The sequence below is a fragment of the Vulpes lagopus genome, chromosome 8 (genome assembly GCF_018345385.1).
Source record: "Vulpes lagopus strain Blue_001 chromosome 8, ASM1834538v1, whole genome shotgun sequence".
Taxonomy (NCBI): Eukaryota; Metazoa; Chordata; class Mammalia; order Carnivora; family Canidae; genus Vulpes; species Vulpes lagopus.
Window position 1 is genome coordinate 122,145,023 of NC_054831.1, and position 70,526 is coordinate 122,215,548.

At 50.4% G+C, this 70,526-nt stretch overlaps 1 protein-coding gene and 1 pseudogene across 1 annotated transcript; one reads left to right on the forward strand and one right to left on the reverse strand.

The window, feature by feature from the left end:
• Positions 1 to 2,481: 2,481 nt before the first annotated feature.
• On the reverse strand, positions 2,482 to 3,031 carry LOC121496505 (annotated as a pseudogene).
• A 2,268-nt stretch (positions 3,032 to 5,299) lies between these two features.
• SLC9A1 (solute carrier family 9 member A1) lies at positions 5,300 to 53,689 on the forward strand. Its single transcript, XM_041767354.1, has 12 exons — positions 5,300 to 6,458; positions 40,365 to 40,825; positions 44,011 to 44,261; positions 45,383 to 45,600; positions 46,536 to 46,738; positions 48,246 to 48,335; positions 48,818 to 48,888; positions 48,997 to 49,170; positions 49,432 to 49,546; positions 49,681 to 49,782; positions 51,151 to 51,223; positions 51,841 to 53,689. The coding sequence occupies exons 1-12, from the start codon at positions 6,104 to 6,106 to the stop codon at positions 52,176 to 52,178; spliced, it is 2,451 nt and encodes an 816-aa protein (XP_041623288.1). The 5' UTR covers positions 5,300 to 6,103; the 3' UTR covers positions 52,179 to 53,689.
• Positions 53,690 to 70,526: the final 16,837 nt, after the last annotated feature.

Genomic DNA, 70,526 nt, shown 5'->3' on the forward strand with positions numbered 1-70,526 from the left:
TGCTCAGCATAATACCCTCCAGCTCTATCCACACTGAAGCAAATGGTGGGTATTTGTCGTTTCTAATGGCTGAGTAATATTCCATTTTATACATAGACCACAGCTTCTTTATCCATTCATCTTTCAATGGACACTGAGGTTCTGGGCGCAAGCACGGTGTGGGGGAGTAGGGACAGAGGGAGGGGGAAAAGTAGACTCCCTGCTGCGCTGAAACTTAACCAACTGAGCCACCCAGGCACTCCTCTGTGCCACATTTTGATAAATCTCACAATATTTCAAACTTCTTCATTGTTATTTTATTTGTTACAGTGATCTGTGATCTTTGATGTCACTCTTGTGTTTTGTGGTGACATGAACCACACCCATATAGGACAACAAAGATTAAGACCCTAACTCTTTTCAATTCTACAAAGTCTGAGAGAGGAGAGGAAGCTGCAGAAAAAGTCTGAAGCTCTCAGAAGTTGGTTCATGAGTTGTAAGGGAATAAGTCATCTCCTTAAAATAAGTGTAAGATGGAGCAGCAAGTTCTGATGTAGAAACTGTAGCAAGCTTTCCAGATCTAACTAAGATAATTGATGAAGGTGGCTCCACTAAACAACAGATTTTCAATGTAGACAAAACAGCCTTGTGTTGGAAGAAGATGCCATCTAGGACTTTTTTTTTAGTCTTTTTTTTTTTTAAAGATTTTATTTACTTATTCATGAGAGACACAGAGAGAGAGAGGCAGAGACATAGGCAGAGGGAGAAGCAGGCTCCACACAGGGAGCCCGACATGGGACTCGATCCCAGGTCCCCAGGATCAGGCCCTGGGCTGAAGCCGGCGCTAAACCGTTGAGCCACCAGGGCTGCCCCATCTAGGACTTTTATAGCTAGAGAGAAGTCAATGCCTGGCTTTGAAGCTTCAGAAGACAGGCTGACTCTCTTGTTAGAGGGTAATGCAGCTCATGACTTTAAGTTGAAGCAATGTTCATTTACGATTCTGAAAATCCTAGGGTCCTTAAGAATTACACTAAGTCTACTCTGCCTGTGGTCCACCAGGGGAAGAGCAAAGCCTGGATGTCAGCATATCTGTTTACAACCTAGTTTACTGGATATTTTAAGCCCACTATTGAGACCTATTGCTCAGAAACAAAGATTCCTTTCAAAACATTGCTGCTCATTGACAATGTACCTGGTCAACCATGAGCTCTGATGGAGATGTACATCAAGATTTATGTTGTTTTTGTGCCTGCTGATACAATGTTCATTCTATAGCCCATGAGTCTGGGAGCCATTTTGACTTTCAATCTTATTATTTAAGAAATACATTAAAAATTATATTTCATATGGCTATAGCTGCTTTAGATAGTAATTCCTCTGATGGATCTATGAAAAGTAAGTTGAAAAGCTTCTGGAAATGATTCATCATTCTAGATGCCATTAAGAACATTCATGATTCATGGGAAGGGGTCCAAATATCAACATTAACAGGAATTTAGAAGAAGTTGATTTCCACCCTTAGGGATGACTATGAGAGGTTCAAGACTTCAGTGAAGGAAGTAGCTGCAGATGTGGTATGAACAGCAAGAGAACTAGAATGAGAAATGGAGCCTGAATATGGGATTGACTTGCTTGCTGCAACCTCATGATAAAACTTTAATGGATAAGGAAGTGCTTCTCATAGACGAGTGAAAAAGTGGTTTCTTGAGATGGAATCTACTCCTGGTGGAGATGCTGTAAAGACTGTTGAAATGACAACAAAGGATTTAGAATAGTACATAAACTGAGTTGATAAAGCAATGGCAGAGTCTGAGAGGATTGACTCCAATTTTGAAAGAAGTTCTACCGTGGGTAACATGTTATCAAATAACTTTGTATGTTCCCAAGAAATCGTTCATGAAAGGAAGAGTCATCAATGCAGCAAACCTCTCTTATTTTAAGAAATTGCCCCAGCCACCCAGGCCTTCAGCACCCGCCACCCTCATCATCATCAGTCAGCAGTCTTAACATCGAGGTGAGATCTTCTCAGCAAGAAAGATTATGACTTGCTAAAAACTCAGATGGTGGTTAACATTTTTTAGCCATAAAGTTTTTTTTTTTTTTTTGGGGGGGGGGTCTTGTCAAATGAGTCTCTCTTTTTATTTACTTTTTATTTTTTTAAGATTTTATTTATTTATTTATTCATGAGAGACACACACAGAGAGAGGCAGAGACACAGGCAGAGGGAGAAGCAGGCTCCATGCAGGGAGCCCGACGTGGGACTCGATCTCGGGTCTCCAGGATCAAGTCCTGGGCAGAAGGCAGGCGCTAAACCGCTGAGCCACCCAGGCTGCCCTGTCTCTCTTTTAAAAAATATGTCATTTAACTTACTATTTTTAAAAGTTATCTCTACACCCAAACTGGGGCTCAAACTCATGACCCTGAGATTAAGTGTTGCATGTTCTACTAAGCCAGCCAGGCACCCCAAATGATCCTTTATTGGAATATTTTCCTTTGTAGTTCTTAACTAGCTGAGCATTCCATTGTACCACTATTAATGTCATCTATGATGTCATGAAGGTGGTGGCCATCAACATTGCAACCCACAGATTGGGCCATCCCAGGATCTCTTTAATGGTTCCAGAGAGTTCTCTGGCTAAAGATCTGTGCTGCATCTGTTAGGTAATGTCAACAATCTCATCAAAAGTGATATTTCCACTGTGCTTAATGTTTTTCTTCTGTCTCTTGACAGTTCTTTGAGGGCTCTAATAATTAGGGCCAAGGCTGAAGATATCTCTTCAATCTGGGACTATCTATTCTGAATGGTCAATTTCACTGTAATCCTCAGACTCTTCTAATCACTGCTTGCCTTGGTGATGTCATCACCAACATTTTCTGGAGATAGACCCAGAGGGTGAATTGGGCCCAGGGCAGACATGACATTGATCTCCCTAACGGTGCACCACAGACACATGACTTTGATCTTGTTGGGGTCAAACTTAGGTGGCATGGTGGAGGTGGCTGGTGTCAGATGAACCTGGATTCCAGACCACCAAAGACAGTTGCACCTTCATCTCCTCTGAACTGAAAGCCAAACAAGCCATAAGGTATTTTTTTAAGTTAAGATTTATTTATTTATTTGAGAGAGAGTGAGCACGTGCATAAGCAGGAGGAGGGGCAGAGGGAGAGAAGCAGGCTCCCTGCTGAGCTTGGAGCCTAACATGGGGCTCAATCTCATAACCTGAGATCATGACCTAAGTAAAATCAAGAGTCAGATGCTTAACCGACTGAGCCACCCAGGCACCCCTGGCTAAAAAAATAAAGTATTTTTAAATAAAGGTATGCACTGGGGTACCTGACTGGCTTAGTCAGTAGAGCACGTGACTGTTGGTCTCAGGGTTGTGGGTTCAAGACCTACTTTGGGTATATGAAGAAACTAAGTGACAAAACAAAATGTAAAATGTGACTTGGTCATGACATACAGCTAGTAAGTGGCCCAGCATATTCTTTCCACACATTATTTGCTACATATATTGATGTCATAGCTATAGCAATTCCATAAAATTCCCATTACTTTTGTTGAAAAGATTCAGTGAGGGGACAGGGAAGCAGACATGGCTGGGGGTGCAGGGGGAGGAGATGCCACCCAAGGTCCAAGCATCTAAGATTGCACTAGATCTGCAGGGGGAAAGATCTGCACAAACATGTCTTCTCTGAGTTGAGAAAGATGGGGCTGGAATGGTTAAAAAATGAGGACTTGCTAAAACAGGGTTAGAAATATCACAGTATATTTAACTGTTTTTAATAAGATCACACTTTTACCCTGAATAATATAATAGTGATATAATTTATCTGAAATTATTAAATTCATAGCACACTCTAGGTGGTATAGTCTCATGATGGAACCAATTTTCAGATATCCCTTCCTTCTAGTCTGTCAATGTGTCTATGTGACTGAATGTATAACTTCATGCAGTCCTAACACCAAAAGTCTACATTTGAGGCCCTCAGTACATGTAAATAAAGATAATGATATATATATGTGTGGTGTTTGCTGGGTACTGCTCTAAGCTTTCCAATGATTCCTGTCTACAGCTATGACCTCTTAAATTTTACCAATTCCAATGAACACGTTCAAATCTCAGTTCCACCACTGCTGTGGATTGAATTGTACCCTCCCAAAAGATGTTGAAGTTCTAATTTCCAGGACCTGTGAGCATGGCCTTATTTGAAAATAGATGATTAAAGATGATCAAGTTAAGATAATATCATTAAGGTGGGCCCCCATCCATCTGACTGGTAATCCTGTAAAAAGGGGAAATTTGGACTGAGAGACAGAGACCCAAGGAGATGACCACATGAAGAGTGGTTATGTTGGCATAATCATCCAACCTCAAAGATTGTCAGCCGACCACTGGAAGCTAGGAGAGGCAAAAAATAGATTCTGCCTCAGAGCTCTCAAAAGGACCTAACTCTGCTGACCCCTTCAATTAAGACCTCTAGTCTGCAGAGTATAAGACAAAAATTTCTGTTCTTTTGTTTTTTTAAAGACTTATTTATTTATTTATTTATTTATTCATTCATTCATTCATTCATGAGAGACAGAGAGAGGTAGAGACATAGGCAGAGACAGAAGCCGGCTCCGTGCAGGGAGTCAGATGTGGGACTCGATCCCAAGACTCCAGGATCATGCCCTGGGGAGGCGCTCAACTGCTGAGCCAACCAGGTGTCCCCAAAATTTCTATTCTTTAAACCACCCAGTTTGTGGTACTTTGTTACAGCAGCTCTAGCAAACTAATATAACTATATACTAGCTAAGGAATTCTCTTGTTTTCTCACCTGCAAAACTGGAATGGTTCTATAGGCTAGGATCTATTCTAAACAGTTTGTGTAGATTATCTCATCTGGTCATCATAGCATCCCTCCAAAATAGGTAGTGTTACCATATGCACTTGACAGATAAGAAAGCTAGGGAACAGAGAAGTTAAGTAACTTGCTCAAGGTCATATAGTAACCAAACACATAAGATAAAATATATCCTTTCCAAGATAGCTGGGAACTCACGATCCCGCAGATGTCTACGTGAAAGTGCTTTGTAAATAGTACAGCATTCTATCCTTGTTAGTTAGAATCTCTGGGGATTCAATTCCCCCCCACACACCTTTTTTTTTTTTGCCTCTTCTGCTCTTCCTCTTCCTACGCGTACTTCCCTCCCTTGGCGGCAGTGGTCGCTGCGGTGCGCGGGCGCTGACAGGTCCCTCTAGCCCGCAGCGCTGGCTGCTCGTTGGTGCGTATAAATACCAGCACCGGGCTCAGCGAAGCATCAGTCCGCCGCTGCCGGGGCTGGGGCTGGGGCTGGGCCCGGGGCTGTCACTGGAGCTGGACGCGGCGGAACTGAAGCTGGGCCGGGGCGGAGCGCCGCGCCGCGCCAGGGCCGCAAGGAGGGGCGTGTTGCTGCCGGCCCACCGCGAGCCGCCCCCAGCCCGCCCCGAGGCGCCCTCCCGCCAGGCCGCCTGCCTCCGCCTTCCGCCTCCCTCCATTTCCCCGGAATTTCAGCCCAGCGCGCCTGCCTGCACCCCGGCCCTTCTCTGGGTGGGGAAGCTCCCGGCAGCAGCTTTCCGGCTTCACTCCTTCCTCGCAGGCTGGGCTCCCAGCCCCCTCTCTCCTTTCCTGGACTGGCTCCCACTCCCGCCCTCCGGCCCCCCCACCTTCGGTCCCCTTCCTTTACTCAGGCTCCCTGCCCCTTCCCTTAGCTGAGTCCTAGCTCCTCAGTCACTTTGCTCAGCCAAGAATTCCATCTTTCCCTCTTTTCCTTCCCTGGGGTCCATCCTATCCTGTCTCTTCCTCTGTCCCTAGGGTGCAGTCTCTTTCCCCCCACCTCCTTTCCCCGGCCTGGACCTTTTTGGTCTCCTGTGGTCCTTTCTGGGTCCTTGTCCTCTTTGTCCACTTTGGAGTTCTCCATTGCAAACCCAGCCTCCCTCCACCCCGCAGAGATCTGCTTCCACACAAATACCTCTCTGAAACATGAACTTTTTCTAGAGATTGCTCCCAGTCCGTCTTCCACCTGCTGACCCCTTGCCACCTATGTCCCGGGTCTTACTCTCACTTTGCTAACGGTCAAGGCCTGCTGAGCCAAGGGATCAGCATGCTGCTTCTGTGGTCTGGCATCTGCGGTCGCGCTCCTCCGCGAATCTTCCCTTCGTTGCTGGTGGCCGTAGCCTTGGTGGGGCTGCTACCTGTTCTCAGGAGCCATGGCCTGCAGCCCAGCCCTACTGCCAACACCATCCGAGGCTCAGAGCCACCACGGGAACGCTCGATTGGGGATGTCACCACTGCCCCACCGGAGCTGGCCCCCGAGAGCCGTCCTGTTAACCATTCTGTCACTGAGCACAGCATGAAGACTCGAAAGGCCTTCCCAGTCCTGGGCATCGACTACACACATGTGCGCACACCCTTTGAGATCTCGCTTTGGATCCTGCTGGCCTGCCTCATGAAGATAGGTAAGTCCAGTTTGCTCCGACACCTGTGCTGCTACCAAACTGGTGGGCTTCTTGCCCCACCCTTACCGCTTGAGACTGCCCAGGAGTGAGGGTCTGGGCCACTCCAGTAATGTAGGCAGCCTCCATCCTGCCATCTTAGTCCTTCTCAAACTTGAGCTCTGTGGTCCCAGTGCTCCCAAGATTGGAGCCAGCTCTGTGCGTGAGAGAAAGCAGGATTAGAACTTGGGATGCTTCTTATATTAGGTACTTTCAGCAAGGGTTCCAGGCCCTGCAGGTCTCTGGCTGGGCCAGACCCTGAGGGGAGCCAGGTACCCAGCTGTGTGTGAGATAGGAGTGTCTTCCAGCAAGTGGCACAGTCTGCTCTGTCAACAGCAGCCAGGGCAATTACATGCTTCATGGGAGGGCATTCCAGGATGGAGTTTATATCTACTTGGTCTGTCTGAGGAGTTTAAGTATAGCAGGGGACCTGTGTGCTGGAGACCTAGAAGTGTGGAGGAACTATGAGGGATCCTCATAGTGTCACCTTCCTTTATTCCCAGAATGTTATCTGTCAGCTCTGCCTGCCCAGGCTGGTTGGGAGCCCCTGAGTCAGTTTCCGGCCCAGGAATGCTATCCTTTATACAGCTTATGGGACTGGGGCCCTGGAAGTTTTTAAAGTCTGTTTTAGAGGCAAAGGGGGGAGTGGAGGAAGTTGAAGCTTGGTCTGCCCCCCCCCAATGTGCCCCTCCACATTGGTACCCGGCTGTGTCTCAAGGTGCTACATGGGCTGGCCAGTCACTCAACCAAGTGGGGAGAGGGACAGGTGGGTGGGCTCAGGATGTTCTGGTCTGAAGAGACTTTGAAGTGTTCTTTTTGGGAGAAGGAACCAAAAAAGTAGTTCCCTCCCCTCCCTGGTCTCCCTCACTGCTAGGCCTGAATACTCTGTTCTGCTGGGTGATTGATGGAGTTCACTGGAGCCTGCATAGCCCAGAAGTCCCTGGAAGTGTGTCCAAGGGGGCTTTGAAAGCTGCTTTTGCTTTTTTAGCCTCAGCTATCTGCGGAAGGCATGAAGATCTGGGATTCTGCTGGTTTGGGTTCGGAGAGTTTGTGACTCTTGATAGGAAGCCTCGCAGCTTTTCCAAGGACATGCTAGAGCCGAGAGGAGATGCCAGGCTGGTGTGAGGCAGGTTCTGGGACGTGCTGCAGGAGGACACTCTGTTTTGACAGATCCGGTTGCTGGTGTGGAGCTCTGGTGCTGTGGCAATAGCAGGGCCAGTGTATGGAGCTGGTGGCCCAGCTCCATGCACCTATACCCCAGTGGCAGCCAGCTTCCTGGTAAAAATCAAGGACTGGGCAAGGGGAGCCATGTGTACCGATTCCGACAACAACATGACCTTGAACAAACTGGGGCCTTTTCCTACAGGTCTTGCCCAGCTGTGAAACTGGCAAGAATCTCTAAATTTGACCATATCAATTGAGTCATGAAACCTGTGTCTTAATTTTTTATAGGAAACTAGTGACCATGACGTGTCATTTGCCTGTATGAGACCATAATCACTGTCTATAAATTACCCTTCTCTCTGCAACTCCCTCATCTTCCAGTGATATCTGGCATTGTGTTAGGGCACTGAGCGCTGGGGGCTACACTACAAGTCTCAGTGCCTTCTCTTGGGACAACAGCATGACCACAGAGATCCTACTCTGGGCAGTAAGGAGTTGGTCCCTGAAGGCCTGGTATCTATTTCTAATGGGGTCAGGCTTGGCCTGCTTTGTTCCCACCAGTACCTGTGCCAAGAGACCCTGAGGAGCTGGAGAACAGAGATGATGCCATGGCAAGGGCATCAATCTAGAAGTTAGGAAACTTGGCTTCTCATCCCACCTTTCTCTGTGACCTTGGGCCTGTCACACCTCCCCACCTGTCAGTTGATCTTTGGCCACTTCCAGGTCTGTCATTTCTGCCATTCCACTGACTCGGGTAACCTGGCAAGTCACTCGGCCTTGGGCCTCAATTCTCTTCATTGTAAAATGAGGAGGCTGGATATGATCTCAGGGCATTTGCAGTTCTAAAAGTCTGTGTCTCTGGCATGGAAGGGCATTCAGAAAACAGAGGAGCCCTAGCATCTGGCTCTTCTGGGAGAGAGAATTAGGACCAAAAGATCTCAAGGGTCCCCTTTCAGGTGGCAAAGGTGGTTGCTCATTTTGTCCCTTTCTCTTTGCAGAGTAGAACTGAGGTTAGATAAAGGCTTCTCCACTCTGCCACTTAGCCTTTCTGAGCCTCCGCTTCCCCAGATAGAAAATGGGGAAAATAATAGTACCTGTAGTGCTGCCAATGTGACAGTGACCCAAGTTAATACATACAAAGCTGCCTTTTTCCTACAGGAAGCGCTCAGTGAGTGACAGCTGCCCCTTTTGGGATTTTCACCACCAAAGGTAGATGCATCCCTACCTCAGCCTCCTATATACATACAGTCTTCTCTGAAGCTGAAGATTCACAAATCTCTCAACCCTAGGCTGTCACACGGTGTCCTTCCTTAAGGTTTTGGGGTGTTGGGTGTGTCCTGATTTTGTTCTTCCTCTCACTTCAGCTGCCTCCAGGGCTGGTCCTGGGCGGGGAGGGGAAACAGCACCAACTGACTTAGGGGCCCAGGGTGGGGGTTGAGGCCACGTTCCCTCTGCACTTACAGATACCCAGGAGCCTAGGAGTTCACTTTGGGGTCTTGCCTACTCTCTCAGCGCCGCAGTGTGGGTAGGAGTCGTGTGCAAGCCCTCATTCTGTCATGGCTGGCAGCTGCTTCCCTTGCAAGGTACCCCTCCTTAAAGAGCAGAAAGCGCTGTATGCAGTTCACCTTCCTGTCCTAATCAGCGAGCAGGGCCTCGGGTTGCCCCCATCAGAGAGAGCTGTGGGAGGGCGGAGTGGGCTACAGTTGAAGTTCTAGAGTAACAAAAGCTTCTGGGTTCTATTCTGACTGGCTCAGTGGGTGACAGGAGGCCCTTCTCTGGGCCTTTTTGCTCTCTCTGACAGAGATTCTTGCCTTTTCCTTGACGGGGAGGGGCTGGTGGTAAGAGGGGAGTTTAGACCATTGGGAGACCTGTGAACGTGACCCCAAGCCTTAGGTTAGGTCTGCTTCCCGCTTCTCCCCCGCCTTGTGATGTGTGGGCTCTGTGTGAATTACACTTTGTCCCCAGTTCACCCGACTCCCAGTCTAGTGATTGTTCCAAGGGAGAGCCTCCCTGTAACCCAGCTCACCACTGGCACCCCCTGAGTTTGTTTGCCCATATCCCTGACCTGGAACTCCTGGCAGAGGCCCGAGAACCCATAAAGCAGGTATTCATCTTGTCTCCTGACCAGAGACAAGAAGCCTTCCTTTGTCTTTTCACATCTTATAGCTTTATAGCTTTTTTGTTTTGTTTTGTTTTGGTCTTTGCAAGGCATATCCTGCCATTTCCTCCTTAAACAAGTCTGTGAGGCGGGGAGGTAGGGTCACTATTGCCCACTTCATATGCATGGATGTCAGCCCCAGCAAATGGTTTCCTGTAAAACTAAGACTAGAACTCACCTCTCCCACTTCACAAAAGGAGAGAGGAACAACTCTAAAGGTCATGTTGAAATTGTCTCAAGAAGCCCAGACAGCACTCTCTAAAAAGAAAGGGGTGACCTTTTTCTCTTTGGGAAAACAGCTGATGGACTGCAGGACAGTGGGAGGGGTGGGAAGGGGAGGGTCAGCTGGGGTCTGGGAGGAAGCCTTCAGGTAGGACATGTGTCTCCAGAAGTGTCAGGGTGCTTGGAGGGCTTCGATTGGTTAAGCTGCTGGACTTCGTTTAGCTGAGCTCCCACAAGGCATGCCTATCCTCCTCTCATTCCCACTGCGTTCCTCTAGCTCTGGGAAAGCAGACATGGTCAGAAAGTCTGGGCTCTGCTCCTGCCCCTCAGGACCAGTGATCATGGCCAGGTGCCTCATTTCGCTGGACCTGACTTGCCTCACTGGTAAGGTGAAGATGCTAAGATAGCCTTCTAAGACCGGTGTAGAGGGCACACTTGGGAATGCCCAGCACTGTGCCTGGCTGCTGAGACAGCTTCTATGGCCTGTTCAGACTCCACCCTTTTGGGCGGTCTTCCCAGCCCACTCCATCCCACAGCAGTTGCTCTGACTTCTCCCCCTGAACCCGTTTCCCTTATTGTTTATCCACAACTTTGGCATGAGGCCTAGCCTGCCCTGTGACATCTCTTCTGTTGGGTGTGTTTGTGTTTTAATCAGAATTACCATTTATTGAGTATCTACAGAGTAGTGTCAGGCACTTTATAAAAGTGGTCTCATTTAATTCCTACTATAATCATACGAAATAAAGGCTATCTCTGTTTTACAGATGAGGAAACAGCTCATAGAGGTTATCTTCCGTGATGTTGAATTGCTGTTTCTTTTCTGTGTGAGTCTTGGCATAGCCTCCCAGAGGAGTGCAACTGTATCTCCTGCCCCTCACAGTCCCATGGGCAGATGCACATGTGGCCTTCTGTGGAGTCGATGCCCAGCATGCTGCACTCGGACTCCCTCTAGGGGTGGGGTAGATGACAGTGGTGGGAGCCCTCTCTCTGTCCTGAGAAAGCGGTTGGGGTTCTGTGCCCAGCTTTGGGCCTATCCCCTGTCCCCATGAGTTGCATATAGGTACAGCTGAATCCTGCAGGACTTTCCTGGGCTTTCCCTGGTCCCCTGGTAGTGACCCTGCCTGCCATCTCTTTGGTCTGACGAGGCTTCCTTCTTCCTTGGTTAGGCAGGGGAGTGCCAGTGAAAGGGGGGTTAGCCAGCAGGGGGTGGCTAACCTTGTGATTGTGACCTTCTCCCTCTGGGAAGAAAGGGTGTGGGGCTGCTTTTGGTTACCCTCAGGGCCCAGCAGGATCCCCTGAGAGGCAGCCTCTGTGTTGGGAGCAGGTGGCACAAATTTCTTTAGCCCTATAGGCAGGTAGAATTTGGTAGTAATTCTCATTACTATTGTAACTTGTTTCCAAAGCACTTGCATATGTAGTATTTAATCCTGATTGTCTCAGTGGGTTAGCAGGTGGTATTGATGTGCCCATTATACAGCTAAGGGACCTGAGGCCACTTAGCAAGTAAGTGCCAAGGACACAATCTCTGGACTTGGACTTCTTTTGTTTTAATCTCTGGGCTTCTAACCCAAGACTCCATCCTTTCCTGCCTGGCTGACATGCTGGGTCATTATAAAGAGAACGGAGACTAGAGATCCAAAGAGGTTTTTGATGAGAGTAAGTGACAAGGCACATCCATGTTGGTAACCTCAGTGGTTGTCAGAAAGGACACCAGTTCCCCTAGTAGGAGGGGAGAACTGAAGGAGTAAGGCATCTGGGGTCATCTGGAGCCCAGGCCAGATCAACTCCTAGTTCCTATGAAGAGTATGAGGGCTGAACTCAGCCTTGGGGCCTGTCATTCTCAGAGCCCTGGTCAATGGAACAGCAAACCTTTGAAATAGAGGGCTTTTTCTTAAAGTGTTGTAGGGCCTCCGGGAGGAGATGGGAGAAGCAGAGAAGTGAATTACAACCAAAAAACTGCTGAATGGGCAGGAACAAGGGACTCAAGAAACCTGAGATCTGGTCTTAGTTCTTTGCTGGGCTGTGTGACCTTAGGCAAGGTACAACCTCTCTGAGCTCCTGTTAAGGAATATTTTGTAATAATTTTGTCGTATGTTTCTTAATTACATTAGTGGCTGCCTATTAAGCTCCTATTTCAGAAACTATGCCAGGTACTTGCGCAGCTAGAAAATATTGGAGTTCGTGCCCAGATCTTTCTGACTCCAGAGCCCGTGTTCTTCATTATGCCCCAACTCCCTTTCATTTCGGAAGTCTGATTTTTCCCATAATCATTTTGAAAAGGAAGAGTTTTAAGGTGTTACTATTTCAAGTCTTGCCTGCTCTCTGTGGATCGTTTCTTGGGTTTAGGGAAAAACCTGTGACACCCCTAGCCCCCACCTCTCCATGTCCCACCGTGAATTAAATAGCCCTTCTCTGAGGTTTGGCATTCAGAAACACAGGAGAGGCAGGGAATGGGAGTGGAGGGACCCTCAGACTCCCTTTGGGAATGCCAGCCTGGCCTGAGCTGGCTGGCCTGCCTCCTTCCATCATCCCCTCACCTGCCCCCTTTCCCTCCGTGGTGAGGAGAGAAGGCTCACTCAGCAAACCCAGGACCTGGGTTATTCCTGAGTCATCCATCGCCTGTGTGGGCCTCATTTTGCAGCACTCACACCCCCTGCAAACGTCTGAGTCAGACATGTCTCCCCAAGGTTGTCTGCACACACCGCCCTGGGCCAAACCATCTCTTTAGATGCCGATAAACATCAACTGATACTTTTAGGCAGCCTGTGATTATATGTGGGTATTTTTAATCTTATGGGCTAATTCAGTTTTAACTGAAGTAAGTTTTGAGTTGGGTCTGATCAGTGGGCTCTCCCCCTTCCTTGGGATCATGCTGACTTCATTTTCTTACCCCTAAAGCTCATCTAACATGTGGGACCAATTTCAGGGTCTTCTTCAGCCAGACCTGACCCCTGAGTTCTAATACTGACTTGCTGAGAGTTTGGAGTTCCCCAAATCACCTCCACAAGTACTTTTCTGAAAAGATATATTCGTAAGCGGCTTGCAGTGAGGTTCAGGATGAGAAGTCCTGTTCCTCCCCAGTGCCCCCTTCCCAGTCCCCTGTGGGGACACTTACCCCTAAGCCCAGTCTCACCCTTCCACAGAACTCAGCCTGTTGGAGACCAGGCTCTGAAGGCAGAGGGGTGACATCACAGCTGTGTTTCAGGCAGAGCCCACGAGCTCACCAAAATAATAAATAGCTAACACTTGCATAGCACTTGCCGTGTGCCAGGCAAAGCTCACAAAGGCTATGTCTTTGTCCTGGTCAGCCTGAGAGCAGCTGATTAATTTGTCTCTTCAAGCTGAGATTGGAGAGGCAGGTTGGCGAAGTCAGCCACCAGGCATTTAGCATTGTGGGCCATCAGGCAACCAAGAAAAGTGAAACCCCAGGCCCTGCTCATTAGGAGCCTCCAGTGTGCTTAGGAGAAAATGGTCTGTTTGTGCTGAGGGGATGGCACAAACATCCTGGCAGGCAAAGTTCAGGGAATAAACAGTCCCTGAGGGCAGGGGTGAGTAGTGGAGGCCTCTCAGGGGAAGTGGAATTTGAGCTAGTCTTGAAGGATGGAGAGGAATAAGATAGCCATGCAGGACCCAGAGAGTTATTCTCAGCACACGATCCCCACGGGTGTAAGCCCCCTGAGGACAGGGCCTTTGTTTGCTTTCTTCTCTGTGCCTGGCACAGAGGAAGGACTCCTGTATCTCTGGGGAATGAAGGAGTGCATGACTGACTTCCATGTAGAGATGGGGTCCGTGTGAAGCATGGGTCAGGCAGGAAACCAGTTTGACAGCTCAGAGAAGGAGAGGAAGGGTTGGAGAGGCTCCTCACAAGACCGAATGCCAGGCAGGGAGTTTCACTAAACTCAGAAAGTGACACTTAGAGTGCTTTGAGGCGTCAGCCTGCATGTGAGTGGTGCTGCCAAGGCCACCTCCCTCCCTTGCCACTTCCCTGGGCTTGGCTCTAATGGAGAGTCTTTAAGGGCATCCTCTCTGGGCTGGGTGGGGTCTCTCTGGAAAAGTCTGGTTCTGTTTGGTCTGCCCTCCATTTGTGTAAGTAAAAGCAAGATACCAGAGCTTCCTCAGGGAGCTGCCAAGAGGCCTAATTGAATTGAACTTTTCCTGGGAAGATTCTTCAAGCCATCAACTGCACCGTGACTGTGAATGAATGAGACCAGTGTCCATAAACCATGCAAGAAGGCAATCTCACTAATTTATGGTTGTGCCTAGACAGATTGACTTATAGCTTCTCTTTGTTTTTATGTGTGTTGGGAGTGGGCTGGGGCCAGAATCTCCTTTCTGTGGCAGATTTATTTTTAAAATATGAATAAATAAAACATGTTTGTGGTCAAAACAAAACAAACAAATAAAACTCACAGTCTGGAAGGGTATTAAGGTAAAAGTAAAAGGTTCCCTCCTTATTTCTCTGATAACTTGACTGTCTTACTCCCCAGAGTTAACTTTCTTGTGCTTCTTTTCATAAATTCTCTATGCATATATGAGTGTGGGAGTATGAGGATAGATTTAGTTTTCATAAAACCATTTGTATAAAGGAAAAATTGTTCTAGGCTGAGACCTGGATCCTAGTCCTAGCTCTGCCTCTTTCTTGCAGATTGACCTATGGTAAGTCATTTTGCCTCCCTGGGCCTTAGTTTTCCTATCTGTCGATAGGAAAAGTTATTGAAAGAAAGGCCTCTCTGGGAGTTTTCAGTAGGAAAGGCAGTCATCCCAGAGGAGCTCCTGCTCTGGTGAGGCCTGGGCAGACTGAGGCCTTTTGGGAGATGGGCCATTGCTGTCATCAGCCCTGGCTTCAGAGTACGGAATTCCCAAGTATAGGATCATGGTCCTCTCCAACTCCAGCTCAGGGTTATGAGACCAAATGAACAGGTTCGCAGAGAGCCAGCTTGGTTGCTGGAGAAGTAAGACAACATACAAGGTTTGGAGAGTGTGTAGCTCAGGCTGGGATGATGGGGCATTGGATTAGAGGAGGAGACATGAGGGAAGGTTTCCTGAAGGAGTGGTCCTGAGGAGTGGGCCAGGTGGAGAAGATGAACATCGTTTGGTAAGACTTGCTTTTGGAAGGGATTCTGGCTTAGGTGGGAGAATGGACTGGATGACCTGCTTTTATTCTAGGATTTAGGTTTCTAAGATACTTCTTTTTATGTATTTATGTATGTGGGCTCTACACCCACTGTGGGGCTCAAACTCACAAGAGTTGCATGCTCCACTGACTGAGCCATCTAGGTGTTCCTAAGAGTCTTTCTGAGTCCATGGTGGAGTTCAGGGGACTTATGGGCCCCCCAAGATAGTCTGCAGACATTGTATGTATGTGTTTTTATCAGAGAGAGAGTAGTACTAGCCACAACATTTTCCGAGGGATCTGTGTCGCCCCACAAAGTTGAGGAGCTTTGAACTTTTGTGCTGTGAAAATTTGAAGAACAGTAAAGGACTTTCCTTGGGCAAAGTACTGTACTGAACCCCAGGGCAAGTGGGATTTGCCTGGGAGACTGTAGAACTCATTCTAGGCAAGGGAACTGAACCCAGTCAGAATGAGTAAGCTGTGTCCTGGGAGAAGAGAAAGGAAAGTGACCCTGTAAAGCAGAGAAAAAGCTTTTCTGGATTGGGGATCAAAGCAGGTGCAGCAGGCTCCTCCTGCCCTGCCCTACTGTGCTGGCAGGGAAGGTGCTGGGCTCCTTCTACCCCCAGGGTCTGCTAGGTCTCCATGGTGTGTCCAGTTCACACCCTGAAAGGTAATTCAGGCCTCTCCCCATTTTTCCTAAAGTCGGTAGGGCCCAGACACACCTCTGAGTTTCTGTTAGGGGAAGCAGCTACCTTTGAGGCAGCAGAGACAAGGGATTGCCTCTGAAGGGGACAGGCTTTGAGGGCACAGTGCTAGGCAGCCGTGATTGGCCTTTGCTATTTCTGGACTGGGACACTTTATCTCCTGCTCTTACCAATTCTGGGAGTGAAAGTAGAGAATATTTTTCTACCTGCAGAATGCTAGAAATAGAACCTTATGATAACCTGTGGCCCAGGGGCCCAGAGGGGAGAGGAAAAGGTTTTGATCCCATCCTTTCATTTTCCATTTGAGGCCCAGAGCCACACAGGAGTTCAATGGCAGAGGGAGGCTTTTCCTGCTCTCTTAACTAATAACCCAGGGGTCTCTGGACAGTAAGACATAGACCAGTAGGAAGGGCTGTGGTCTTTGGCCTGGATGTTGGTTTCTAAGCATTGGTAACTCTGATGGGTCCTTTAAGCCTAAGAAGGGCAACTTCCTGCTGGAGTATCAATCCAAGAGCTGTTCCTGGCAAGGAAGCCATTTGGCCTTGGCCACACAGCCCCTCCTTGCAGGAAAACCAAGTGCAAGGCTTTGGACTCCATCACAAGCCAGTGTTGAGCCTGGGTGCTGTGCTTTTTATAGCATCTTTGCCATCAAACCAGGCATCAAGATCTTATCTTTTGGGTCCTAGGCCAGGGTCCACAGGAATCTGGATGCTGTACCAGGTAGGCAGGATGCCTGCTTGAGGCAGAGCCAGCTCACCTCACTCAGCACAGCCCAAGACTCATGTTACAAGTTGGTGGAGGAGGGGAACAGGAGTCCACCCCACCCTCCCCTGGCCAGCCTGGCTGGCAGACCAAGCAAAGATGCATGAGAACCATGTCTTTTGAGGAATTCAGGGACTGGTCTGAGAAATGCCATATAGATGCAGGACAGTTAGGCAGTAGAAAGTGGGAGTGATTTGAGGTACAGATGGAATTCTCTGAAGGTTTAGAAGAGGCAGAAAGACCTTACCACCTGGGAGGTTAGGAAGGGGGTTTTGTGGAAGTGATAGTTGAACTAACCCTTGAAGAATAAGTAGGATTTGGATGAGATGCATGAGTGAAATGGGTCTCACTGGGCACAGCCAGAAGCTTCGAGTTGGGGAAGGTCTTGGAATTACAGAGGAGTGTCCCAGACCAATTCCCTTTGGGAACATAGTGGTTAGGAACACAGGCTTTGCCCCACCACGGACTTAGGTTCAGATTTCAGCTCTACCACTTTGTGGCACCGTGACTTTGGGCAAGTCCCTTCCCCTCTTTGAGTCTTAGTTTGATCACGTGCCACGCAATGTGGCACCTGGCAGCAACGTTGGAAGGGTTCAGGGGGAGAGCCCTGGGAAGATGGGTGTCACAGAGTTTGGCACATTCCAAACACATGATAAATGGTGGCACTCAGGAATCCCTCTAGGGTCAGGAGGAAGGGAAATACTTGCTTGTTTCCTCTGACTCTCGAATCTCCCAGCAACTGAATAATCACTCAGCAAGGCTTACTGATGCCCCGCTGTGTGTCCAGTGCTGTGCGAAGTGCAGATGTGAGGTGGCTGTGGATCAGTCATATGTATCCTTTTAATGAGTACACTCCTAAGGTGGCTAAAGCACATTACAACCTGCATCAGGAAACTTTCTGGGGAGATGCTGTTCTCCTTTTTACAAATGCGGAAACTGAGGTCCCAAGAGGTTAGATGACTTGCCTAGGAGCATATAAGCCTCACTGGCACGGCTGAAGCCAGAGTGAGGGCTTTTCATTCCAAGTTCTCTGCTATTTCTCCTATGTAATAGTCATTTCACCATCCAGCCGTAGTAGCAAGACTTATCACTTGAAACATTTAATGAGCAAAGCACAACTTTGTATGACAACTTGATGCGTAGCTATAAAAGCACTAAATTTTGCAGAACAGATGATGGTTTTTAAAATAGGCCCGGCTATGATGAGGTGCCAGGTGAACTGTGCCAGTATGAAGGACAGAAGGTTCTGCTGCTTTGCAACTCCACCACCCTCGCTGAGCCTCAGTTTCTCCAGTGAAACAGGTAATGTGTGCAAAGTTCCAGGCACATCAAAAACACTCAGAAGTGGAGTGACCACTATGCCTGCAGCATTCAAGGAAGAGGAAACATGAATGATTGGAAGATGGTTTTAGATGTGAGAGCCAGAGGGCACTGGGTAATGCTGACTGTCACCAGGACTGGGGTAGGCATGCAGATGCAGCCCTGAGCTGAAGGGTCTGAGTTTGGTCTCAGCTGGGAGGGGGAGGCATACATTCAACAAACACTGATTCGTGCCTCAGAAATGCTGTGCTGGAGATGGAAAGATGAATAAACATAATCCCAGCCTCACAGGAGAGACTGACACATAAATAGGCACCCGTGACAGGCTGTGAAATGCTGCAGTGGGGCCCCACAGGGCTGTGGGTGCACAGGAGGAGATGGGTGGGAGGTGGAGCAGAGAAGTCTTCCCAGAGTTTTGAACTGAGCCTTGAAGGTTAAGCAGGTGTTTGCTCACCTGCAGGGTGGAGCTGGAGAAAGGCACAGAGATGTGAATAATACAGAGCCATAGATAATGCAGAGCCATTGACCTTTTCTGGTAAAACCTTCTGGGGCGTCTTTCAGCCATTTAACCTCAGCCCCAAACATATTCACCCACCTGCTTGGCTGGGCTGAGAAGCTGAGCCTCCCTGTGGGCTGTGAGCCCTGGTGCTGGATGTCACTGTGTGTAGGGGGGAAGGAGGGAGCTGTTGTTTTCTGGGACCCACCAAGTGCCTGGCCTTGTGCTAAGGGCTCTTCATGGTACATTGTTGTCCTAGTGTCACGGCAACCCTGAAAGGTACAAGTCCTGGTGCGCATGTCTTTACAGCCACCTCAGGGAGTGAAATGGAATAAAAGCATCCAATGATTGCTGTGCCACATCTCAGCCTAGGAGGACTTCAGGGAGAGGAGAGATGTGGCTTGAATGAGGGGAGATCAGAGACCTTTGTGCAGGTGCCTTTGCAAGACCTCGTGAAGGCGTGGGGGGAGGATGAGGCAAGGGTTATAGCATCAGCTGAGGCTCTGAGCTGTGGGTGTGAATGAGGCACCCTGGCTGGGTGTGGGGGATAGTCTGGGCTGGGGGTCAGTGAGAAATAAGATTGGGTAGGTGGGCTAGCCTGGATTCCCAGGCATTGGGAACTCCAGCCAGAGGGCTCCTCAGGCAGTTAGAAAGCATGGCTGCACAGATCCAAGACTCGCCCTTCACTCTATTTCCACTTCTGCTCTCCCGTCCAAGCCCTGTGCGAGCGTCTGTAACTGGGTGACTCAAGGAGCCTCCTGAACAGACTCCTGGCTGCACTCCCCTTTGCCTATAATCAGTTCTCCATGGAGCAGCTGGATGAATTGTTCAGAAATGCAAACCAGAACTCAGGATTCCCCTGCTTTAAACCTTCCAAGTGCTTCCTGATGAACCTGGGATAAGAGGAAAATCCAGGAGAGGCGTGGCTATACCTCTCACCCTCACTGCCTGTTGTCCTTCCCGTGCCTCGCTCACACCAGCCTGCCTTAGTTTCTCAGGTGCACCTTCCTCTGTAGGGCCTCTGCCTTTGCTCTCCGCCACTTGGAAGACCGCCCACCGCAGGCCAGCTCCCTGTCCAGGCCCTGCATCGGAGGTCATCTCCTCAGAGAGGCCTCCCTGGCCGTCGAGTCTGGTGTGTAGCACCTCCCTCCTCCCACATCAGACACTATTCTGGGTGCTGAGGACACAGCCAGGAGAAAGACAAGGAGGCTCCTGGTGTCGGGGGGCTCGCATGCCAGTGTGGGGTGTTGGGCGGTGGACACAATGGTGTCAGGCAGTGATAAGTATCCTGAAGAAAATAAATATGAGAGAGATGTGCTCCTTTGGATCCTCAGCGAAGGCCTCTCTAAGGAGGTGGCTTTTGAGCTGAGTAAATGACAAGAAGGAGCTTGCCTTCCAAAGACCAGGGGCCATGGGGAAGGCATGTTTGAGGAACTCGGAGTAGAATGAGAAGGAGGGGGAGGGAAGGAGATGTGGTTTGAGAATGGAGGGGAAGACAGTGTTAAGAGTGGGTTGGGTTGGCCTTGGGTTGGGTTCTAGGTGCTGTGTGGTGCCATTGAACGCTTTTGATCGGGGTGATGTGGTCTGATGTGGGAAGGGATGTGCAGAGCAGCCCAGGAGCCGGAGATGGAGAGTTGGCTCTGGCTTTGTGCTGGCCTCAGTGAGCTGAGCAAAGCAGGTCCTGGCCCACGGCCACTCGGCCCAGGTCTAGGAGAGCAACAGGTACAAAGCTTCCATGCAGGCATCTGTGTCCAGACCAGCAGTGGGACAGAAGCTCCAGGCTGGGAGAGCCCTTCCCAGGGAAGGGTGAACAGGGAGCGGGAGCAGAGCAGGAGGGGCATGAGGGCACATGAGGAAGGGAGGGGCTGAGAGGACGCCAGGCTCTGCTGGACTCCTGCCTCCTCCTCCCCTGCCCCACCCTAGCGCCTGCAGGCAAGCAGTCACCAGACCTGTCCTGTGCGAGCCTTGGTGCAGCCAAGTGCCAGGCTTCTGACATGTCTGTTGCCTGCTGAATCTATGGTTCCACATGACCTGGGGGGCTGCCAGACCTAGAAAGACCAAGCTTAGAATCAGAGAATCAGCTTTTATTATTATGAAGGATGCGAGGGACAGAGTGAGGGATCCAGGCTGGAGAAAGAAAAGATAAGGGGGTTGGGGACCAAGAGGCTTAGACTTGCCAGCTCTTGCAGCAGTGGGGGGCCTGGCAGGCAGACCTGGGGGGGGGCAGTCCTTGACAGTGCTGTGGAGAGCACCCAGCAGTAAGGCTGGCAAATGCTTGGTGAGCAGTCATAGAGCCTAGCCCAACCCCCTCATCTCACAGAGGAGGAAGCAAAAGGCCAGAGAGGAAATGACTTGCCCACAGGCTGCAGTGGACAGTGACAGAGCCAGGGTTAGTCCAGGTCTCCCAAGCCCCTAGTGCAGAGGCCCTCTGTGATGGTGTAAGGGTGTCTTCATTCGTCCCCACAATTCCCCCTAAAACAGCCCCCTGTTCCCTCTGCAGGTGAGGTGGCTGGCCCTGGGTGTCCCAGGTTCTCTTCAGCTGGACTCCAGTTACCTGCCATGTGTCAGCGCAGCTGTGAGGGCAGGGGCTCCCACCCTGGTGGTACTGACAGTTGTGTGTGGGAGACAGACATGTAAACAGCCCCGATACAGGCTGAAGTGACACCAGGAGGCGGCACGGAGCAGCGTGGGCCCTGGTGGCAGACGGGGCTTGGTTCTGGCACTGCCACTTAAAATGCAGTGGTGACAGAGCCTGAACCTAAATTGGGAAAAATCAGGAAGGCCTCTGGTTCAATGTCGAGGAGTATGGACTCTTTCTTGTAGTGACGGGAAGTGGTGAGGTTTTGGGGTGAGGCATAATGGCAGCTGGCCTGTGTTGAGGATGAAGGTTCTCTTGGCAGGTGGAGAATGGATTAGATGAAGTTTCTCACAGTGTTCTTGGCTCTGGGACTTTTCCGCCTCCTCCCTCCGTAGATAATTATCCTTCCCAAGAAACTGATCAGATGGAAAACTGCGGGAAATGGTTTGGGACAAGGATTGTGTAGGAGTTGGAGGGGGAATGAAAAGGATGTAGCAGGAGGGGAGGATCCATGCCTAGCAGCAGGAGGTGGCTCCCTTGGAAGGAGGAGAGAGGGAGCCTGGGCTAGGAATTTAAAGCAGAGTGGGTGGCTCTGGAGGAGCCAAGTTCCTGAAAGTTCTTCTGCTCCCCTGTTGGGAAGAGGGGGTACGATTGACTGGCAGGGCCAGCTTTTCGGAGGCAATGTAAGGCTTGTGCCCCAGCAGCCTCAGCACCTGGCCAGGTGTCAGAGCCAAGCCCAGGCCCAGCTCTGCTGCTCAGCTGTCCTTCCCCATCTGAAGTTCCATCACTGTGGGCCAGAGCCCATTATGGTGAGAAGCCATGTCCAGGGTACCTCTCCTGGCACAGAGCACACCTCCAGTCCTGGCTCCCAGCAAGCCTAAGGCTTTATTATTATTATTTTTAAAAGATTTATTTATTTATTTATTTATGATAGACATAGAGAGAGAGGCAGAGACACAGGAGGAGGTAGAAGCAGGCTCCATGCCTGGAGCCTGATGTGGGACTCGATTCCGGGACTCCAGGATCAGGCCCTGGGCCAAAGGCAGGCGCAAAACTGCTGAGCCACCCAGGGGTCCCCAGGCCCAAAGCTTTAGCTGTGGGGCTGGCCTCTGCTCCCTGTGGCATGTAGCGGGTGAAACAGCAGCTCTGAGTGTGCTGAGCTGGGCTCCTCTCACCATGAGCGGGTGACTGAACCATAGCCACCAGTGATTAGCAGTGAGGAGCAAGCAGAGGCGGGGATGCCTGTGCCGGGGCCCAGATGGTGGAGATTCAAGGCATCCTGTAGTACAGCCAGTACAGTACAGTTAGCAGAGCCTGGTGGCTTAAGGTTGTGAGAGTCCAGCAGACCTGGCTTCGAATCCCGGCTGCGCTACTGCCAGCTATGTGACATTAGGCCGAGTACCTGACCTGTGAACATCATTCGTCTGTATGTGATTCTCCCTTGCATGGTTTTTTCAGCTTGTCTCCCCCACCCCCTCTATTTAATTGAGGGATAACGTGCAGAAACGCATACAGTAGAGTGTGCTAATCTTTTTTTTTTTTTTAAGATTTTATTGATTTATTCATGAGAAACACAGGAGAGAGGGAGAGACAGAGACATAGGCAGAGGGAGAAGCAGGCTCCATGCAGGGAGCCTAACGTGGGACTCCATCCTGGGTCTTCAGGATCACGCCCTGGGCTGAAGGTGGCGCTGAACTGCTGAGCCACCCGGGCTGCCCAGAGTGTGCTAATCTTAAAGTGAACAGCTCAGTGATGATTTACAAATGTTTGCGACGAAGTTAACAAAACAAGCAAGAGAGAGGATATCTGTGTGTCCCCCTAAAGTCCCCTCCTGCCCTTTGCAGTCCATACCCCCACAGTCCTCTGGGGTAACTGCTGTTCTGACCTCTGTCATCATCAGTTTCTTGTACCTGTTCTTGACCTTAATATAACCGGAGTCAGACAGTGGGTACTGCTTGTATCTGGCTGCTTCTGCACAGCCTACTCAGGAGGTTCCTCTTTGTTGTCACATGCATGAGTGTGTTTCTATTGCTGTGCAGCATCACCTCGTGTGAAGAAGCCACAGTGGTTCACTCTCCTGCCAATGGTCATCTGATTTGATTCCCAATTTTTTTAAGATTGTATTTATTTATTTATTCATGAGAGACACAGAGAGAGAGGCAGAGACATAGGCAGAGGGAGAAGCAGGCTCCCTGAGGGGAGTCCAATGCGGTACTTGATCCTAGGACCCTGGGATCATGACCTGAGCCAAAGGCAGATGCTCAACCACTGAGCCACCCAGGCACCCCTGGTTCCCTTTGACAATTGTGAATAATGCTGCTGTGAACATTCTTATGCTCCATAGGGTTTTGGGAAATTAAATGAAATAATCTGTTATAGGAAAGTGTTTCATACTGAGTTTGGACTTAGAGCGGGTGCCCAAAACATTTTTTTCTCCCAGATTGTGGTTGTTGTTCATAAAAAGGAACCAAACATTCAAACACTACCGAAGTGTGTAAAGAAAAAATGCAAATCCTGTCCCTTTCACTTACCTGCCCTTTAGAGCTGATCGCTTTGCAATCACTATTTGCCTGGATTTGACTGTCGTGTGATGTTTTTTAAAAAATTAAATTAAATTAATTTATTTTTAGGGAGAGGGTGCACATGGTGGGTGGCAGGGCACAGAGGGAGAGAGGAACTTAGTTAAGCAGACTCTGTGCTGAGTGCGGATCTCACCACCCTGAGATCATGACCTGAGCCAAAACCAAGAGTTGAACACTTAACCGACTGCACTACCCCAGAGACCCTGGAGTTCTTTTTAATAAAAATAGTTACATAGTAATCATGCTGTTTATACTCTTTTGCAACTTACTCTTTTTTATTACGCCTTTTTAAGAGTTCCCTAATCCGCGTTGAAGGAGCAGCTTTAAGAGGAACAGACTGGAATGAGCTCCTGAACCAGTCACCCGGGGCTTTCCACTCTGGCCTGGCAGGGCTGCTTTCAGGCTTCCTCCTGGCTTCTGGAACCTTGGGTGCAAGCCTTGTTCTCTTGTGCCCTGTTTGGGTGTGTTCTTGGGCTTAAATGCCCTGAGCATTGGTTTTCTTCTCTTTAATGCAGGAGAACCCACACCTGCCTCATATGGATGCCACAAGGTCTAAATCTAAACGTGATAACATACAGGAAAGATCAATGTTAGGGTAGGAGATAACATACAGCAAAGTACAAAGTGGAAAGTACCAGGTGGAGAGTGACGCACGTGTGCTGCTTATTATGTAAAATCACGGACTGTCAGAGCTACGGGCCTCTGAGAAGTGAGCCCAGCCTGCCTTCTTGCCTGTGAGGAAACCACGGCCCAGGGAAGGCTGCAGAGCCAGCAAGTGATGGAGCCAGAATCAAATCAAGGGAGACTTTGGCCCCGCATCTTCTAAGCTCCCACCACTCCCCCAGTGGAGGGGGTGCTGACCACCCTCTGGTCCAGGAGGGTGGGGAAGCGGGCAGGTGGGGCAGAGGTGTGGGGGGCTTGGGTAGGGAAGAGATGCTGCCCCAGTCAAGGCTACAGCACTTTCTCCGTCCTAACTGTGCCCCCAAGCTTGAACCTCTGTCCATTTCCCGGGCCCCACAGAGCTCCCTGCCTCTCCCTAAGGAGCCAGCCAGCACCCCTGCTCCCTGTCCCCTCATGCAGGTAACAGCCCAGAGTTGCATAGTCTCTGAGGCATCTTACAGCATAGTGTTCAGATCACCTGAGCCTTTGCCATCCCAGCTTTATAAGAGGATAGAGAGGGCTCCCCCAAGCCTGTGAGCTGACCGGTGTAGACTTGAGGTCAGGAATCCGGAAACAGAACCCTGACCAGCCTGGGCGGGGGCCTGTGCCTCATTTACCCTGCTCCTCCCCAGGAAGAATTGGCATGATAAGATTGGCACAGAACCAGCCCAGGTGGGCTCCACTCCCCCTGTATCTGGCCGCCGCACTGAGTACCAGGCACGCAAAGGCAGAAGTGGTTCCTTGTACTCTGGCTTCCGCCTCTTTTGCAGCCACAGCTCTTTATGAAAGCACCCATGGCAGTGATATCAGGTGACTGGGTAGGGCTGCTGGGAGTGCCCTGTTGGTCCAGGGTGGGGTGTGAGCCCTCGTATTCACTTTCAGGGCAAGGCTGTGCAGTGACACATGTCCTGGTGGCAGTGAATGGTGATGTCACAGAAGTCCTGCACCAAGAATAGGAGGCCACCTCTGCTGGACCTCTTGCTTTGTGTGGCACTCTCTGCCTTCATCATCTTTGGTGGGCCTCACCTGACCCTGTGAGGCAAGAGGAGGCATCCTTGTTTTATAAATGAGGACTGCGAGGCTCAGAAAGTTAACTAGCTCACCCAGGGTCACATGCACAAGAAAGTGGTGGAACCCAGTGGCCTTAAATCTAGGAAGCCAGAGTGAACGGTCTATTTAATAGGTTACCTGGCCCTATCACTGCGTGGCTGGGCAAACCCAAGGCCCAGAGTCCAGGCACATGGGGATTGGCACTCAGGGGCAGTATTCTATCCATTTATGGATAATAAGCATTGTTAGTACCATAGCAGGGACCCTACTCTGCTCCTTTTGAACATTCTGAGACAGTTTAGTTAGGGCCATCCTTTGGAGAGTTGAGAAAATACTCATCCAGCTTTTTTTCTGTGACTCAGATGAGGAACATGATGGAGAAATACCCCGGAGGATGAGCACCCGGCCTCTCTGGAGTCAGCTTCCTGGGCTCGAATCCTGTTTGGCCTTGCCCCCTACCAGCTAGGCAGTCTTGGGCAAGTGGCCTAGCCCCTCTGAGCTGCGGGTTACTTGTCTGTGATGTGAGTGTGATAGTGCCTCCCTCACTGGATGGTTTGAGGTTTTGGGACAGTGACTTCTATGGGGCACACCGGTGGTGGGCAAGGCAGCAGGCCGGCAGCCTCTCAGCCTGCCTGGGACCTTGCCCCTGTGTGCTTACCTTGTCACTGATGGGCTCCTAGCCTCCAGCCAGGCCCTCACTGCATAACCACTTGTGGGCTGGACTCCAGAACCTGTCCCCTTGGTGGAGAGCACCCCCAGGAAGCAGTTACAGGTCATGTCCTATTGAGCAGCCGGGTGCTAGCACAGACCTCAGCCTCTGGGGTCAGACAGCCCTGGAATCAGGTATCAGTTTTGTTGCAGCCTGGCTGGGTGCCACTGGGGCAAATTCTTTAAACTCCATGCCTCAGTTTCTCCTCTGGAAAATGGAAATAATGCCTACCTCATGGGATTGCTAAGGCCAAATGCATAAGCACCTGACTTGGTGACAGTTCTCCCTTCCCATGCTGGCACGTGGCTAGTGGACCACACTGTGTCCCCCAGAGCAGTGCACGCAGGTGTTAAGAAGGGGCCCTGCAGGCCTCACCCAGGCCTGGCAGGTGCCTCCAGGTTTCTGTTCTCTTCACTGGGATACCAGACAGCTCCTGGTCTCTGCTGGCAGAACACACACAGAACCAGGGCATATTGGTGCTACTGGGGATCTTCCCCTGCCTTCCTCCCATCCCCCCCCCTTTTTTAAAGATTTTTATTTATTTCTTCATGAGAGACACAAGGAAAGAGAGAGGCAGAGGGAGAAGCAGGCTCCATGCAGGGAGCCCCACGTGGGACTCAATCCTGGGTCTCCAGGATCACACCCTGGGCTGAAGGTGGCGCTAAACTGCTGAGCCACCCAGGCTGCCCGCTGCTGGGGATCTTAGAGGGAACCAGGAGTTTAGAGAGGGTGGGTATCTTACTCCCAAAGTCCCCTGGCAAGCAGATGACAGCCCAAAGCGAACAGGGCCTTCTGTTCCCAGCACAGCAGAACAGAAAGCCAGGGCCCAGAGCTGGAGGAAGCATGCTGGTCCGAAGCTCTGGAGTGGGAAAGACCTAACTGTAGGACCTTGGTTAATGAAGTCTCTTCACCGTTCCCTGCCTCAGTTTCCTCAGCTGCAGAATGATATGTAGGTCAGAGAACTTTTAAGGAACGCACACAGTTAAGGCGTACAACACGTCACAGTGAGGTGCTCGGTAAAAGGTAGTTGTAAGTAAGGTTAGGAGTAATGAGAGGTGGCACTGCATTCCACGTGAGGACTGGCTTTGGAGTGTGAGTCCTCAGTCTGAATCCTGACTCTGCCAACACCTTGCTATGTGACCTTGGCCGAGGTCCTTGCCCTCTCTGGGCTTTATTCTTTGCATCTATGGAATGGAGGGGTTGGGCTGGAATGGTCTCAGAAGGCTGTCTCTTCTAACCGCCTATAGCTTCTTACTGAGCTTCTTCTTGAACCCCAGGAGAGACCTGACCTCCCTTTGCTGTTTCTGTAGCTCTGGGCCCTCCTGGCACCAGGACCAAGGCCTGCAGCCAGCCGTGTCCTCATCCTTTCTCTGCAGTGTCCTCTAAAGGGCAGCCTCCACTGAGCATGCTCAGCTCTCCCATCCACTCAGTACATCTCATGGCTCTTGGAGGCCTGAGGTGACAAACTGTTCCAGTGGATAGGGAGAGGAGGCAGGGAGAGGCCCTCCAAGTGTGCCCTCTGTGTCTCCCTCCTCAGGATGCTCAGCCAGCTGGGCTGCTCTCAGAAGTGTGTGGGAGCCTTCCAGTGCATCTCCTGGAGACGGATGCCTTGGGCACCTGCTTCGGGGAAACTCTGGCCTCCCACTCTGCCAGCCTGCCTCTGGGGCTTGTTGGTGAGGTTTCAGGGAACCTGCATGTGCATGGCCCAACTACGTCCACAGTTCCTGTGACCTGTACTCAGGTACCCTAGAAAGCAGTTCTACAGATTTTAAAGGGGACAAGAAATAGGTTCAGTGGGGATCCAGAGGTCTTGTGCCTCCCCTTAGCCTCCTCTGCCTCTCCCAGCCTCCCCCCGACCTCTCTTTCTGTCTCCCCTTGCCTCAATCTACCTTCCCCCTCTGCCTCCCCTATGCCTCCTCTCCCCTTCCCTTCAGCACCTCCATAGGCTTCTGCCACTGGGCTCAACCTGGAACCAACAATGACAGGGACAAGGTACCAAGCCCTGTTTCAGAGGGGCTGCCTCAGAGTGTGGCCCCATCTCCCAACTGTGGCTGCTTCCCTGGCAGCTGTGCCCTGATGCCAGCAGGCCCTCTGTGGGCCTGGGGACTAGGGGTACAGAGATGGGACTGTGCCCTTTGCTGAGAGTTTTCTTTGGCAGTTCTTGGCTCCAGATATATAATTTCACTGGATCCTCAGAACAGCCCTTGAAATAGAAATGATTATGAGCCCGCTTCTCAGATGGAGAAACTGAGATTCACCTGAGACTCAGAGTATCTGCCGAGGAGACATGGCTTGTAGGTGGCAGAGCCAGGGAACCAGGCCCCTGGTTCTCAAGACCATACTCTCAACCACGGGGCTCCCAGCTGAGTGAGTTTGGGTTGAAACCTCGGACAGATCCCTGAGGCAACTGTATCCTTGCTTGTTTTTCCAGATGTCACCTTTCCCAGCTGTGTCACTGAGGATCTTCCACCCTGCATGTGGGACCACCTCCCCTGGCCCAGGCCCAGTTGCTCTGCCTCAGTCCTCCGGAGCACTTGACTGCTGGGACCTCCTCTCACTAGGCCCTGGCTCCAGAGCGAGCCAGTGAGTGACCTCTGTTCCAGCGGGAGGCCTAGCCCCCCTGGTGGCATGATATTCCTGCTGTGTCCCTGTGGAACCCGAGTCAGGCGGCTGCAGAGTAGGCCGAGCCCCGGAAAGCAGACATGCTCTGCTGCCTGGGAACACAGAGGCCCCTTGCCATCCCACCCCTCCATCCAAGACCTGTCTTTCTCTTCCTCACAGCCACCTAGTGCCCTGAGCATTGCTTATCGCCATGCTAGAGAGGAAGGAAGTGAGGCTCGGGGCAGGACTGTGATTTGCCGGAGATCACAGAGAAGTTTAGGTTTAGAACTGGGACAGAAGCCAGCTCCTGTGTTGGCAGACCAGGGCTCTTTACAGCAGCCCATGCTTCGTGCTGTCTTACACCGCGAAGCTGTCCTGGGCTCAGGGTACTGTGCTCGTTGGCATGCACAGAGATGGTGAGCATGAAGTGCTTTGTCTAATGGCAGAGCTCACTGGTCAGATATCAGAGCTGAAAAGGCCCTCAACATCCTCTGAGGATGGGGAAGGCCCGAGAAAGGCATGGGCTTGTTCAAAGCACCTAGTAAGTTGGTGGCAGGGTCTAGATTGGAACCCAGGTCTCTGCATCAATCCCCAGCCTGGGTTTGGCTTGGGCTCTTCTTATAGCTTTCTGGCCTCCTGAGGCATTTGGAGGTGGACTAGGGGAGGGGTGGGCAGGCTCCTTGATCCTGCTGGAATCTGCAAGAGGTTGTACAAGTGCCCCTGGAGCTTAGCCTTAACAGCTCTGCAACTGGACTGCTCTCCCCACTCCAGGGTGCCAAGCTGGGGGGGGGGTGTCCAGTACTATCTCCCATTACTTCTTCCCTGAGGTGTTTAGTGGCAGGACTTTCACATCATCTAAGACTAGAGCCTTTTGATGACTCTGTGTGAGCACTGGATTGGGAGTCAACAGTCCCAGATTTGTAACCTGGCTCTGCTGCTACCCATGTGATCTTGGGAGAGTGTCTGCTTCGAACTTCTGCTTCTTCATCTGTTGTCTACTGCCCAGAGAAATGTCTGCTTTGTGCCCACCTAGGTCATCACTTCCTTTCCAGCCTTCACTGTCACCTGTGCCTGATAAAAACTCAGTATAGCATGCTTGTTCCACACACCTTCTACCCACACCTCCCACCTTTCCACATGGCCACTGCAGTGCCTCCCTAACTTTAGGTCAGGCCAGTTCAGTTGGTATTCAGTGCACACAAGCTTGCTGCCACATTCTGGACATGAGGCTAAATCAGGCTGGAATCCTGCCCTTGGATAGTCATGCAGGCTCAACAGACAAGTCTTGATCTTTGCCACGTGCCAGGCTCTGTGCTAAGTGCCGGAGGGTGAAAGATGACTAGGACAGAGTCCCTGCCCTTGAGAGCTGTCTGCAGGGGGAGACAACCCATCAACTGCACAGTGTGAGCGGATTCAAGTGTGACAAGTTTCTGCCCTGGGGAGTATTGAGAGAAAGCTGCTAGAGGAACCGGAGTGCTTCTCCAGTTAATCCACCAAACAAAGCCTCTGGTTTGCTCAGTGCTCTCCTATCTGTGGTCCTACGTGCTCCTCACAACAACCTTGTTAGGTCATTGAGGCAGAAGTTGGTCAGATGAGCGAATACTGATAGTGAGCCTACGTGTGATGGGTACAATTCTAGGTGCTAGGGGTTCAGCAGCAGTCGTGACAGCCTGCCCTCAGGGAGGCAAACTGGGGACCCAGTCATGAGCACATACAGACTTCAAGTAGTGGTGAGTACAGTAAAGATAAAGCAGGATGAGTGGATAGAGAGGCCCGGGAGGATCTCCTTGAGGAGGTGGCATTTGAGCAGGGACCTGGAAGAAGGAGGGAATCTGTTGGTTCAACTATGTGGTACAGAGTGTTTCAGGCAGAAAGAAGAGTAAATGCAAAGGCCTTGGGATGGAACTGTTCTCCTGTTCAAGGAAAAACAAGGAGGCTGTAGAGCCAGAGGGAGTTTGGAGATGGGGTATAAGAGAAAGGAGTCAGGATGATTCCGGGGTTTGGGACCTGAGCAACTGAATGATGCTGGGACAGTGGGGACCACTGTAGGAGGAACATGTTTGGTGGTAGAGAAATGAGAGTTCAGCTTCTGCGCCCTTGCCACTAAGAGTCCACCCCATGCACACCAGGTTCAGGGTCACCTGTGCCCCACCCTCCCAGAAGTGTCCTCATCCTCTCAGGCCCTACTGCAAGCTCAGTCCTCTGAGAGTCATGTTTTCTCATTGATGTCTCTCCCTTCTGAGAGTTCACCGAAAAGCCCAAGTTGAGGGGCACCTGGTACCTCTTCTTTATCACTGCCCCCAGATGCTGGGAAGCACTGATTGAACTGGGAGCAGTGGAAGGGACCCCGGAGGCTTCCCTGGGTGCTCTTCTCCCTCTGTCACCCAGCCAGCACCTCTAGAGTCTTGTCTGGTTCTCCTTCCACAGCTTCCCCCCTCCCTCCCCTGGAGCAGCTGAAAATGGGACGCTGGGCCTTGCTTTCCGCAGGGCTGTTGTCCTGGAAATGATAGAATTTCTCTTTGTGTTGCTTTGATGATATTGTGAAAAAGTTCAAGTTATATATAATGGATTTAACTCATTGTTAAGCTTCTAAGCTAAGTGACTTTCAACTGGAAGGGACACTAAAGGACAACAGGTATTCGGTAGTCTTGATTTCAGTTTTCTCCTAAATTTGCATTTTACAAACTCAACCATACCCCTAATAAAGGAAAAGAAAAAGAGAAATCCAGCTTTCCCAAAGTCTAAAGTTTCTGGAAATGGAACCTCTCTCATGGAGCTTCTTATTTCTCCCCCTGCCTCTGGCGTGGGCAGCTGGCTCGAGCTCCTGCTGTGGCCTTCAGGTCCTGAGGATAGTCTGGCAGGAGAAGGGCTGTGGATGGGGTGGGTAGGGGAGGACAAATCCTCACCCCTGGGGAGCCGCCCACCTGGGAACCAGGAGAGGAAGGTGGGGGTGGGGGTGGAGTGGGGGGCTTGAATCCTGACTAAGCCCAGGTTCATTTCCAGCTCAAATATTCCATGCTTCCACTTCCTCTACACTACATGTTGAAATTCGGGGAGCCGAGAAGGGCCTCTCTTGCAAGGGGCATGGTTTCGACTTTACTGATGCCAGTGGCCCCGTGGGGTCCGGTGAAGGTACAGAAGTGGAAGCAGAGAAGCAGAGGCCCTCTGATTTCCCCACCAGCCACAGGGGCAGGACTGTCTGGGGCTCTTAAGGGAGGATTTCAGTATGAGAAACCAGCCTTCATCCTAATGCCATCATGGAGGGGACTGTTCAGTATGCTGTGACCCAGGCAGGGCCATGGCCATGGTGAAGTTGCTCCACGGAGGAGGGGCCTGGGAGACAGTGGGAGGTAAGGTCATCTTGGGTCTGAGACACTGCTCTGGACCCCTGGCTCTGTGACCCTGGGGTGTGGAAGCAGTCATCCCGCTGATATTCTCTTTACTTACCTTAAGATGGGGGTTAATAATAGTACCTACTGCATTAAGGTTGTTGAGAAATTTAAATGAGATGCCTCAGCAAAGTGTTTGGTGCAGTCTCTGCCCCATAGAAGCAGTTCTAGCTCAGTATGTAGAATATGCCATTTATACCAAATTTTAAAACTATAGATACAGAATAGTTTAGAATTTTGTATACCGAACTGTTCACAGTGTGGACTTGAGGGTAAGAGGGTGTCTTGTATAGCAGGTAAAGGGAAAGGAGGAGAGCCACTGGGAGATTATCCTCCTTCTGCTTACTGTACTTAGATCCTGTTGCAAAAAAGTTTTAAATGAGCTTGGGTTCTGTTTAAAAATCATCAAAGCAATGTATTTCCATTAAAGAAAAAAAATCAAAAGAAACCAGTATGTAGAACATGTACCTGCCAAGGATCCAGACTGGCCACAAGTCTTGGGAGCCTGAGGTTCTACCCACCCCCCTGAGCTGTCATCCTTACTGGCTGCTTGGGAACCCCTGGCTGGCCAGGCGCTGTTGTTGCCTCCTGGAGCTCTGTATCTTGTCAACACACAGGGATTGTTTACTGCCAGTCCCTAGTCCCTGTCCCTCCACCCCCCCCTGCTTCGAGTGACTCATCCTCTACCTCACTACATAAGGACTCTCAATCCAGAGCCTTTCCTGTGGGGGGTGGGGAGAATCTGCTGGAGGGAAGTTCATCCGACAAACGTTTATGGGGTGCTTAGGTGACTGGGGAGGCTGGGCTGGATACTAAGAAGTGCCACCCCAGTGGGGTGAGGTGGGGTAGGGGTTGTTGATGTGTGTCCTTGAAACCCAGGGAAAAGACTAGTGGGAACAGGAGTAGAACCTGGCTCAAGGCTGAGTCAGGGGTATTGGGGGCCAGACATGAAGGTCTGCGGCCTACGGCGCCAGCTGGGTCCCCTGATTCAGTTCCTTGCATGGCCTGTCTCATCCCGCTGTGCACTGGTGTCTCCCTCCTTGTACAGCCTCGTTCCTACGTGGGCTAGAATTTCAGGGCCCTCAGTAAACCACTGAGATCCCCTCTCCACTCATTTGCTCACACTCTTCCCTCTACAGGCTCCAGCTCACGAGGCCCAGGTTCAGCCCCACATCCTTTAGGAAGCTTCCACCATTCCCTGAACATCACCCTGTGGGCCCCAGGGCCATGTGCTGGGATGCCAAGCTGACTAGAATACTAGCTACAGAGCTCCTGGCTCCACAATTAGGAGGAGCACCTGACTCAGCCGGGGCAGCTCAGGAAAGCCTTCTCAGAGGAGGTGACACCACCATGGTCCAGGAAATTAGGTTTTGAGAGGTGAATAGAGGTGAAAAATAATTTCCCTCTGTGTGTACAGAGTTGGGATGTGAGGATTCCTGGCAAGTGGAGTTCAGGGGTTGGGGATGGTAGGTTAAGTGCTGGGGGTTAACCCTAAGCTTGGCCAGCTCCCCGACCCTGGAAACCTGACCACAGCACCTGCTCTGGAGCACCTCTCCTGTGAGGTCTCTGAGAGGGCCTGTCTATTGCTGTGTCACTCTGCCTATTGCTTTCAAGTCTTCTTGGCCACCAGGTCCCCTCCAGTTCATGTGGCATTTCTGTGCTTCCTTCTTCATCAATCATCTCTGATGTTAATCTGCTACTTGACAAAATGCATGTTGTTTCTGTGTCCAACCCCTTGATTCTCACTTGTCTACGTGAGGAAACTGAGGCCTGTCTGTGGGGTAATGATTTGCCCAGAGCATCGTGGTTACTGGCCGGCAGAGCTGGGCCTCGAATCTGGGTGTCGGCCTCCTGGCCCAGTCTTCTTTCCTCCACGCCTCAGGCAGCCTAATACATGCTGTTTGTGTTCTCAGAGAGTTTTTTTAGCTAATTTCCTACCCACACTCGATGTTCCCGGAGGGTGGAACCCTGTCTCCCTGAGATGTGGAGCAAAGCAAGCAAGAAATAGAGGTGCCATGTGGAAGACGAGAGGGGGAGGCAAGGAGAGATTGACTCCCCCGCTACGGGGAATGATTCCTGCCCGAGTACTTGGAACAGACTTATTTATGGCTCCATCCACAGCGGAGGCATACTGCAAACTTGAATGCTCTTCCCATTGATCCCGACGGGCTTTGTTTTCATTGGCACAGCACAACACAGAGCCGGCAATCCGGAGACCTGGGTTCTACTTTTGCCTCTGCCACTTGCCAGCTAGGTAGCCTTGGGCAAGTCACTTCACTTCTCTGCACCTCCATCTCTTCATCTATCAATGAGAGTCTGGGTTAAAAATAGGAAATGAGAGGAGATCCGTGCAAGCCCCAGTGCAGCCCCTAGTGTCAGGACCTCGGCGGGTCTAGCATGTATGTTTTTCTTCTCTGTGCTGGAGAATGTATCTTCAAGTGAGTCATGATCAAATACAGTATCCCTGAGTGGGCACTGTTGGGTTACGCGTTTAAAAATTGTCATTCATTGGGTGACTCCTGTAGGCCAGAAGCTAATCAGTGATTATCTCATGATACTTATACAGCTACCCTTGGGGTGGCATTATCACCCCAGTTACAGAATAGGGACTAAGATTGAAAGACACAGGCAACATGTATCATATAACATCTCACTTGCTCTTCACAATAACACTCATATGTGAATATTGGCAAAGACTTGGTGAAGTCAGCCTGCCTTCCTATTTCTCTTTTGTTTTCCTTGTCTTTCATTTATTCATTACCCTTACATCTGTTTGCTCTGTGCAGGATACTTGTCCTGGGCTCTTTTTTTTTTTTTTAAATTTTATTTATTTACTCATGAGAGACACAGAGAGGCAGAGACACAGGCAGAGGGAGAAGCAGGCTCCATGCAGGGAGCCCGACGCGGGACTCGATCCCAGGTCTCCAGAATCACACCCTGGGCTGAAGGCAGGCGCTAAACCGCTGAGCCACCCGGGCTGCCTTGTCATGGGCTCTTAAGAGGATTCAGACCCTAGAATGGCTCTCTTCCTGCTTCTCTCTCTTTCTCTCTGGCAAACTTCTATTGATCCCTCAAAGCCCAATCCAAATGGTCCCTGCCCTGGGAGCATCATCTACTCTTGAAACTTTAGCCATCCCCACCTCCTTCCCCTAAAAGTCAGTTTTGTCTTAATTCACAAATGGTTAATGCCTACTATATTACTGGAAGCTGGAGACCTGGATGGCTCTAGACAAATTCCACCTTTAGGTAGCTTAATGCCCAGTGATGGACAGGTTTACACTAGTAGATCTTGATAATGCAGAGTGATTCATGTTATACTTTAGTTTTGAAGAAATTAAAATAATACTAGCAGTTACCACTTTTTGCTAACATTGAGTGCCAGCGTTGTTTGGCATGCTTTGCCCTGATTACTTCCTCTTGTACCCCAGACACACTCTGAAATAGGCTTTTACACAGATAGGGAAACTGAGAATAGAAGATGAAACATAAATGTCCAGGGCTGCCCAGCTAGGAACCCTGACTGGAATCCAGGGAGGGGGGGCTGGTGCCACATATCTTTGTCTCTGCTGGTCTGGCTGTCAGCCTGCTGGGATACTGGCTCAGGGTGTGTCCTTTTACCTTGATCCTCATAGCTAACGTTGATGATGGAAAGAATCAGACTAAAGAAGAATCAGAGCTCTTCCTACCCTCACAGAGCCTCCAGTCCCAGTGTAGATCAGAGCTGAAAACAGACCAGGCCGACAGAGGCTGAGCCTTCTGATAACTCCCACCTCTTGCCTTAGAAATTTAGCAGATAAGATTGAGGACTTCTGACTGATTTAACTTGGGAGAGCTTCCTGGAGGGGGCAAACCTAAAAGATATGAAGGATTTCCCAAGGTGTTTACTAGGCCACTAGAGTGGAAGGGGAGCAGTAGTGAGATTTCCCTGGAGGAGAGCTCATGGAAAGAATACATCTCTGGCTCTCTCAGGGCCACTTTGGGCCTCTTTGGTCCTGGGCATTGACGCTCCCCTTAGAAACAAAATAAGAATAAAACCAGAGATGATGTGATGAGTGGCTAAGAACACAAGCTCTCTCAGAGCACACTGCGGTAAACTGTAGAGTGCCAGGTTTTCCTAGGGACGTATTACCTTTCAGGACTGTAGTTGAGACTGGTTGCTGGGGCAGTTGAAGAGGGAGTTAGAGAAATGGAATCATGTGCAACCAGGAATCCCTTGGGACCTGGCCGAGTTGCAGCCCCAGAGCAGTCCTCTGGCCTGGAACTAGGGCGGCGGAGCCCCTTGCACATTCCTGGGTCTCTGGTGACTGGCACAGATGGGCCAAGGAGGCCCCTCTTCCTGGCACTCCCCTCTGACCACCGGGGACAGATGGTGGGAAGCAGGATCAGGGGTGTCCCATCACCCTGGCAACCAAGGGTGACGTAGACCAGCTTCACCTGTTGCTCCACTGCACCAGTCTCAGCAGCTGGGGACTGTCCCAGGAGAGGTAAATAAAACACGCTCGTGGTGGAGGGCAGAGAAGCTGTGGGGTGCCAGGAGCCCCTCACGAATTTGAAGTTTGGTCAAATGTCTGTTCAGTGTGCCTCTGTATGTGTATAAGTGTGTGTGTGTGTGTGTGTGTGTGTGTGTTATCCAAGAGAGGTAGAGTGTGGATGAGTGTAAGAGGAAGTGAGTGTGTGTAAGAGTGGGTGAGTGTGAGCAGTGTGTATTAGAGAGTAATACAAAGTGTAAAAGGTAGTGTGTAAGAGTACGAGAGCACACGTGAGAATGGTGTGTGAAAATGTGTGTGGGTGAGTGTGTAAGAGAGAGTTTATGAGAGTGTAAGAGAGCCGGAGTGTGGGGGAGTGTGTCCCTCAGTCCTGGCACCTATACTGGACACGGAAATGCTCACCTCCCATGGCGGGAACCACGTGAGTGGGTTCGCCCTGTGACTGGGAGCTGTGGAATTCCACACCTTCCCCGGCCCTTGCTCTGGGAGGACTGGATGCCCTCACGGGAGGCCGTGTGGTTTGAGAGATCGCTGGACCTGGAGCTTCCTGCGTTCTCACCGTGGAATGGTCATGTGACAGTGACAGGTCACCGGTGGTCTTTGAGTCTCCGTTTCCCTGACCAAGGAGCAGAGGGTTTAGATGATGTCCAGGGTCTGGTCCAGCTCTCCCAGCTCTGGATCTGACTCTAACTGCCTCTGCCCCACCCCAGATTCCATCCTGGTGACATCACTACTGCCACAAATTTGGGCCCTGGAAGTTTTGCCTTATTTCTTGGCATCTTGGGGTCTCACTTTCATGCTGGGATTTTGTCAGGGGACTGGGAGCTCCAACCGTGCCCCCTTTCACCACACCTGGTGTCAACAAACTTCCTGCGTTTTAAGGAGACTCTCAGGGCTGCAGGGTGGGGACAGCTGGTGGAGTTAGGGCCTTGAAAGAGGCCAGAACAGGCCCTCAGCGCCCCCCCTTCCTTACACCGCTGCACCCTGCCCCACTGGAAGCTACTTTTCACTAATGTCCCGCCTACCTGAAGTATGGAGCCAAGAGTGGATTGCAGACCCTCCCCTTAAGCCTGGGCCCATCCCTTCCCTGCCCTTGCCCGTCAGAGCCTGCTCACCAAAAGGCAGGGCCAACACAGGAAGACCCGGGGGGACGTGCTCTGGGAACATGGCTCCAGCTGGGAACTACTCTGGGAGCCAGCTTCTGTAGAAGAAAGTACACCACACCCAAGTCAGGAGGCCCAGGACCTAGAGGTCCTCAGTGGCCTGGGCCTGTCCTGCCTCCTCTGAGCTCCAGGCTTTTCTCTGTCGAATAGGAATGCCAGCTGTCTCTTAACTTAGTGAGGGAGGCCTGATGGCCCGAAGGTCCTGAGACTGGGAAAAGTGTGGCCATTCCCATGAGCTGGTCATGAGGTTCTGACTCTGAGTCACCTCAGCGTCCCCAGTGCACGGCACCAGCCTGGCTCAGAGAAAATAGCCATGTTTGAGTAAAAGATTGAGTAGCTTTCTGTGCTACAGATATTCTAAGCTAGAGTAGAACTCCTGCCTTAGACTTTGGGAAGCCACTGAATCTTGCCAAGCCCCAGCTTTCTCTTCTGCAAAATGGGGACAGCACATACCCCACAGGGCTATTTTGAGGACTAGAGAGATGCTGTGTGCCAGGCTCCCAGCACGGTGCCTGGCTCACCATGCACCTTGAGGAATAATGAGCGTTCTTTGTGTTACTACTCCTGGCTTCTTTCACAGGCCACCTTACCCTGTCCCTCTGGTACTTGTCTCTGGGTCTGCAATGCATGGCATGGCACTTCCGGGGGCCAGTCAAGTATTATAGATTGAACTGATGGCAAAGTGCCTCCCCAACTGATGGTAGGGAGGCATTTTTAAAGCTTAATATGCTAGATGGAGGTGGAGACTGTCATCTACCTGCCCTGGGCTTCTCTTCAGACTGTGCCTTCTCCTAAGGCACTTGTTGGTGCTCACTTCTAGGACAGGTGCTTAATTCCAGGCTTGGGTGTCAAGGTCAGCTGGCTAGACCTGGAGCTTGACTCCTGGTCTTGAGAAGCTGCTTCCCGCTGGCTGCAGGAGCTCTGCTCCTCTCAACCCCGATGCCATCCTATCTCCCCTCCAGGGCAATGCATGTCTCCAGGTGTGGTACCATCGTCCTGTCTTCACTGCTCCTGCCTGGGTTGTCTGACCTCGAGGGGTGCCAGGCAGAGAGAGGAATCTGGGTAGCTACTGTGGATTGAAGGTCTAAGGAGAGGCACCAGAGGAGGACTCCTGCCCTAACATGAGCAGAGCGGGGTGCTCCAGGAAGCACATAGAAACATGCAGTGTCAGTCACACACAGTAGGGATAGAGGTACAAGAATAGTGTTCTGAAGAGATAGCTAGGCAAAGATCTGCGATCAAAAGAGGATGTGGCTCATTTGGGGGAAATGCCCCTTCCAGTGCACCAGCCACTGAACACTGGGGGTTACTGGTAGACACTGTAAAGACTGGGGGATTTTTCAGCAAGAGGTGAGTTTGGTCAAGTCTGTTTTAAAGCCAGGAGAACGTGCATGGTGGCTTTGGGATTCTCTCCTGGCCTAGGATGGAGACATGTTTTTTTCCCAACATGTTTTGAGTGTCTCTTGGGAGCTCGGCACTGTGCCAATGTTCTGGGCCTTGCCAGTGTTTCGAGTGTTGAGTCTTGACTTGTAGCTATACTGGCACTACCCAGATCAGTAGAGAGTGGGAGGGGCTTTGGGCATGGGGAGGGATGTTTCTGCTCCTTCCCAAGACTCTCAGGGGTAATGAGAGCCAAAGCCTGGCCAGATGGGTTATCAGAAATTATGTGAGTAATGGCCTAACCCTGTGCATTTTCAGATCAGTAGGTACTTGCTGAATACCTACTATGCCCCTAGCCCTGGGGATCTCATTATAGACAGACAGGGTACCTGCCTGCACAGAGCTTATAGGCTAGGGAGGTTGAGGAGGAGAGCAAGAGCTTTCACTCTGAGCAAAGTATCATACTTTCTTAACCAAGCTGACCCTGGGGTTTTAGTACCCAACATGCAGTTGGGTGGCTGGGTCTTCTCCACCTACCTCCCCACCAAAACCAAATCAAAACCCCTTGGGAGTTTGGGGCCAAACCTAGCACTGACCTCTCATCGGGGAGATTTGTGCTACTTCCTAGTTCTAGATTGGGAGCCCCAGGGGCCACTGCTGCTGGTTCGGGGAGAGGGACATGTTCATGCCTTGATGAGGAGAGCAGGGCTTGACCTAAAGAGTTGAGGAGTTTGACAGGAGCTGGCAGGGTGGGAGGCCAGACCTGGCTTCTGTCCTGGTTCTGCTACTGATTTGCTGTGTGCCCTTGAGCAGGTCCCTTCCTCTATCTGAGCCTCAGCTGCTCCATCTTTAAAGTGGATAGGGTTAGGCTAGAAACAGGATGGCAGATAGGTTTTATCTCACATGGAAAATTGATTGATCTCTGTTTGGCTTGTTGAGCAGCTCTCTGGACTCAGCAGGAGAGCACATGAGTCTCGGATTGGAGGTGTAGGTAATGCTCTTAGATACCTGGGGCCTCAGTAAGCAATGTATCATTCTGCCTTCTGGAGACATACAGAGCCACTTCTTTCTACTATTTTATGACAGAGACAGAGATAACATCTGTATATCCTAGAAAAAAACATTTTAAGAGCATCATCACTTAGTTTATACAGCGAACCCTGGGAAGCTGGTATTACCACTTCCACATCATGGGTGAGGAGGCCAAGGCTCAGGGAGTTAACAGAGCAGCCCCCTGAGGCCAAGCCTGCACTGCTGTCACCAGCCCCATCCCCAGCCTCGTGTCCTGGCTCGCCGCAAGCCCACGGCCTCCCGTTCTCTCGTCCTCCGCAGGTTTCCACGTGATCCCCACTATCTCGAGCATCGTCCCGGAAAGCTGCCTGCTAATCGTAGTGGGGCTGCTAGTGGGGGGCCTGATCAAGGGCGTGGGCGAGACGCCCCCCTTCCTGCAATCAGACGTCTTCTTCCTTTTCCTGCTGCCGCCCATCATCCTGGACGCTGGCTATTTCCTGCCACTGCGGCAGTTCACTGAGAACCTGGGCACCATCCTGATCTTCGCTGTGGTGGGCACGCTGTGGAATGCCTTCTTCCTGGGCGGCCTCATGTATGCCGTGTGCCTGGTGGGCGGTGAGCAGATCAACAACATCGGCCTCCTGGACAACCTGCTCTTCGGCAGCATCATCTCCGCTGTGGATCCGGTGGCTGTGCTGGCCGTCTTCGAGGAGATCCACATCAATGAGCTGCTGCACATCCTTGTCTTTGGGGAGTCCCTGCTCAATGACGCCGTCACTGTGGTGAGGAGCAGTGGCCACATCCGCGTGCACCCGGGGCTCAGACCCGAATCCGGGTCCAGAGCGAATCCCACATCCACCTGCTAATCATAGTAGCGAAACAGCAAATGTCCATTCCTGCTTGCTGTGTGCCAGGCATCGTGCTGAGCACTCGGCGTGGATTATCTCATTTAATCCCCGTGATGACCTTAGGAGGTGCTTCTTATTCCCACTTTATGGAGGAGGCAGCAGGCCCCCTGAAGTCAGATACCTTGCTAACATGTGGTAGGACCAAGGTTAGAAGCCAGGGACTTCAGGGCCTGAGCTCCTGGCCTTCCCAGGCCATATGTTCTGTCCCTGACTTGGACTGTGATGTGAACTTGGTTAAATTATGTATCATCTTTAGACTTCAGTTTACCCTTTATAGGCCATTTAGTCTATGAGGGCCAGTTCAGCCATCATGTTGGCTGCACCCTACGTTACAGTTCATTTTGTGTAGAGTTCAGGGGCAGCCATGGTGGAAAGGGACCCTGCCTTCAGAATGTCCAGAAACGGTGCCTATCTGGCTCAATCTGTTAGAGCCTATGACTCTCCATCTCGAGGTCATGAGTTCTAGCCCTATGTTGGGCAAAGAGCCTACTTTAAAAAGCTAAAATAAAAATTTATTATAAAAACAAAAACACAAACCTCCAGAAAGTGATAAATAAATGGATTGGCCTGAGCTTGGCCACTTGCTTATTATGTGACCTTACGCAAGTGACTGTACCTCTCTGGGCCTCACCTTTGTTAGCAGCAAAGTAGCCAAGTAGGTAGTACTTTCCTCCTATGGTCTAGCAAGGACAGGAACTCCTAACGCGGTCTGCACATGGCCATACTGTACATGCTTACACATGTCCTTCCTCCCAGCTAGCTTCCTCAGGAAACAGATATGTGTATGTGTACACTCACATCATGTTGTGAAAATACCACCATTCTCCTCCTAGCTGGACTGCTCAGAGAGCAGCTGTGCACACAGGAAAACATGTATGCATGCCAGTGCATACTCACACATGCATTCCCTCTTTACCTGCCCCCAGTCCCTCAGGAAGCCACACTTCAGAGAAGAGACAGTGGTGGTCGGCTTGTCCTCTTCCTCCCCTGTTGCCTTCAGTAGGTCCTTGTGGGGCAGCACAGCAGTCTGGTCTAAGCAGGCAGGCCTCGGTGCTGGTCCTTCTAGCACCAGCTCCTGCCTCAGTTTCTCTATCTGTAACAAGGATTGCAGTACCCAGCCTGTCATTCTCCCTGGGTTCTTACAGGAGCCACACCAGTGGGTACCAAAGACCAAGCCCTCTCCAGTTAGATCTGAGTGTTGGGTTCAGGTTGGCACTCCTGGGAAACAGTGGTGTGCGGTTATATCAAGTGGATACCTCAGTCTGATCAACTTGGGCTGCTGGCCACACCTCCCCAGGTGGTGGGAGTGCTGGTGTTAATTGCTCCTGCTCACTTCCTGTCTGAGCACTTCCTGTCTGAATATGTATTGCCTCATCTAACCCAAACAGAAACACCATGAAGTTGGCACTGTAATTATCCCCAGTTTTTCCAAGTGAGGAAACAGCTACTAACAGGGAACTCGTCCAGGGGTATGTTAGCTGGGCCTCAGACCTACACAGTGGGAGTCCAGAATGCACACACTTGCCACTATGCTGCACTGCCTCTGTAGTCCCATTGATAGTACAACCTGGTGGAAAAGGAGGAGCTTGCCCTCTACCTGCCCTGTTGACCCAGATGGTAGACCCTCAGAACCCATGAATCCCCTCAGGCCAGGAGTGAGTTTAGGTGGCCTAGAGCTGAGAACACACCTGTTGTCCACTGCTGGAGCCCTGCCCCAGCTCCCAGGCAGCACTGGGGTCAGGCCAGTGCTTGGCATCTCCCCTTCTTGCTTGGCCCAAGTCAGGCCCTTTCTAGAGTTCTGGGCATGAGTGCGAGCAAGTGCCCTATTTCCCAACATTAAAGCAGAAGGAGCCCCTGGGCTGCATGGTCTTGGGCCTTTGCTCCAGAGCAGGTCACCCCTGCCCATGCCTCCTTGCCTGTAAGTAGCGTGGGCTTTGGAGAGTCCCTTCTCAGCCATTCTCAGGCCCTCTTCCCTCTCTCAGCGGCCCCAGGCCTGGAAACTGCCTAACTGTTTTCTTGGCAGAGCTAGCTAGGAGTAGGTCCAGTAGCCGGGGAGTCAGCCCCTAAGTAGAGGCAGAGCCTCAAAGTTGCCCCTCTCCAGGAGAGCCTACCCACTGCTGTCAGGGAACAAGTTCTGGGCCTGGTTTTGCCGCTGGGGGCTCCACCACTCTGAGCTTCAGTGTAGGAAAGGAACCAGGCATCTTTGGGTCGCCTGCCTCATGAGGCTGTTGTGTGTTTAGCAGGATAGCCATTGTCCAAGGGCTTTTTAGTATGTGACCTGCCACGTAAACGTCTGATGATAGCATTACAATGACTGTTTACTTCCTGGTCTAGGAGGTGGAGAAACATTAGAAAACCTCTAGTTGCATAGCATCTGAACTTGGCTATGCAGGGTGACCACCTGGAGAGCTTATTGAATAGAGACTTCTGGACTCCACCTCCAGAGAATCCAAGTGGGGTATGGCCTGGCTATGTATATTTTCAGAAATTTTCAGAAGAAGTCCTGTTCTAGTTCATTGTCTGAACTTTCTCTGCTTTGTGCTGAAGGAAAGACTGAATGAAATCCAGACAGGGACACAATCTGCCCAAGGTCAAACAGTGCGAGAGGCCACTTAGTAGCACCAATAGTAGCTACCACTGTGTTGGCATAGCTCTCAGCACTATGCCTTTATGAAGTAGTTTCATCCTCCCCGTAGCCCTATAAGGTTGGTACTATTAACCCATTGTATGGCTAGGAAAACTGAGGCACAGGGAGATTGAGTCATTTGCCCCATGTATACAGCTAGGGAGCAGCAGAGCCACAATTCCAACCCAGATAGTTCGGCTTCAGAGTTAGTGCTCTTAATCAGCATGGCATGCTGAGGGCCTGAAGCAAGGCCCTTTAGCCCCTAGGCTGGTGGTTTTGACCACCTGCTTGGCACTAGGGTTTCTCTGCTATCATGTGGCCTCCTCTTGTAGCCATGGTTGGTGGAGGACATGCACTCACCCTAGGTGGACCTCAGGGAGCTGGACAGCCAGGGCCCTCCCCTCCTGCCAACTAGCCTACACACCCTCCCCAGGTCCTGTATCACCTCTTTGAGGAGTTTGCCAACTATGACCGAGTGGGCATCGTGGACATCGTCCTTGGCTTCCTGAGCTTCTTCGTAGTGTCCCTGGGCGGGGTGTTTGTAGGCGTGGTCTACGGAGTCATTGCAGCCTTCACCTCCCGATTCACCGCCCACATCCGCGTCATCGAGCCGCTCTTCGTCTTCCTCTACAGCTACATGGCCTACCTGTCAGCTGAGCTCTTCCACCTGTCAGGCATCATGGCGTGAGTCTGGGTGCAGCACTGGGGAGGCTGCCAACTTGGATTCCCCAGGCTTGCAGGGTCACAAGGGAGTTCTCCAGGGCCCAGCCTCTGGCTCTGGGATGAGACTCATGGACCAGGCTCCAGGTCCCGGGACTGCCCCTGGAAGCACTGAGTTTAAAGTTCTGGAAGGCCTCAGCCCTGCTAATTCTTCCCTTCATTTGCCTCAAAGGGAGTTCCTTGGTTGCAGCTGGGCACAGGCTCTCACATTCACTGTGCCCTTCCTTCTTTAGCCGCAGCAAGGAGGCTTGGGGCTTCCATTGCAGTGAGGAATCCTAAAGGTCCAGAAGCCTCAGCTGGGTCTTAAAGTTCAGGGAATGTGGAGAGGCAGTGAGGTGCAAAGATTTGCCCAGTAGGGGAAGACATTGGAAATGCAGAGGCCAGGCTGGATTGGGGGATTTGGGGTGACCTTGAGGAGGCCGGGCCAGCAGGAGCAGAGCCCAGGTATGGATGCCAGGCGAGGACGTGGGCAGCTGCTTGGAACAGAGCTCCTTATGGGGACGCCTGTGCATTAGAGACACCATGCTCCAGGGGAATAAACCAAGGCCATGGACATGTGTAACTGACTCCTGTTAGGCAGAGAGGCAGCATGGCTCGGAGGGGGAAGAGGCACAGGCTTTAGAGATGGGCAGACCTTAGTCTGCATCTTAGCTCTGCCACTCGCTGGCAGGGTGACAGTGGACAGGCAGTGATCTCTCTCTCAGATCCCTCATCTAAAAAAATGCAAGGGCAGCCCGGGTGGCTCAGCAGTTTAGCGCCGCCTTCAGCCCGGGCGTGATCCTGGAGACCTGGGATCGAGTCCCACATCAGACTCCCTGCATGGAGCCTGCTTCTCCCTCTGCCTGTGTCTCTGCCTCTCTCTCTGTCTCTCATGAATAAATAAATACAATCTTAAAAAAAAAATGTGCCCATGTCTGGAGGGTTGAGTGAGAAGACTGAGGCCAAATAGACCAGTAAGGCCTGTGGCGGGTTCTGACCCGTCAGGGGGCTTGGCACGTGGGCACCTGTCCGCCTCCCTGCAGTGGAGGGGCTCTGGGAAGGTGCAGCCCCCCTGAACCCCAAACTCTGCTCTCTCCTGACCCCAGACTAATCGCCTCAGGAGTGGTGATGCGCCCCTACGTGGAGGCCAACATCTCCCACAAGTCTCATACGACCATCAAGTACTTCCTGAAGATGTGGAGCAGCGTCAGTGAGACTCTCATTTTCATCTTCCTCGGCGTCTCCACCGTGGCCGGCTCCCACCACTGGAACTGGACCTTTGTCATCAGCACCCTACTCTTCTGCCTCATCGCCCGAGTGCTGGGTGAGGTCCCGGGCTGGAGCTGGGTAGAGGTGTGTGCGTGCGCGTGCGTGCGCGCACGTGTGGGGTGGAGGGCAAGCTGGGCCGGGGGAGGGCTGGGCGGCTGGTCTGAGGGGCCCCAGGTGGCTGCCGGCTGCTCGGGCTTCCCTGCCCCCTCAGCAGTGCTGAGACTGCCAGGAGTTGCGATGGCTCACCGTGAGTCCGTGATCTCTGGGAAGACGGCCACAGGCCACAGTGCGTGAGAAAGGAGGGGCCTCAGGGCAGCCACAGAGCCCGGGAAGTTCTCTGAATGTTCTCTGCATTGCCTCGTGGCAATGCAGAGCACTTGCAAACCTGTCAGTGCTACTGGCCCCGGGGCACACACAGGGATCAGGCCTTGGGACCTTGGATTCTGCTTATAATTTCTAGACACCCCTCACCTCATGACTCTGTCACTTCCCACTCTGGATCTCACTCACCTCCTCTCTAAGAGTAGGTCTATGTCCCTGAGCCAGACTGGCTATCGCATCTACTTGTACGCTGTGTTTTAAACCCCTTTAGTCCTGGGTATCATCCTCTAGAGATTCTGGTTCTGTGGGTTGAGGTCAAATCCAGGTCTCTGCATTAAAAAACTTTTTATTATGGAAAATTTGAAGCACACAGAAAAGTAGATCCCACAAACCCATCATTATTAATAGATACCAACTTGTGGCCAGTCTTGTTTCAACTATCCTGCCATCTCCCTTCTGACTTCCAGCCACTGGAGGCCTCTGTGATGCCTCTAAAGCACATCCAGGTTGGGAGACCCCCTTAAGGATCCACCCAGCTCCTGGCTGAGGGACCCAGGAAATGAGTGCACTGGGTGGGTATACTAGCCAAGGCTTCCTCCAGGCAGAGCAGGTGCAGAAGCCAGGAGGGGCTGGGGACAGCATGACACTCTTCTTGCCCTTCCCTGGCAGGTGTGCTGGGCCTGACCTGGTTCATCAACAAGTTCCGAATCGTGAAGCTGACCCCCAAGGACCAGTTCATCATTGCTTACGGGGGTCTTCGAGGGGCCATAGCCTTCTCCCTGGGTTACCTCCTGGACAAGAAGCACTTCCCCATGTGTGACCTGTTCCTCACTGCCATCATCACTGTCATCTTCTTCACCGTCTTTGTGCAGGTGCTGGCCAGGGCGGAGCGGCCCTGCCTGGGGACCCTGACTCTGCAGGTGGAAAGAGGAGGCGCACAACCTGAGACAGAGCCATGGGCTCTGGTCCACCAATAACTTGCTACACAATCTTGGGCAAGCCGCTCCTCCTTTCTGGGCCTCAGTTTCCTTAATTGTGAAGGGAGAATTGTGATAATGAGCGACCAGTCAGAATGCTGCCTAACTTAGGAATCCAGACAGAGAGAAGGTGTAGTCAGCAGGCTTGTGGTGCTCATTATAGGGCTTTAGGGAAATGACCTAATGTCTTAGGATCTCCATTTCTGTGCCTATAAAATGGGAATAATAGCACAACACGGGGAGCTATAAAGATTGCTGAACTGGGCAGCAGGAGGTCTGGAGTCAGCCCAAGCTCTGCTGCTCTCCTGTGACCCTGGGAAAGACCCTCCTCCTGTTTCTGGGTCTTGGTTCCCCATCTGTGAAGTGAGGGCAGATGATCCCAGAGTCCCTCCAGCCTGCTGGCCAGTGATTTCTGTGCATTTAATGACCCTGGCTTAGCTGAGAGTTCCCCCACCCCCTTCAGAATCCCCAGAAAAACCCAGCCTGGATGGTGTAAATTGCTCCACCGTACCTGACCTCTGACTTTGGGCAAGTGAGAAACAGTCTGTCCAGGCCTCCATTTCTCTGTCCCTTCTGTCTTTCCTAGACATAAATCTTGGCAAAGCTTTCATGGGAAACAGCATTGCCTTCTCAGGAAAAAACCATGTGGAGACATCTTCCTGGGGCCAGACTCATCTTCTGTCCCTTACAAGGATAGGGCTCTTTTGCCCTCTTGCCCTGTTTCCATCGTCAAAAACATTTTATCACCTTGACTTTGCAGTTGTGTATGCTATTGGCTAGCCAGGCCCATTTTCGATGAAGTCAGCATTGAGGGAGGGGTGCCCCTGCCTGGGTTTGAATCCAGCTTTACCACTACTTCTGTAAGACCTCAGGAAATTATTTAACCTCTCACTTGTAAGATGGGGGCAATGGAAGAACCTACCTCTCAGGGTCAGTGTGGGTATTCAAGAGCTAGTACCTAGTAAATCACAACTAATTCTGGCACGTGGTATTCGTGCAATTAAATTAGCTTGCTGCGGCTGTTCCCAGCTGGTCAATTGCAGTCCTGTGAGGGAGGTAGAACAGAAGTGGTTTTCCCTATCAGCCAGATCTAACCTTCTCTGGGTTACAAAGCGCATTTGAGGTAGAGCCCAGATTTGAACACAGGCCTTCTGACCCCCTCACCCGGACTGGATGGCTGATGTGTGAGTCATTCAGCTGGGTGGGCTATGTCTTCAGGAAGAAGTGGGCCTTAAGGACCTGCCTTTGTACAAGGGCTTACATGAAGGTTGGGGGAGTGGGGACCTCAGAGCAGAAAGCATCCCAGCTTCAGGGGCTCTGGGTGGTGGTGGGGGAGAAAGGCACTGTGGCCTCTCTGCCAGGGTCACTGACCTGGAGTGCCTGACGCCCACCTGTCCTCCAGGGCATGACCATTCGGCCCCTGGTAGACCTGTTGGCTGTGAAGAAAAAGCAAGAAACAAAGCGCTCTATCAACGAGGAGATCCACACACAGGTACTGGAGACTGGGCCTTGGTTGCTGGTTGCAGGAGAAGGCTCAGGGAGCTGGGCAGCAGCTAGGCCTCATGTCCGTTGCTTCACTTGGCCCCTCCACCCTTATCCCAGTGCTGGGTGATCCTTCAGCCCCTTGAGGTCACCAGATCGTGCCATAGGCACATGTGGTGTGGGCAACCAGGACCCCACTCTAGGAGGGGGTGTCATGCCATTTCTACCTCTAGTAGGAACCTAACCCAGGCATTGGGCACAAGTGGATTCAGGGAAGGGGGCTCAGCCAGGCCCCCTGTCGGGGTTTGAGGTGCTACAGGTTCAGAATGAGTGAGATGTTGGTGCCACCTACTGGCTGCTCCTGGAACTACAGGGCTGGGCTGAGCAGAGCTGCACCAGGGTGGAAGGTGGTGGGGGGCGCCTGTCAGAAATCTTGGTAGGGAAGGAACCCTCCCAGTAGTGAGGCTTGACCTGGCCCTGGGCCCATTTCAGTTCCTGGACCACCTTCTGACAGGCATCGAGGACATCTGTGGCCATTACGGCCACCACCACTGGAAGGACAAGTAGGTGGCAGGCCTGGTGGGCTGGTGGGTGGGGAAGGGCAGGTGAGGGTCTCCCTGGGCCTGGGTGTCTCCCCACCCTGAGGAGCTGCCTACACGCATTCCCACCAGGCTCAACCGGTTTAACAAGAAATATGTGAAGAAGTGTCTGATAGCAGGGGAGCGCTCCAAGGAACCCCAGCTCATCGCCTTCTACCACAAGATGGAGATGAAGCAGGCAATTGAGCTGGTGGAGAGCGGTGGCATGGGCAAGATCCCTTCTGCCGTCTCTACTGTCTCTATGCAGTGAGTGCTGATGGCCAATGCTGGCAGCTTCCATACCCCCACACTGACCCAGTCCACACCAACCTGGCAGGCCACCCAGCGGGCCGGGGGGAGGGGCAGTGGCAGGCCCCTCTGTTGTCCCAGCAAGGTGGCTGAGAGAGCTGCAGGGCCACAGATGACCACCCACACATGCCATCCCTGGGATGACTTCCTGGCCTAGGACAGCAGGCTCCAGGGTCACAGGAGTTTTCTGGGGGACCTAACCTGTGGCCTGTTTTACAGGAACATCCACCCCAAGTCTCTGCCTGCTGAGCGCATCCTGCCGGCACTGTCCAAGGACAAGGAGGAGGAGATCCGCAAAATCCTGAGGAACAACTTACAGAAGACAAGGCAGCGGGTGAGGGGCAGCTCCCTGCCGGGTGCCCTACAGCAGAGGAGCCCCTCTGCTCCAGCCCTGCCACACACAGGTGCAGAGCCTCCCTGGCCCCGTCAGGCCCAGCTTCCGGGGCCTGACAGCTGTTCCTCCCACAGCTGCGATCCTACAACAGACACACACTGGTGGCAGATCCCTACGAGGAGGCCTGGAACCAGATGCTGCTCCGCAGACAGAAGGCCCGGCAGCTAGAGCAGAAGGTGTGTCTGGGACTGGAGCTGGCTCCTGCCTTTCCCTGGGAGTCTGGGTTCTTCTTCTTCTTATAGCCCTACCATCAAGTCCCTTTGCAGAGAGAGCCACTGCAGTTTCTTTGGACTTCTCTACTTGTTTTGAAGACTGAGCTCCGGGGCAGGTTCCAGAAGCTGCCTCCTCCTCCACCTCCTCCCCACTCAGGGCAAAGAGGCCAGTGCCCATTTGCTGCATCCTTAGGCATCTGAGTCTATCCGTGTGCTTAACTTCTTATTTTCTGGTAAAAACAAAACAAAACAAAACACTAAGGCCAAGGAAGAAGGGAGCTTCCCCAAATAACAATGCAAGGAAGGCTTACATGCATTCATGTTCGTTTGCTCAGGAACATTTTTTTTTTTTTTTTTGAGTGGTACCTAAATGCTGAGCAGCAGAGTAGCCTCTGTGGATCCAGCAGTGAATCAACCCAGTCCCTCCCTTGCAGAGCTTCTCATGCAGCAACCCAGGCAGGACAGGAAGTGCAAGGGCCCTGAGCACTCTGAACAGGGCAGTAGTCGGGTAAGCTTAGGAACAGAGCCAGGCTGAAGGGAGTATGGGCAGAGGGAGGCCCAGGCTGTGTGCATAAGGTCCCAGTCACAGAACAAGGCCCGTTGTAGAAACTGAGTTAACGGTGTCAGGCTTTGGGCTTTATTCCAAGGACATGAAGAGTCACGAAGACTGAGACTGGGATGACATGGGAAGGGGTAGAGGGTGGCCTGGATTAGTTGGGAGGGGGTGGGGAGGGAAGTGGGAGGTGGGATGGAAAGGAGTGGATACATTCAAGGGACATTTAGAAGGTGGAGCTAGCCAGATTTGGTCACCAGTTTGAGGTGGGGCTGCGGTAAGAGGAAAGAGGGGTCATTCTCTCACCTTCTGATTGGGGTGTAGGGAGTGGTGATTGCAATAGGGAGTGCCGAGGATGGAACACGGTCTTAAGAGATGATCAGAATCTGAGCTGTTTCAACATACTGTGCTGAGATACCTGGGGGCCAGTTGGGGGCCAGATGTCTATTCCTGAGCTGACTTTACGGGTCTGGACCTCTGGGGTGAGTGTGGGCTAGAGAAGAGACTGGGGCAGTGTCACTGTGGGAGACGACAGGACAGTTGAAGGCTGCTCCGGAGATTGCATAGCTTGACAGAGGCTGGGCTGAGCCTTCGGGAACCCCTGAAGCTCCAGCATGGCCTCATCACTGGCACCAGGGAGACAGACCAAGAACCTAATGAGGAACTGCCAAGGAGGGAGCAGGCACCTGAACATGCCAACGGAGGGTGTGGCCACCAGCTTCAGGTGCCATCCCCAGGGCTGCCCATGCTCACCCCCCGCTGCCCTTTTCTCTTGCCAGATCAACAACTACCTGACGGTGCCAGCCCACAAGCTGGACTCACCCACCATGTCAAGGGCCCGCATTGGCTCAGGTAAGACAGGCCACAGGGTGCCAGGAGAGGGGCCTCAAAGCTGGGCAGTCCGTGCCACTGTCTCCTGAGGATGAGACTCCCAACAGGATTGGGCCTCAGAGAGTCGTTGGGGGGAGGACAGGCTTCTCCCTCTGACCTCCTCCTAAGCCCTGAGCTCCTTCTATATCAGTTGGAGTTGGGGGTCCCCTCAAGAGGGCAGAGGAATGGCCCTGCTGTCCTCCCCAGGGACAGAGGTGCTCCCTCCAGCTTACAGAGAGGACTGTGAGGGGGTTTGGTGCCAGGCAGGGAGGCCAGAAGGGTCTTGGGATATCCAATATGTGGGGGCCTGGGCCCTAGGGCAGCTGGTACCTTAGGAAGAGCTCTAATTCTTGGTCTGGGGAGGGTCCTCTGTGGAGGCCCTGTTCTGAGGAGAGGAACACAGCCTGACCTTTGGAACTTCAGTGTGAGGGGGAAAAACTGTCTGATAAGGGCTCATACAGCCCATGTGGAGTAATCTGAAACATGGCAGCATTGCCACACTCACTAGAAGGTTCTGTGGGAGCTGCTGGCACATGCCACAGTGGGGCAAGTGCTGGGCAGGGGCAGAAGCCAGCTTGTGCCTCACTCTTCGTCCCCAGACCCGCTGGCCTATGAGCCGAAGGCCGACTTGCCTGTTATCACCATCGACCCAGCCTCCCCGCAGTCGCCTGAGTCCGTGGACCTGGTGAATGAGGAGCTGAAGGGCAAAGTCTTGGGGCTGAACCGAGATCCAGCCAGGGTGGTGGAAGAGGACGAGGAGGATGATGGGGGCATTGTGATGCGGACCAAGGAGCCCTCTTCCCCAGGCACCGATGATGTCTTCACCCCTGGGCCAAATGACAGCCCCAGCTCCCAGAGGATACAGCGCTGCCTCAGTGACCCAGGTCCCCACCCTGAGCCTGGGGAGGGAGAGCCTTTCATCCCCAAGGGGCAGTAGCACTGGGGTCAGTGGGCAGTGCCCATCCCACCACAGACTCTCCCACCAGAGCAGGGGCTGCTGGGGGAACTGGGGGCTCCCTTCATCTTTCCTGACCTGGATTGGCCCTGCCCCTCCCCCAACCGCATGGCAGCTGGGCCCACAGCCCCCACCGCAGCACGGCTTCCCCCTGCCTCCTGGGAAGCACCCTCCCTCCCACCAGAACTGCCTTCCCAATCCATCTGGCAGAACTGTTGGGCTGTGAGGCAGACCTGCCCCCTCCCGATTCAGGCTCTTTCCTAAACCCCGGCCGAGAGCCTCTGAGATTCCCAGCCCTCGGAGGCCTGCCGCCTACTCCATCCTCCTCCTCATTCAAGCCAATCTTAGTTCCTAACCAAAGAGCCTCTGGCTCAGCCTTGGTCCTGCCTGGAAAGGGAAGGAATCAAGACCTCTCTTGGCCTCGGCCAGACCCTACATTAACAGCAGAAAGACTGGGGGACTGGGTGTCTGGGGTAGGGATTGGTGACACATGGCAGGCCCACCCTCCCTCCTGCCATCTCTGTCCCCCTGGCCAGCCCCCCTGACCTGTCTTTACTCAGAGCTGCAGGCTGAGGGCATCTCTGAGCTTCTCTGACTGGAGCTGGGGCACTTTGGACAGTGATATGACTTAGTTTTCCAAACTGTCCCAAGTAAGGACCCCTGGGCCCACCAGGGGGGCTACTGTCAGAGGCTCCAGAAAGTGCTGCCTTTTTATCTGTTTTGTTTGTTCACACTCCATGTATGATTCAATTTGCACAGAGGGCATTCCTATTTTTAAAACATTTTAAAAACCCCTGGTTTAACAGAGCTCTGGCCCTCCTACTCCAGAGAATTACTCCTCCTCATCTGTGCCTGTCTTCCCAACACTCCCCCAAATTGGTCCTCTCCCTCCTGGGCTATTAACCGTGGCCCCAAAGCTATGATTTTAGAAGTGACCTCTCCCACTCCAATTCATGATTCTCTCTAACTCATTGTTGCTGGGCCTCCTGGCCCCTTCTGTGCTCTTGGGCCTGACCCTCAGTTCCTGCTGGCCTGTTCTTTCTCTCATCCCCCTCCACCCCCTTGGTCCCTGGACCTCTTATGTGCACCTCACCCAGCTTGCTGTGAAGCCCAGTCCTTAGGGGAGAAGGCTTCCCCGAGGATCACCCACCCCACCAGGGCTGGTGGGTGGGCAGAGTCCTGGGCCCCCAGAGGCCTTTGTTCACAGGCACACACTCCCACCCCACTGCCACCATGGCCAGGCCCAGTCCTATCGGTGTCTGTCCTTCCCCAGGATTGTGCAATAGTCAGAGTGTCCCTCTTCCCAGCGGACTGGGCAGTGGGTGCTCATCTTTCTCCCTTCTCTCCATGCAAGTGCTGTTTTGGGCAGGAGTCACCGTGCAAGGGTGACATTGACAACCATGTTCAAAGCCACCACAGCTGCTGCTGCTCTGCCGCCTGTACAGAAGAAACGGAATCTTTTTCATATTCTAATAAATCTGTGTGAGTTTTTATAGAGTTGAGGGTTGCTTCCTAGGGACCAGGACTTTGGGAAGGAGGGTGGTCTGGAGGCCTGAAGGACTTAGTTCAATGGCTGGCACAGAGAAATATTTAATCCATGTCAGTTGCTGGCATGGTTATGACTGTCAGGCACTGGAGGTTGAGCAGTGAGCAAAGCAGGACGCCCGGGGCCCTTGAGTGCCTTCAGCCTCCTGGGGAGGGAGCAGCAGCAATCAAACGTGGACACACCAGGAAAAACCCAATGTTTGTGAATGAAGGGGGGAAGGGAGGACTGTCCTAGGTCATCTTAGGAAAGGACTAGAGAATGAGCTGAGGTTAACCAGCTGAAGAATGTTTCAGAGTTCCTGAATATTCTCATTGGGAGCTGCACTTGGAAAGACCCTAGGATCTGAGGAAAGGCCCGTTTGGCTGGGTCAGAGTGGCAAGAAAGGAGGTAAAGCCGGGACCTTGCAGTCCTCGGTTAGATTTTGGTTTATCCTAAGGGCAATGGGAAGGTTCTGTCACCTGTAAAGTGAGGACAGTGACTGTGGATCAAAGTGCCCAGGTGTGTCGGGGTCAGCACAGTGCGGGTGTCCAGTGGGCTCAGTTCAGTGGAGGTCGGATCCTGAGGTGCATTTCCAGGAACTGACCACCAGAGGGCAGTGGGGCCTTGGCACACACCCCAGGCACCCCTGGAACCCTGGGCTGCCTGGAAAAGGCATCTTGTTTGCTCAGCCTGGGAGTCTGGAGTGGTCAGTACCAAAAGGACTGTAGGGCAGAACCATAGCATCCATTCCTGTATCAGTCTCGATGTCCTAACAAGAAACCGATGGTACACTCAAAGGGATATTGAAGAGCCTTCAACTACAGGATTCCTTACAGAGGTGTGGGCAGGGTTAAGGGAACCTACCAGGAATGAGGCCTAAGGGGCTCACACTACAGTGAAGCTGTTCTAACCCCTAGCCCTGAACAAGAGGAGGGAGCCATTACTATGGGACGGGGGCGGGGGGGGGGGGGGGTCCTGCTGGAGCCATAGCCATAGGAAGTGGAGTATCATCCCTGCCAGGCAGGGAGGCGGGATAAATACTCTGTCTTTGATCCTGCTGGTGCCTCCCCTTGGCCAAACTCATCCAAAAGCCAGAAGGGAAGGCTCCTGAGTAACTTTACTGAGTTCCATTCCCAAAGGTCAGCCTTGCAGTAAATGGAGCAAGAGGAGAGTGGATTTAGGGGACATATTTCTGAACAGAGCCCTTCCTTTTGCCCCTCCATCACCCACCCATCCTGCAGATGAAAAACTCATGTCCCTATTGCTTAATGATTACAGAATTTCTCCTTGGGGTGATGAGAAGTTTTGGAAGTCGTTTGTGGTGCTGGTTGCTCAATATTGTGAAGGTACAAAGTGCCACTGATCATTCACTTTAAAATGGCTCATTTTATGTTATGTGAGTTTCACCTCAATCTTTTAAAAATGGAAGGAAAGCTCATCCCCAACAGGAAAAATGGTCTCATCAGCCACCACCTCCTTGTCATACTTACCATATTCTTGTCTTCCTTCAGTCATACCCTTTAACTTAAAATGTTAGTCATCCCCAGGGCTCTTTCAGTAAGATGGAGCATAGGGTGCCGAATTACAAGACCAGAACCCACCATAGCATCCCTTTCTGCAGCTGGTCACAAGGCTTCATTTAGCACTCAATGGCACCCTCCTTCCACCACCCCCTTCTATGTCCCTCTTAACCAGCTGCCAGTTCTCTGGCTGGTTGGGTTCTTTACCTGGTGGGATGTCCTAAGCCTTTACTCCTGTGCAATTCAGGTTCTTCTTGGCCTAAGATTTCTTGGGTTGCCAAATTTCCCATTGATGGCCATTACTGGATGTGGGAGATCCAAGAGGCACCCAGTAAATCTCTGGATTCCAGATATAGCCTTCCTGCCCATCCCCCATGTTCCTTCTGGTTATCTAGATTGATCACACTTTCTGGTACAGTTGACCCCCCTCTCTGGCTTTGGGTTGAGTAACAGACAGGACTCAAAATGACCCAAGGGAAGACTCCTTCCAATCTGAAGGAACCGCAAAGGTGTTCCCTGGAAGAAGTATTCCTCCTTTGGGCACCAAAGACCTACTGAACACAAAGTTGAGGGGATGGGGAGCCAAACTTCCTCCAGTAAGTTATTTGGGATAATACTGAGAGGAGCCACTCCCATCACTACCCCTTGGTCCCTGGGCCTCTGCATTCTGGCTACGAGAGGTAGACCCAGTTATTGGCCACTGATTTAAAGGACATACTGCATACTACCTGTCAACCTCACCTTACAGAGTGGTATCGCCCAGCTGTAACACTATCCTATCCATTCAACTGTTTCTTAGTGACAGGGCACATTGTAAGTCCAGTGCATTAAGACCATTGCTTTATGCCTCTCACCATAAAATGAAGTTAGGCAACATGTGAGGTAGCAGAGTGATGAATAAGGCCTTCTAGAGAGTCCAGAGATGATGGTCCTGGCTGAAGCCTTGCAGGCAGGGAAGGGAAGTTCATTTCAGAAATAAATATTTATTACCATGAGCTAATAAGTAACTGTTCCCTTCATAAAAGAAGGAGTTAGTGTAATCAACCTGCCAATGGATAGCTAGATGGTCCCCTTAGAACAGAGGTTCTCAAAGTTTTGGTCTCAGAAATCCTTTACATTCTTAAAAATTACTGAAATATTATACTCCAAAATTATAAAGGTTTTTGTGGGGCTTATATTTATTTTGCTGGACTAGAAATTAAGCTTTAAAATATTCATTTAAAATAAATCTATTACATGTTAATACAAATATAAAGTTTTGCATGAAAATTAACTTTCACAACGAAAACTGTAAGAGCAGCATTACTTAACATTTTTGCAAATTTCTTAAAGAGATTTGGCTTAATACAAGACAGATTGTCAAATCTGCTTCAGCATTTAATCTGTTGTACATATGTGAGCCCTCTGGAAAATTCCACTATAAACTCGTGAAAGAATGACAATGAAATAGGCAAAGAATGCTTTAGTATTAATAGGAAAGAAGTCCTGAAAGAATTTTGGAGAACCCCCACGAGTTCCTAATTTACACTTTGAGAACCATTGCCCTGGGGAATGGTGCCACATAGGAAACTCAGCTTGGTGGTTGCTGCTGGAAGCCAGGGTGCTCAGCAGCGGTACTGCCCATCAGATTAGGTGAGGGAAAGGTGTTGAGCCTGTGTGTATTAGTTTTCTATGGCTGCTATAATAAATTACCACAAATTTAACAGCTTCAGGCACAAATTTATTATCTTATGTTCTGGAGGTCAGAAGCTTGACATAAGTCTTACTGGGCTAAAACCACGATGTCAGCAAGATTGCATTCCTTTCTGAAGTCCCTAGAGGAGAATCTATTTTTCTTGCTTCTGGAGGCTGCCTGCATTCCTTAGCACATGTCCTTCCATCTTCAAGCCAGTCCTTTCCCACACCACCCTGACACAGACTACCTCCTGCTTCCACATTCAAAGACCCTTGTGATTACATTGAACTCATCCAGATAATGCAGGATACTCTTCCCTAGTTTAACAGTTAACTGATAAGCAACCTTAATTCTACTACCTAAATTCACCTTTGCCATATAAAATACATTCACCAATCCCAAGAATTAGGACATCTTTGGGAGGTTATTAAGCTTAACTATAGCCCCCATCCCTGCCACCATGGCCACTTCGTATGTGGGCCCATTGAGTAAGAACCCAGGTAGCTGGGGAAAGAAGTTGGCATCTACAGAATGTGTCTCATCCGCTTGATTATTGGCAGCCGTCTTCGTAATGGATGCTCTCTCAGGGCATTTGTGTGGGTTAGAAATAGCTTCCCCACCTGTGCCCATTTCAAGAAGTCCATCCATATATTTCTCCCTTAGACCTCACCACCAATCTCCCAACCTTGTCATTTTCAGGTTTCTGACCAGCAGGCAAACTTCTTCGCCACTGCTCATGAATCAGTGTAGGTCTGCACCTCAGGCCATCTTCTGTGCAGAATGGACAGTCGATAGAACCAGAAGTTCTACCCTGATACTCTGAGAGGTTATCCCTTCAGCACTGTCTTTTATTTTTTTTTAATTTTTTTTAATTTTTTTTTATATTTATTTATGATAGAGAGAGAGAGAGAGAGAGAGAGGCAGAGACACAGGCAGAGGGAGAAGCAGGCTCCATGCACCGGGAGCCCGACGTGGGATTCGATCCCGGGTCTCCAGGATCGCGCCCCGGGCCAAAGGCAGGCGCCAGACCGCTGCGCCACCCAGGGATCCCTTCAGCACTGTCTTTTAGAGACACCCTGAGTGTTGCCTTAATGCAGCAGTTGTCCACTTGTGGCTGGTGCTTACATACCAAGCAGACTCATTTGGAAATCATGTCTCTGTTTTTTCCTCCATGCAAACTGGTCATAGCAGCTTCCCCAACCTGAGGGAGAAGCAGTGAAGCCATAAGAGGAGTTATCATGGGAATTTGAGCCACTTGCTCATGCAATTTCCCTGTGCCTTCTGGACTTGCTCAGATCTGATCTCATATATACCATCTAATAATAGAATGCTACCATGCATGTCCAGTGTTTTGATTAGCTAGATCAGATAATATCCATTTCTGGTGACATGAGTCACTTGGTGTCCACAGTCAGGCATTCAGCCTCCACCATGTCCAGTTGTGAGCCAGGAGCTGTTTTTAAGTGGACACTGGTTATTGGTAGAAGTGAACACAAATTAATCCAAAACCCTAAAGGTCTGTAACAGTCTTGCAACTTTCCTGTTGGAGCTTGTCTATACAGCATCTATACAGCACCTATACAAGCCTTACTCGAAAGTTGGCAGTCTTACAGTTTCTCAGTAAATGGGTAGAACAGCACAGCCAAATGGAATCCAGAGTCCCATGAAACATTTTGCCCCTTTCTTTGCAGTGGGCAGTATAAGATCCAGTGACTTGTCTTGTTTTACAGTAGATATCCTGACATGCCCCAGATCACCTGATACCCTAGAAAGTTCACTGACATGACGTGCCTCTGAATTTTTGTGAGATTTATCTCCCTTCCCTTGGCATATATATGTTCTACCAAGAATCTAAAGTGCTCCCAATTTCCTGCTCACTAGGCCCAGTTACCAAAATCTAATTAATATAATGAGCCAGCATAGTGTTCTGAACTATATCAAGATGATTCTTGTCACTTCAGACTATATTATCCGCAAAATAGACAAAGCTCTGGGGTGGTGGAGGGGAAAATGTGCTGCTGTCTCTGCTATACAAAGGTAGATGACTTCTGACTACCTTTATTTAGTGGAATAGAAAAGAAAGCATTTGGGGTCAAAGGTGTACACCAGACCAGGAGATGTGTTGATTTGTTCCAGTAAAGATCTCATGTGTAGAACCACAGCAATTGGCATCATACCTAATCTGTAGTCATTCCCCAGACCCAGCTGGTTTTTGCACCAGCGAGATGAGGTAAACAGTCTTGATAGGAATGACAGTCTCTGCATATTTTAGATCTTTAATGGTGTTACTAATTTCTGAAATTCCCTTAGGAAAACAGCATTGCTGCCTACTTTAATGGTGGTGACGTCGCTCTTCAGGGGCTTCCATTTGGCTTTTCCACACCTCCATTTGGCACCTCCACACTTCCCAGTCAGGAAATTAGTGGGAGGACTCTTCCAATTAATTTACAGACACAGGGTCTATGGGCCCTTGGACCCTATGGGGCTAAGAACAGATTGAAAGCCTTGAACTCATGACTTAATGCAAGAGAGGAAATTCAGAAAGCCTCCAGGGTGATTCTGAAGGAATCTCTGCTCTCTGGTAGTGACAGCACAGATGTAGCAGAGAACCAAGCCCAGGCCCTGTCAAAACCCCAGGGTTGCAGAGCCAGTGAGATGGGCAATCCCACCAAGTATCTTATGCTGAGGGAAGAGCACTGGTTCAGAAGGAATAGAACCCTCGGGCATGGGATGGGATATTTGGGTAGAATTTTGAACCCCCAACACACCCTGAATCTTCCCTGTTGGTGAGGGCGGAATGCCCTGCCTTCGTTCTGAGGAAACCAGCCTTTCCTGGCATAAAAGTCATTCAGTGACCTCACTTGGAAAGTTGCCTCACAAGGGATGCTGATTTTCCTCAGAATGCACCCCATCACCTCTCATTGCCTCCAGGCAAATACTGAGAAATTTTTTCCCTAGCGTAGCCCAGTTTAAGGTTTTCAATCTGTTTTTTTCTTTGTGTATGTTTCCTAGGGCAATCAGATGTAGAGTCAGAAGGCCACTCCAGTCTGTAATCACTACTGTCACCATGGTGACTAAGTGCCAGAGATACTTGATCTCCCAACATCTTCCCTGTCCATCTCTTGCCACCACTGGCCCTGAAGTCAGTGGCTATGATGCCGCCACATGCCTCAATTACCATTGTCCATTACCCCCTGTCAAGGAGGCTGTTTGAGCACTAATCAAGATGTGTGGGCAGCCCAATTTCAGATGTCAGCATCGCATCCAAGGATCTATTTCCCAGGGCTATTCTGATATCAATTCTCGTAGCCATCGGGGCCCTGGATCGAAACAGATGGCATATTTAAAGGGTAATTGAAAAGGGTTTGAGGAAGGGACTTTTACAAAGTGGTGGGCAGAGTTAAAGGAACCAAGAAAGGCTGGTGAAGCAGTCAGGGCTAGCAGCAGCAAGAAGCTTTTACCACCCGAGGGAACTAGGGAAGATTCCAGAACCTGGTGAAAGCTGCAGCCTTGGGGAAGGTCGGCCTCCACTGATCAGTGCAGAATGAAGAAAGGTGAAGAGTGAGCCTGTACTGACAGATGGAGAACATCATGCCCCATTTTACAAAGATACCAAGTCTTAGCTGCCACCATGCAATTCAGCAGGTAGGCCCAGAGTGTGCAGGCATACATGCGTGTGTTTGTGGGGTGATAAGAGGGAAGCACCAGCACCCCTGTCCTGGAAGCACCAGCAGGCTGGTGGGGCAGACACCCACCCTCAGCTTCATTTCCTCATCTGTGACAGAGTCTTCCTAATTTCTACCCACATCATAAGCTCAATGAAAGGATCGGGTGAGAGCCAGGCAAGCAATTTTCCATCAAGGAATATTTTTTGAGGACCTACTACATGCTGCACCGTGTGCTCAGGAGAAGGATGGAGATTAGAGGGGGGTACTTGTGGAGAGTTGAGACCTCCCCTCACCCCATCATAGTTCCCGGGGTGTCCCAGAGAGAGACTTCAGGAAGGATGACCACAAGAACTGAACCCAGGAGGAGGCATCCCTGGACTCCAGGAAGGTGGAAAGCCTGGGGGCTTCCAAGAGAAACGGGCAGACTTGGCCATGCGTTTTAGGGGCTGTTTCTCCTTTCATGTCTCAGAGAAGCTCCTGATATGAAAGGGGGCAGTGGGGGTCAGAGGCGGCTCTCAAATGAGGTGTCAGGTGGTCAGAGAAGACTGTTCGAATGTGGTCTATGTCTGCTGGATTGGGCCTTGCGGCCCACAGGACATCAACCAGACTCTATCCCTTTTGCCCAGCCTGTTCCCCTGGTTCTACTCTGCTGTAGCATCTGAATTTGAGCACCAATGGTGTGATGTTAGCTAGGTGTTAGTTCAGCTCTAGGAGTGGACAGCTACTCTGATGGAATCCACCCTGGGAGAGGTGAGGGTGGAAGTTATCGGCCCCATTTAGCCAGCAGAGCAATTCTCTCATCCTGGCCACCACAGGGCTTCAGCTTCTTTTATTTCCCATCAACCCCAGAGGCTGGGCCAGAGAGCACACTGATATTAGAAATGGATCTCACTGGTGAAAACAATGTTGTCAAGATATGGGGACTGGCTGGAATATTTTAGAACACTCCGCTGACCTTGCCTGGACATCATATGAAAATCCAGCTACCAGGGTGGCCTGGCTGGCTCAGACGGTGAAGTGTGTGACCCTTGATCTCAGGGTTGTGAGTTCAAGCTCCACATTGGGTGTCGAGATTACTAAAAATACTCTCTTTAATCTTAAAAAAGAAAATCCAGCTACCAACAGTGGTTGCTGTGAGTCTGGGGGTTGACTGAAAGGGAGCAAGGGGGCATTTCTGGGGTGAGAGAAATATTCCTTATCTTGATCAGAGTGTTGTCACTTAGAATGTGTGCATATTACTATGGATGAATTTTATGCCCATGTTTTAAAAGTGATATTTAAAAATCTAGCCACGGGCCCTGCAGTTCACATCCTGCATAATTAATCCTCACAGCACCCAGTGTTCTGCTGCTGCTTGGGAGGGCTCTGGGAGCCTGGCTGGTTAGCTGTCAGCCCAGTCGTGCAGCTGGAATAGGGGCCCGTTCTCCACAAGCTCACCATTCATGCAAAGGTGAGACAGACTGTGGTCCAGTGGAGCGGACAGCTAATATTTAGCGGTCAGTATATTTATGCTCAGTGCACTGAAGGAGACCAAGAGAATAATAGGAGGGAGCCCTTTCAGATTCGGGGGACCCCGAAGGCCTCTCCGAGGAGGTACTGTGTTGACTGCAGCTAAAGGGAAAGAAGGCACCAGCTATGATGCGTAGTAAGGAGAATATTCGGTCAGAGAGATGGGCAGGACTATGACCCAAGAGGCTTTTTGTGGCTGGAGAACCACAGAAGCACAGGAGTGCAGGCAGGAATTCCATTTCAAGTGCACTGGAGACATATTCCCGTGGTTCAGTCAGCAGAGCTACATTATCTGATGTATGTTTCGAAAGCATGACTTTGGGCCATGTGGAGAACTGATTGAAGAAGGTCTGGAATGGAAGGAGAAAGTAAGGAGACCAGATCAGTGTCCCAGATCAAGGTGACAAAGGCTGGGACTGGGTTGCAGACAAGGCTGGCGTAGGCGTGTGTAATTGAGAGGTATAATGACAGACCCTGATGGGCTGCATAGAAGAAGCGAGAGAGAGGCAGGAATCAAGGAAGACTCCAGCATCCAGGCTCCAGCGGCTGGGTGGGGGTGCAGCTGTTCACTCAGAGGGAGAACCTGTCTGGGAAGCCAGAAATCCAGAGTTCCTTTAGCACGGGTTGAGTTGGAGATGCTGGTGGGAGAGCTGAGCAGACCTATCAAGTAAGTCTTCACAGAAGTGATCTGGAGCTCAGGAGAGGACTGGGCCAGAGGGAAAATGGTGTGAGTCTTACAGTGTCTTCATGGCACTAAAAGCCACGGAACTAGGGAGAGCAGGTAAACAGAAAAGCCAAGGGTCCAGCCAGGGGCCTGAGGAACCACTAGTGTTTCAGGTGTGGGTGGAAGAGGAGCAAACTGTGCAACACCAAAGAGGATTGTCCAGAGACTTGGAAGAAGGGTCAGGAGCTGTGTTAGCAAAAGGAGAGTATCTCAAGGAGGAGAAAATGGCCAGTAGCGTTGGATGCAGATAGGAGGATGGGTCTGATGATAATAGAAAAGTGCTCATCGGGCAGAGGAACCTGTGATACATCACCACTGGGATTCAAGCAGCCAGATCCAGAGAGGGGAGATTTCTGGAACAGTGACCACGTTGCTTTGAAAAGTAAGCGGCAAGACCGAAACCTAAAAAAGTAAGAAGAGGATTACTGTAGCTTAAATGAAATGTAAGGACTTTATCAACCAAATACAATGAATGGCTCTCGTTTTGATCTTGGCTCAAACTAACCCACTACAAAAGAGATTTATGGAGCAATCAGGGAAATGTGAGGACTGGTATTAAGTAACATTAAGGAATTGTTATTTTCTTCTTGACATTGCTATCTGCTCATATTTTAAAAGTCATTGTTGAGGTGCCTGGGTGGCTCATTTGGTTACGCCTCTGATTCTTGATTTTGGCTCAGGTCGTGATTCTCAGGGTTGTGATCCAAGGATCATGAGATTGAGCCCCGTGTTGGGCTCCACACAGGGCTTGGAGCCTGGGTAGGATTCTCTCCCTCTCCCTCTGCCCCTCCCCCACTTTCTCTCTCTCAAAAATAAATAAATAAATAAATAAATAAATAAATAAATAAATAAATAAAATTAAAGTCATTGTCTTAGGGGCACCCAGCTAGGTCAGTCCATGGAGCATGGAAGCCTTGATCTCGAGGTTGTGAGTACATGCCCCACACCAGGTGTAGAGATAACTTAAAAACGAAATCTTTTTTAAAAAGTCATTATCTCAGAAATCCATCCTGAGGTACTGATTTATTTATTAATGATATAAATAATTTGGATTTGTTTTAAAATAATCAGAAGAATAGTGAAGAGAGAAGTGGTAGGGCAGAGATGGAACATTAGCCACCCACTGGTATCTCTTGGAGCTGAGCGCTTGAGTTCATGGACATTCATTGTATTGTGCTATTTTTCTTATGTTTGAAGTTTTCCATAATAAAAAAAAGTAAAAGAAAAAATTCAAAAGAAAAGTGCCTATTGGATTTGGCAAGATGGATACCAGTAACTTGACAAGGATATCTCAATAAATGGATTAGAGTGGGTTGGGGAGTGGATGGGACCATCAAGTCTAGACTGCACTTTTAAATTTGCTGTGTTAGGGAGAGGGGATTGAGGCATAACTGCAGGAGGTAGAGTCAAGGGATGCTGTGATAGGAAGAAGTCTAAGAAGGCCCCCAAGATTCCTGCCTCCTGGTGTTCATGCCTTGTATAATTCCCTCCCCTTGAGTGTGGGCAGAAACTATCATAGGCCATCACACCTGTGATTAGGTTACATTATATGGCAAAGGTGAAGGATTCTGCAGTTATAATTAAAGTCTCCAATCGGTTGACTTGGGAGTTAATCATTAGGTAGATTACCTGGGTGGGCCTGACCTAATCAGGTGAGCCCTTAAAAGAAGAAGATTCCACTCCTGGCCTTGAAGAAGCCAACTGCCATGTCGTGAAGAAGGCCCCATGGCAGAGAATAGCTGGTGGCCTCTAGGAGCTGAGAATGGCTTCAAGTTGACAGAAGAAAGTGGCCATCTCAGCCCTACGACTCTAAGGAGCTGAATTTTACCACCAACCAGTGAGCCTGGAAGAGGAGCCCGAGCCTCAGGAGAGGTCACGACCTTGCCCAACACTTTGTTTTCAGCCTGGTGAGACCCTGGGCAGAAAGCCCAGCGAAAACATGCTGGACTTCTGACCCACAGAAACTGTGGCGCAATCTGCTCTTCTAAGCCGCTGAGTTCGTGGATGTGTGTTAGGTGGAACAGAAGACCAATACCGAGGTTTGTTTTGTTTCATTGGGGAAGATGGGAGTATATTAGAGATGGTCCTAAGATGTTGGGAAATGACCCAGTAGGGAAGGAAACACTTTGGGAAAGTAAAAAGGAGTAAAGATTCAAACACCCCGGTGCAGCTTGTCCAGAGCGTGCACAAGTAGTTGGGGTTGCAGACTTAGGCGAAGATGAAACCATGTCAGGGTGAGAGAGGGCTTTAATTGTCTGAGTAAGGGGTGAGGCAAGGTCGCCAAATGAGACTATATCAGGGAGAGGAGGTAGGGAATCTGAGGAATGAGGGAAAGGAATGCAATAATCATCTTGAGAGAGTAGAGAAGAAGGAAATCATTCTTTTTTTTTTTTTTTTTTTAATCATTCTTATTAGGAAAACAGTAGAATTTTCCACGTTGATTCCATTGGATGTTTGAGAACAGGAAACCAGTCAGCCTACTTGTGTGATTTTTTCGGTGATCTTCAGATACTTGAGCACAGGTACCAGGATGGCTTTTGCCAAGTAAGCAAGGTGAAGCGAAAGAGAGGTTAAGGAGTTTATATTTGCAGGGACACGATTGTAACAAAAAAAACCCGTAGAATCTAGAAGAGAGGGGATCCCTGGGTGACGCAGCGGTTTGGCGCCTGCCTTTGGCCCAGGGTGTGATCCTGGAGACCTGGGATCGAGTCCCACGTCGGGCTTCCGGTGCATGGAGCCTGCTTCTCCCTCAGCCTGTGTCTCTGCCTCTCTCTCTCTCTCTCTCTCTCTCTCTATGTGACTATCATAAATAAATAAAAATTAAAAAAAATTCTTTAAAAAAAAAAGAATCTAGAAGAGATCGAAAGAGAAGTAAATCTTGAAGTTGGTGGAAATGGAGGTTCATGGCCTGGACACCTCCATGTGGCACAAGCAGATGAAGTGGGTGTATGTTAAGGAAAGGGCTAACCTGCTATAAGAAAGCCCCCAGTAGGGATCCCTGGGTGGCACAGCGGTTTGGCGCCTGCCTTTGGCCCAGGGCGCGATCCTGGAGACCCGGGATCGAATCCCACGTCAGGCTCCCGGTGCATGGAGCCTGCTTCTCCCTCTGCCTGTGTCTCTGCCTCTCTCTCTCTCTCTCTCTGTGACTATCATAAATAAAAAAAAAAAAAAAAAAAAGATAAGCCCCCAGTACGCAGACTTAATGGGATTTTTTTTTTTCACTCAACAATCCTGAGATAAGTGGTCCAGATTGTAGGGGTTGTTCAGTGACCAGGACCCTTCCATCTTGTTGCTCTGACATCCCCCATGGTGTTGTCTTTATCTTCATCGTCAAAGCAGCGTCTGTGTTCAGCCCCGCGGGAGGAAAACAGACATGAATGAGAATACAGCTGAAATTTTAAGGTGTGTTCAGAGACGCCACACATCATTTCTGTTCACATCCACTGACAGTAGCCCATGATAAAGCCTTCTACCCAGCCACAAGGGAGCTGGGGAAATGCAGCTGCTACCTGGGCAGCTAGGTAACTGAACTAAATGCCAAGGAAGGAGAGAATGGGTTTCCAGGACATCCAGCAGTCTGCCACAGCGGGTATTTTAGAAAACAAGCATGGTAATTGTCATATGTAAAATTATAATTTAATAATTCCATTTGAACATTACCTATTATACCTAATTTGTATGTACTATAATTAGCTTACCAACTTAACATTTTAGTACGTAAGTCTTTGTAAGTGAAATTTCTGGCAAGCATCTTTCTAAAAACATCTTCCTGAAAAGAGCTGACAAGCTTATAATGAATAACCAGGCAAAATCTAAGTGAAGTGAGAGATGTGAGCCAAGCTCTGGAGGTCATTTGCCAGCCAGATACATAGGGACTTTGGGCTTATTTGGTCTCACAAAAAAACAGGACCTAACCAAGAATGAGAATCTTAGACCCCAAAGGGTCACAATCTCCGTGCCAGAGAGAACCAGAAGAAACTACTCCTATACCCCCAGGGGACTGCAAGGAAATTGCCACCATGTCACAAAGAGCAAGAGAGAAAAAGCCCATCCAGAGAAGTTGCATCCTAAAGCTGTCCATGCAGAACTGCATGCCAAATTCACATCACCTACTGTGGTCTACAAATATTCTGACTGTAAATTTAGTTTAAAGTGATCCTGGGCTTCCAATGCCCCTGGCACCTGCTAGAAGCAGATACAAATGCCCTCTGAAGGAATGCGCCATTATCCAAAGCCTCAAGAATTTTAACAAATTATGTTTTAATTTTTTAATTTTTTAATTTTTTAATTTGGGGCTCAAATTATGTTTTTAAAAATGTGAACTGTTAGGGTGCCTGGGTGGCTCAGTCAGTTAAGCATCTGACTTCGGCTCAGGTCATGATCTCGGGGTCCTGGGATTGAACACCCCCCACCCCACCACTGCCCCATCAGGCTCCCTGCTCAGCAGGGAATCTGCTTCTCCCTCTCCCTATCCCCCTCCCGTCTCCTGCTCACTCTCTGCCTCCCCCTCCCTCCCTCTCAAATAAATAAATAAATAAATAAAATCTTTTTTTTTTTAATGTGAACGGTTAACCACACAAGGGAACAAGCTACTGCGAGTGACCATAAAGGAAGAGACAGATACCTTTAATTATATAAAAATTGAGAAACTCTATAAAGAGAATAAAAAGCCAGGAGGGAGCACCTGGGTGGCTCAGTGGTTGAGCATATGCCTTTGGTCAGGTTGTGATCCTGGGGTCCTGGGATGAGTCCCATATCAAGCTCCTCACAGGAGCCTGCTTCTCCCTCTGCCGATGTCTCTGCCTCTCTCTCTGTATCTCTCATTGAATAAATAAAATATTTTTATTTTTTTAAGATTTTATTTATTTATTTATTTATTTATTTATTTAGACACAGAGAGAGAGAGAGAGAGAGGCAGAGACACAGGCAGAGGGAGAAGCAAGCTCCATGCAGGAAGCCCAATGTGGGACTCGATCCCCGGGACCCCAGGATCATGCCCTGGGCTGAAGGCAGGCACTAAACCACAGAGCCACCCAGGGATCCCCAAATAAAATCTTTTAAAAAAGAGAATAAAAAGACAAGCCATGCAGTGGAGTAATACTTGAACATATATAACAGCTAATGTAGTCCTATCTGGAATATATAAAGAACTCCAGAAATCAACCAGAAAAACACTCAATAGAAAAATGGGCAAAGAAATTCAATACACACTTCACACAAAAAAAGGAAAATCCAAATGGCCAATAAATATGTGGAAAAGTCCTTAAATCCATACAAAAATCATGGAAGTGCAAGAACTGTAATGAAATATCATTATATACAAGTCTGTTGGGTAAAATTCAAAAGCCTGGCAAGACCAAGAGTGACAAGGATGTGGTACAAAAGGAACTCTTGGACAGTTGGTGAGTATTAGCCTCACTACTTTGGGGAAAGTTTGGCATTTTCCAGTACAGTGGTGTAAATATTCATACCCTGTGACCCAGCAACACGGCTACTGGAAAAATGCCCTAAGAAGTGCATGTGCTATGTCCCAGGACACAAGCACAAAAATGTTCAGAGAATTATTTATGTAGCCCCAAAACTGAAAACAATCAGAATGCCTATCAATAGTAAAGTGGATAAATAAATTTTCTTATGATACCACCATGGAATACTAAATAGCAATGAAAATAAACTACAATCTCACAACAACATAGATTAATGTTATAAATCCAATGCTGAACAAAAGAAGCAAAACACAAAAGAAATGCAGGGAATTATTCCATCTATACAAAGATCAAAAAAAGAAAAAAATCCAAACAGCATCACATATGGATGGATAAACTATAAAGAACATTAAAACTATAACCCTAGACGGAGGTTACCATAAAAATGCAAGAATGATTACCCCTAAGGGGAATGTAGGGGGGTGTGATTAAAAAGTGCGTGTGGATGCTAGTGGTGCTGGCAATATTCAATTTCTTGACTTGGGTGGTGTTTACATGGATGTTTGCTTTATAACTATATGTTATACCATTTCGATTTTGTGCACCTTTCTGTACATGAGTTTTACAATCAAATTTTTAAACAGAAAGAAGATATTATGACCAACTTTAAGCCAATATATTTGAAAATTTAGGCAATATGAACTAACTTCTAGAAATTTCCAGAAAACTTTCCAAAACTGAATCCAAAAAACAATATCTGAATAGTTCCATAGCTAGTAATCTATTGCTTTGTAACAATTATGACAGGCTTAGCAACTTAAGTTTATATACAAATCACACCAGACCCAAAGTTGGATATACCACTATGAACCACTTCTAAAAAATGTTGTGCGGAGGGAGAAACCCAGACGAAACTATTCTCTAGGGCCAGGGGTCCCTGTCCTTCCCTCCAGGAAGAGAGCTGGCACCAGGGACTGAAGAGAGAGGGAGTAGAGGCTGGAAGGACTTCAGGTCACAGGTTACGCTAGGAGGGGCTGGGCCGGTCTGGCAAGGCTGCCTCTGATGGTCCCAGTCCAGCCCTTACCACCCTCCACAGGACCCACCAACAGGCTTCTGAGTCCTGTTGGTCCTCTGAGGGCAGTGTTCCTTCCTGGCTCTACCTAATTCATGTTCCTTTTGCCCATAGCCAGCATGGCAGCCAGAAAATCCATTCATGACTCACCCAAGTAGGATGAAAATCCTCCACTTACCTTACCACTGGGTCTGAAGGAAGGTAGGACCCCAGATGGTCCCACTCCACCTTAGGTTCTCTCCAGATCCCTCCCTACCTCTGTTTAATAGTGGGCTCATCCCCTTTTCATAGTCAAGGTCAACCCCCTAGCCAACACCAAAACCCACTTTATGATCCTTTTCTCAGTGGCCGGTGATGGTCTCAGCTTCCACTTCAGAGGAATCATGTTTGCATCTCTCTCTCTCTTTTTAAAGATTTATTTATTGGAGAGTGTGTGAGCGAGCAGGGAGAGGAGAGGGAGAGGGAGAGGGAGAGAGAAATCCCCAAGCAGACTCCCGCTGAGCTCAGAGCCCGAGGCACTACCCACCACTGATCCCAGGACCCTGAGATCATGACCTGAGCCTTAACCAAGAGCCTGTCGCTTAACTGAGTGAACCACCCAGGTGCCCCTACTTTGCATCTCTTGATAGACCCAGTTCTCCACCTGTGCACTAAGTATGGACCACTCCAATGTCCCCCATCTGGGTCCCAGCCCCACATATTTGACTCCCAGGAGAGCTAGCATGCATTGTGACTAGCTCAGCACACACTCCACAACCTGCAGACCGGCGGGCCCCATGAGGTGCCGTCTCTCAGCTCATATCATAATGTAGCATGCCGTAGGGCCTTCCACCATGCTTCAGGGCCACCTAGTCCCGGGCGATGGGCTCAAGGAAAGCCCACTGACTCCCTTGGGCACTGGCCTATTGGTGCATGTCTTTGGTGTTCACAGAAACATGAACTTCTTAGTGGGAGACAAGTGGTATTAGATGATGCCTACCAGGGGCATTCGGTAAGTTTATGAATGGAAGTACAGAGAGAGCAGAGAGAGGGTAGGATAGCAAACCTGATCCCAAAATAAGGATCTGTTGCCAAGTGGACAAATTGCTGTCCCTTCATTGCCTGGGTTCTTGACCAACTGTGGCTTGTGGGAGACTCAGAACTCAGGACGTTGCTCTGTAGCAGTCTGTCCCCCTCTTGGGAAGCAGATGGAATCAACAAACTGTGACTTT

Coding starts and splice junctions, on each gene's coding strand:
- SLC9A1 (XM_041767354.1), top strand. CDS start 6,104: ATGCTGCTTCTGTGGTCTGGCATCTGCGGTCGCGCTCCTCCGCGAATC. Junction 6,459..40,364: donor GGCCTGCCTCATGAAGATAG/GTAAGTCCAGTT, acceptor CGTCCTCCGCAG/GTTTCCACGTGATCCCCACT. Junction 48,889..48,996: donor CACCACCACTGGAAGGACAA/GTAGGTGGCAGG, acceptor CATTCCCACCAG/GCTCAACCGGTTTAACAAGA.